This window comes from Myotis nattereri (genome assembly GCF_964212035.1).
Source record: "Myotis nattereri genome assembly, chromosome: 3".
Classification (NCBI taxonomy): domain Eukaryota; kingdom Metazoa; phylum Chordata; class Mammalia; order Chiroptera; family Vespertilionidae; genus Myotis; species Myotis nattereri.
In genome coordinates, this window is record NC_138077.1 from 55,404,368 (window position 1) to 55,465,315 (window position 60,948).

Below are 60,948 nucleotides of genomic sequence, written 5' to 3' on the forward strand. Positions count from 1 at the left end.
ATGGAAAATGTGTAGACATAAAAAAATGAGAGAAAAAAATTGTCCCTGATTGCATTATACAGAGAGCCACTGTTACTGTTCTGGTATATTCGCTTCTACTCTTTACACGCATAAATGGAAACTTCTTTGAGTATTTATACTATAAATGGTATCTAGTTTTCTTAACATATGTAGAACATGGATAGTTTTCTATGGCACTAAAAACCCTGTATAAGCATTTGAAATACTTCAGCCCCCTTTATCGTTAGACATGTAGACACACCTTACAATGTTAGAAACAAAGCATTGCCAAGCAGCTTGGTCCATAAAGGTCTTCTCAAATGTAAGGTTATCCCCTTGAGAGAGGTGCAGAGCGGGACCTGGGAGGAGAGGCTGGGGCAGCAGGGCGGGTGTGAGTCCGCTGGGGAATGTGTGAGGGCCGCCCCAGGAGAAGGGGCCGAGGCAGCTCCTCCCAGCCCCCCAGGGAGCCAAGTGACTCATCCTCTCATCTGTGGCCTTGCTGGTGGGGTGGAGGGAGAGGAAAGGCTTCCCAGTGACTCACCTATGGGGCCTGCGCTCACTTGGACCCTTCAGGCTGACCCGGGCAAAGCCCTTCAGGCCTGATGACCACATACCTGCCCGTCAGGGCCCCTTAGCGATGGCGGCGATCCACGGAGCCTGATGAAGTGTTTATGTCCGCACGGCTGGCCTGCCCGGCGCACATTCAGATGCGCTTTCGGACCTGAGCATCCTCCCAGCTTGGCTGAGCTCCGTTCCAAGGCAGGCTGGACTGGTTTTCTCCTCAGAAAGGCTAGTCCCGGGGTCAGCCAGCGGATAAACTGAAGTTCACTTCACTATTATCGCTTTTTTGTTAATGAGGGGAGGACCAGCTGTGAAGATGCCAAACCATTCAGAAATGTTGCCCAGTTCCTGGGATCGAATGTCCCAGGACAGATTCTGTGTTCAGAAAAGAGAGCGGTTGATGATGATTTTGCATCCCGACCGGACTCCCAAGGGCCCCTTGTGCTTCACTGAGCTTTCGTTTTATTGTTTTTTTGAAAATATTTTTCCTATGAAGTTATGAGTCTTGGAAGCTGTGAGAAGTGCTGGCGACCTCACAGGACTCACTAGGGAGCTGGCGCGTTTGGTGGGTGGATGCTCGGGGTGAGGCAGGTGGGGGACGGAGGGCGAGGGGCCGGGCTGGCTTCTCTTGGACTACGGTTAGCAGGAACACACCTCCCCTTCTCAGAGACGGGCTTCAGAAGCACAGCGGGAGAGCCTGCATGTTCCTGGCCCAGGAACGGTTACCTTGTCTCTTGAAATGCCACAGCCCCGAACGTGTCCACAGAGGCTGTTCAAAGTGACCTCCTTTGACAAAGAAGCAAAGTGCCCGTAGGATTCAAACTTGAAAAAGTTCATTCAAGTCAATGTACTAGACGTTTCAAACACATTGAAGAAATCGGATCTGAGATGTCCCTCTACAAAGCAGTCTGTGAACAAGTCAAATTGAAAGCACGGAAGCGGGCTGTGCCCGTTGCTGGGATCTGAGGGAAGGGTCTGTGACCCACATTCACAACCTACCTGCTGTGACCCAGGCCCAGTGCTTGACTCGGGGGGACAGGGATGTGCAAGACTGGACTTGCGGCCTCAAGGAGGCTAGTTGGGGAAAGACGTAATGTGGCTAACCCTGCCAGCTGCACTCAGGAAGAGGCACTGATTCTGATTAGGGAGTTCTTGTCAACCCAAGGGGAGCAAACTTTGAGGTGAGCTTGAAGAGTGAGCACAATATTGATGCTCAGGTATGTGGGAGAAGGGTCTGGAAGGCAGGGCCGCAGGGGTGGGTGTCCGTGGGGTTCTTGGGAAGAGGTGTCTATGTGACTGTTGGGGAGAAGGAGGAGGCAAAGAGGAATGGGAGATGGTGGGGGGTTGCCAGGCTGTGGATGGTCTGACACTCAGCCTAAGGGGTTTGGACTATGTTCTGCAGCTAATGGGGACCCATGGGACAGTTTCTGAGCAGGGAGATAACTTAATTTTTTAAATTAAAAGCAAACACACACATACATGCTCATCAAAAGATGTATACTGACGTCTACAAGCAAAACAAAAAAGAAAGAAAGAAAGAAAATGCTCCCACCCCCGTGGTAACTGCTGCTCCCCTTCATGTCGTTTCGTCCACCTGTATCTACAGATGCAGGCACACAGAAGCCAAGCTGGATGTGGGAGGAAGATGGCTTTGTCGGACCCTCTCTCTCTGCATTGGGTGGGACTACAGTCTGGGGAAGCCTGTGCTACAGCTTATCATTTGGCTCATTCGGCTCCTCTCGGTGTATTTCAGAACATGGCTTCATTGGATATTCACCGGAACTGCTGCAGAACAACACGCTGCCTGATTACAGCCCCGGGGAGTCTTTTTTCACTGTCTTTGGGGTGTTCTTCCCAGCAGCAACAGGTATTGTCATTTGTTGGGGTTTCTTTCACGCTCATGTTGGGGGTATAAATGCTTGGTGCGTAAAACTCAGAATCATAACGGACCTTCATGTGCTCTCAGAATGTACATCTGACTTTAGAGTTGGCCTTAGCCGTGACTAAAAATCTGTTACTGTAACAGTGTATTTGTTCGTAATTCCTGAAGGCCCCAACATGATTTAATCCTTCTTAACCCCTGTACTTATATATTGACACCTCTGGGCCAAGTGAAGAGAGGGGACATAGTTAGGGCAGGGCAGGATGGCTTCCTCAGCAGGACAAGCTGTCCTTTCTACCCTGGAATGAGTGCAAACTGGGTCTAGAACTCCCCTCTCTCTCCCCTGACTCCTGCCTCGTCTCCCAGGGCACAAAGAAATGCTGTTGTCTTTTCTTACCACACTGGGTGTGGGGAAACCAGGATCCCCTGCCTTCCCCACTTTCCTGGCCCGCAGGGGCCTGGGAGAAGCCTTCACAGCCAAGGTCCCTGCAGAACTCTTGTCCCATGCTGGGGGCCTGGCCTGGAGGCAGTAAGATAATATGTTGATCAAATGATCTAAATGATGGTGGGGAGGCACAGACTCAGAAAAGCATTTCACCCCTGATCAGGCTGTGTTGATGCCCTGGAGCAGCAGTTCTCAACCTGTGGGTCGCGACCCCTTTGGGGGTCGAACGACCCTTTCACAGGGGTCGCCTAAGACCATCGGAAAACACATACATAATGACATATTGTTTTTTTGATTAATCACTATGCTTTAATTATGTTCGATTTGTAACCATGAAATTGGGGGTCGCCACAACATGAGGAGCTGTGTTAAAGGGTTGCGGCGTTAGGAAGGTTGAGAACCACTGCCCTAGAGTGTGGCTGATTTTGTCTCCTCTTCCTCACCTTCTCCCTCTGCCGTCTTCTATGTGGCCATTTTCTTGCTCATTATCCTGTCCTAAATAGGGTAGGGGTAGAAAAAAGAGGAGAAGCTACTAGAATGTCAACAATTTACAAGGCTGTCCATACCAAATGTTGGCAGAGACACGGAGACACGGGGGTCCTCACATACTGCTAAAGGGAGAGTAAAATGGTGCAACCGTTTTGGAAAAAAGTTTGGTGGTTTCTTAAAACTTCAGCACACACCCAGCCATTCCACTCCGGTGATCTACCGTGGAGGACGAGCGCAGGTGTCCGCACAAAGACTGTGCATGAAAGTTCAAAGCAGCTTGGTTTGTAATCGTCCCAACCTGGAAACAGCTCCTACAAGCGGGACCTCGGGTCTCCAACTTTATCTGTTCAGGAAGGCTGTTCGAGAAGCGATTGGTTCGAAAACAGAATCATTTTTCCCATTAGAAACAACGGGAATTTAATCCATTCCAGACCCTCAGATGCTTCCCTGTTTTAACCTTTCTTATATACAGTGGGTGTCTAATGTACTGTTTAATCTGTAAATAAATACACAGTTCTTTTCTCATGTTTATTGCACCACCTCCTACTGGCCTTAAAGGAGCCACTCGCAGCACTCGGTCCAGGGGGTGTCTTTCAGGTCAGCATGCAGCATCTTTGCTCGTTCATATGTCACCGCCTCGGAAATGGCGGTCCCTGGCTCACGGCTTTTCTTTTCTCCAAATCAACAACAGTTTTCCTACCTCTTCAATTGCCTGTGATCATTGCTTCTTTTACACCCTTCACAACTATAGCGCTCTTGATGGCCTTTTTATGTTTTAAAATTGGGCTAATCATCGATTTTTCCCAGCAACAAAAGCATTCTCTCCTTGGTCTGTTGCCTGAGAGGTGCTTTTTATCCTGCTGAGATGTCAGCGTGAAAGGGTTGTTAGATTGAGAACCGAAGTTTGGTTAGACTACCAAGACATCTTTCCTGTGAACAACTTGGTCGGGAACCGAATTGTTCAGGATGGGAGATGTTCGAGAACTGAGGTTTGACTGTATTCATCCGTAGGTGGATGGGTAAACAAATGGCGGTGTTGCCATACAGTATAAACTACTCAATAAAAAGACATGAACTATTGATACATGCAACAACATAGATGAATCTCAAAATAATTATGCTATGTGAAAGAAGTCAGACAAGAAAGAGTACCCTTTTTAAAAGATAAAATTGTAACAACTATTTACAGAAGATTCTAGAACTTGAAAGTATAGTAGCAGAAAGCAGACCAGTGGATGCCTGGAAATGAGGTGAGGGAAGCAGGAAGGGTGGACAGGGAAATTTACTGAAAAATATATTCCTGACTAAGGGGATGGTTTTACAGATCTACTCATCTGCCAAAACTTTTCAGATTGTTACCCTTTAAACACGTGCAGCTTATTGTATAGTAGTTATGTCTGGGTAAAGCTGTGGAAATGAAAATAACATAAAAAAAAACAGCAAAGCCCATAATCATCCGTCCTCAGTCCCTCTGGCAATGGCCTTTCCTCTCCTCTTCATGGCCAAACGCAGAGCTTGGTCTGCACCCCCATCTCCATGTTCCTAGGTTCACTCCTCCACTCTTTTTGGAATTCCAAGCCAGTCTCTCCAGCAAAGTGGATCCTTTCAGAATCATCAGTAACTCCCACATGACTCCATCCATGGGCATTCTCAGTGTGTCAATGTGTCTGGCCTCTGGGAGCAGTCCACTCCCTCCTCCTTTCCTCTTGCCTTTAATGATGCTGCACCCTCCCCACCTCCCCCTGACTCTCTGACCTGCTGTTATAGGTGCAGCCTCTTCTGCCCATTACATGTTGGGGTTCTCCAGTCTATGCCCGGGCCCCCTTCTCTCCTTTCTCTGCTGTTTGCCTTGGAATTGCATCCATGCCCATTGTTCACTGACCACCCACAAAGCTGATGACTCCCAATGGATACCTCCACCCCAGACTTCTCTGAGCGTCACATCATAGTTTCAGTTGCCCACATGAAATCTTCTCTTGGGTGTCTCAGACCCATCATGTTCAGAACCAAACGCATTCCACCTCCCCCGCAGCTGGTTCTTCTCTTCTACTCCTGATCTCAGGAAATGGCACCTCATTCAAGCAATGGGGAGCAACTCATGACCTCCTGCTCTGTCCATCTGTACTCCCTGGCCACTCTGGCCCAAGCTGCTTCTCTCACCTGGATCAGTGCAGTGGCCTTCTACCTGATGCCCCCTGAGGCTTGGCCACAGGCATGAGGCTGGAGCTGGATCTCAGGAGTGACAGGTAGAATCTCGGTCCTCGAAGCCAGGTGTGCCAGAAATAGTGCCTCTCTTTCATTTTCATGAACCGGAAAGAGAGTCAGCCTCTGACTCTGAGCCTTCATTCTTCCAGGATGACTACTGAAAGCTGACGTCAATCATTGGTCCTACCTCCGCCTTGCCCTGCCATTCTGTTCCAGGGTCTTGGGATCTTACCAAGTACCAGGGCATGTTAGGGGGACTCTGGCTATTCATTATCTGAGCACAGAGCCAGGCCTTCCCATTTTCCAGTCTGCACTTCCCTTCAGGTGTGTGCATTTTGCTACCTCGGAGCCACTTTTGGGGACTAGAAATCTGCTAAGTCCGAGACCCCTATTCTTAGAGTCTGCATTTCCCTGACCTTCCTTTCTGAGGTCTTGCTTGATCCCCACTGATGCTGCCAGGGAGGGGGCCCCAGGTCCTCATTGCTCCAAATCCTGTGGGCTTTTCTCTCCCTGCCCCCAGCTCCAGGGGCAATCTTCTGTCCTAATCCTGGGGCCACTCTTGTCCAGGCCAGCTTCTTGGGTATGAACCTGTGCATTCACACTGTGCTCCAAGCTCTGAGGGGCCTCAGAATGGTTCAGTGCTTTGCTCTTGGTAAAAATCTTAATAATTTTGAACAAGGGATGCTCTCTTTTTATTTGCGCGGGGGCCTGCAAACTCTGTTGTTGTCCACCCATGCTTTCCCGAGCCATTCAGCGGCTTCTCTATCCTCTAAAATCTCCTAAGGGCCCAGGCCTTTCAGAAACAGAGCCCCAAGGAGTACACAGGCAAGTTCTGCTTCATCCCTGACACATAGCACCCCCACGGCATAAAGTACGGCTATCCTTGAGCAACATGGGTTTGAACTTCTCTTATAGGCAGATATTTTCCCAATAAATGCGTACGGTACTGTAAATGTATTTTTTCTTCCTTATGATTTTCTTAACATTTTCTTTTCTCTAGCTTCCTCTTTTGTAAGACTATAGTATATAATACATATAACACAAAATATGTGTTAATCGACTGTATGTTATCGCTAAGGCTTCTGGTCAATGGTAGACTAATAATAGTTAAGTTTGGGGGGAGTTGGAAGTTATATGTGGATTTTTTACTGCATGGGGGGGCTGGCACCCCTAATCCCTGCATTGTTCAAGAGTCCACCGATAGGTCAATTTCCTTTTGAATGGACAGAAAAGGAACGGGGAAACAAAATAAAGGAAATTAACTTTAAAAAGTTAACATCTGAAAATATTTCCAGCTTCCCCTCCCTGTCCTGCCTCCTGACCCAGATGGCGCACACATTCTAGGGGCTTCCCAGCTGGGCGGTTCCTTGGGCCCAGCAGCGAGTCCTGACGCCAAGTCAAGAACCTCTGTATGCAGATGCCCCGTCAGCACTTACACCTGAGACAGGGCCTGGCCTCCTTGGTGGCAACACTCCAGAGGGTGTCACCAGGCACCGGCAGGTGGTCGCCTCAGGAATGTGACTCCACACGCCCCCAGGGCTTCCCTCCAGGCCCCGCCCCTCAGTAAGAGGGGGCACCTGTCCCAGAAGAGCCTCCCCTACTACTTCTCCTTCAGTGAGGAATGAGCAGTGCCTCAGAGTTGAAGGTGCCACCCAGTAGCCCAGGGTCTGACCTGGACAAACATTTGCCATCCGCTAGTCCAGCACCTGTCTGTCTTCTCCTCCACGTTTGTTTTTGAGAATCAGACTAAAACCTCACATAAGCGGGACATTCTGAGATGCCTCCCGAGACCAGAGAGGTGTACCTTTGTTCTTCCTTAGAGGAAGCTCGCTACCTAAGAGTATTAGTCAAGCTTTCTTTTCTGTGGTTTAAATTATGGAAATGTTATTCTGTAATATTCCAAACATGAACTTCCATTACTGAACAGTCTACACAGGCTTGTCTACCCCGCCCCTCCTGGGAGCTGTGCTTCCCTCCCGGCCAGGTGAGGAAGCGCTCATCTGACCCTCCAGTGACCAGCTGGTAAGGGAGGAGCACAGAGCAGTTCATGAAGGATGGCGAAAGGCCCCCAGAAATTGGTGGCCTGAGCTGGGCCGCGGTCCTGGCTGCGGAGGTGCCTCCCCTCGCTCTCTGTCTGTTTCCCAGGGCCCCACTGTAACACGGTAGGCAGGGCGAACAATTTGTATCACTTGGCTGTCCCCTGGCAGATGTTCTGTTAAGCTATGAAAAGCATGGATGATTGGCAGTTTCCATGGTGATGGATTTGCCACGGATTAGCTCTGAGTGAGTCATGGCTGGGGCTGCCTCCAACGCCATCCTCTCCTGGAACAAGAGAACCTCCAGGCTTGGCGAGGGGAGGGGAGTTTGGAAGAAGAAGCATTTTAGTCCCCCCACCCTGGGTCCCCGTCTCCAGCCAGAGACATATTGTTGAGGTTACTTCAGAGATTTTATTCCAAGGGCGGGAGACTCCTGGGAAGAGCAGCCGGAGGCTAGGTCTCGGCTCCTCTGGATTTATGAAGCAAGTCCTCTGTCCTTCTGTCCTCCTCACTGCGCTCCACCACACCCTGGGCAAGTGGCCGCAGGGTGGGGGGAGGGGAGGGGGAGGCCTGGGGCCATGGACAGACTGTGTATTCGCTTTGTTTTAAAAAGTACTTTCCTTCTCCAAACTACACTCCCAAAGTTTCCCTGAAAAACAAACATCTCTCCCTACAGGGTGTTCACACACACACACACACACACACACACACTTCACAAATACACACACACCCCACAAATACACACACACACCACAAACACACATATCACACAAACACCATAAACACACATACACACACATATCACACACAAACACCACAAACACACACACACACACATACCACAAATACACACACAAATACACACACCACAACACACATACCCATACACACACATACCACAGACACCCCACAAGCACCCCTCCCCCCACACACACCTCAAACACATACACTCCACACACATGCATACATACCACAAACACATACACATACCACAAATACACACACACACCACAAACACATACACATACCACAAACACGCACACACCAACACACACACACACCACAAACACACACACACCACAAATACACACACACCAACACATACACACACCACAAACACACATACCACAAATACACACACACACACACCAACACACACACACCACAAACACACACACACCAACACACACACACCACAAACACACACACAAAAATATACACAGCCACTCCTGGGATCTGGGACCACAATACATGGATGAACTGGGAAATGGAAATTTACTGGGAATAAAACCAGTATGTGAAGTCATGTAACCCCTGTCCCCAAATTTCAGACTCTTACTGGAAGGAATGAGGGCCTTATGGTTGACCACACCCAGCAGAAGAATGCAGTAGGGAAACCAGCAGCCTTTACCAGAATGTCCGTAGTCACCTTTGTGGTTGCTTCTGTGATACCCTTTGCCCTCCCTGGCCCTGATCCTCTTTCCAGCTGGCACACACACACCCTGAGAGGCTCTGGGACTCTGCTGCACCCCTCTGGGTGGGGGGCTGTCTCCGGGACTCTCAGCCCTGGGCTGCAGTGCTGGCTCTGCCTTCAGCCCACCCCCTGCATCCCTCCCCTCCCAAGACATCCCCTGGGGCTCCTCCTAAGTTGTGTGTCTTGTGGGTGAGAGAACAAGAACTTGCTGCCCCAAAATGGGGTCCCCAGTTTAAAGAACAGGGAGACCCTGCTGAGAACAACCTGAAGTCGAGGCACACCCCTCTGCATTCTGAGCAGGAACAGGAAAAAAGGAGGAAGCTTTATATTTATTACACATGCTTTTTTTTGTAATTTTATACGTAGAGTTAATTTCCAACTTTAACCAAATCATCCTACGGTGTCGGGCACTGTGCTGACCCCTTCAGATAGAGTCTTTCGTTTAAGCCTCACCACAGCCCCCCTGATTCTAGCAGACACAGATTTAGCCTGAGGCTAGTGACACCCAGGCTTCCTTGTCCCTCACTTCCTTTTAAAGAGCTCCTTCTAGAGCCCTGTTCCTAATTTCATATTTCTAACTCCATGTTGAGGAACCCTGGATGCTTCCATGGGTTCTACTGTTAATCCATTTTGCAGATGAGGAAACAAAGACACAGGGATGTTAGGTTATTTCCCCCAAGGTCACCCAGACAGTAAGTGGGGAACCCCACTGCATCCTACGGTATTTGGAGAGGATGCTGGAAGAGAGACACACACTTGTCTGGAGCTGCCCTCAAGCCAGAAGACAACCGATCTTGATTGAGTCCCGGTATTTGATGATGTCTCAGCAGAATTTCTACGGCCGTAGAGGGTTGACTGACAAATTCTGCCTCAAGAATAGAGTGAAGAGGGGATTAAAGTTTCTAAAGGAAGAACTAAACAAACAAACCAATAAGCCAGATGTGGAGAAGGAGTGAAGGAGTGGGGTTTGGAAATCAGGTGCAAGGGGAAGAGAGACCATCAGAATCCTGAGAAGCCAAGGGGTTTCTGAGTGAGAATGGAGCCCATCCTTCCAGTGTGGACATTTATTTAGCACCTACTGGGTGCCAAGCTAGTTATTCTAACTTTCCAATGGGCCTCAAGGTACAAAATCTTATCCCTGTTTTTAGATAAGGCTCAGAGCTGTGCTGCCTCTAAACAGCATTACACACACACACACACACACACACACACACACACACACACACACGGCAACAGATAAGATTTGGGCACCTTAGTGCATGGATATTCTACCTTAATTAAAAAGAAAGTTATAAATGTAAGCACTTAAAAAAGAAAGAAAATAGGCACCAGAGAAACAATTTAACTATAAATGGAAACAGAAAATTAAAGGTTTCTAAGGACACAGATTTGGATTGAAAAGCTCCCAGGAGGAAGCTTGGAAGTTTCCTGAGAAATAAGTAGCCCTTTAATGAGCACTAACAGAAACCAGAAAAGCCAAGAAAAACTAAAACTATTAGATTTTTTCCCTCCCTTTACTAATTCTCATTTTCAGGAATGAAAAAACAAGAAAGAAAAGAAAAGAAAACAGGGTGAGAAGTAGCATTGTGATAACAGGTAGCAAGCAAAGACTTTGGTCTTCGTGTGCCATGGTTGACTAAGGATAGGCAGAAAAAAGATGACCACTATCTGCAGAGGTTGGTCAGTGGCTACCTGACAGTTACGCTGGTAATTTTTTTTTTGACTTTTTTTTTAATATATTTTTTATTGATTAAGATATTACATATGTGTACCCTCTACCCCCCCCCCCCCCCCCCCCCGCTCATGCCCTCACCCCCCCGTTGTCCACGTCCATTGGTTAGGCCTATATGCCTGCATATAAGTCCTTTGGTTGATCTTTCCCCCTTGCCCCCACCCTCTCCTACCTTCCCTTCAAGGCCCAACATTCCAATCAATGCCTCTCCGTCTCTGGATCAGTCCTTGTTCATCAGTTTATGTTGTTCATTATAGTCCACAAATGAGTGATATTCTGTGGTATTTATCCGCTCTCCAGTTCCATCCATGCTGTGGCAAATGGTAAGAGTTCCTTTTTCTTCTTCCTCTTCTTAAAGAATACCTTTCAGCATTTCATATAATGCTGGTTTGGTGGTGATGAACTCCTTTAGCTTTTTCTTATCTGTGAAGCTCTTTATCTGACCTTCTATTCTGAATGATAGCTTTGCTGGATAAAGTAATCTTGGTTGCAGGTTCTTGTTATTCATCTCTTTGAATATTTCTTGCCACTCTCTTCTGGCCTGCATGGTTTCTGTTGAGAAATCAGCTGACAGTCGAATGGGTACTCCCTTGTAGGTAACTGACTGTCTTTCTCTTGCTGCTTTTAAGATTCTCTCTTTATCTTTTGCTCTTGGCATTTTAATTATGATGTGTCTTGGTGTGGTCCTCTTTGGATTCCTTTTGTTTGGGGTTCTCTGCGCTTCCTGGACTTGTAAGTCCATTTCTTTCACCAGGTAGGGGAAGTTTTCTGTCATTATTTCTTCAAAAAGGTTTTCAATATCTTGCCCTCTCTCTCCTTCTGGTACCCCTATAATTCTGATGTTGGTACGCTTGAAGTTGTCCCAGAGGTTCCTTACACTATCTTCATATTTTTGGAATCTCTTTTCTTTTTTCTTTTTAGGTTGGGTATTTTTTGTTTCTTTGTATTTCAAATCTTTGACTTGATTCTTGGGATCCTCTTGTCTGCTGTTGAATCTCTGTAAATTATTCTTTATTTCAGTCAGTGTATGCTTAATTTCTAGTTGGTCCTTTTTCATGTCCTCCATGGTCTCACTATACTCATTGAGGGATTCATTAAATTTATCGGCGGTTTCCATAAAATTCTTGAAAAACCTTATAAACGTGGCCTTGAACTCTATATCCAGTCATTTGCTTTCCTCCATTTCTGCCATTTGTGACCTGTTTCTTTGTCTCCGCATTTTGGCTGCTTCCCTGTGTTGATAGAGTGGCCTGCGCGCCAGGTGTCCTGTAGGGCCCAGTGGCTCAGCCTCCCCAGTTACCTGGGGTGAACACTCTTGGTGCACTCTTGGTGCCTTGGTTGTTGTAGGATCACTGGGAGGAATTGACCTCCAGGCCAATTGGCTGTGAGAATCAGCTGTGTCTGAAGTGGGAGAACTTCTGTGCTGAAGACACCCTTCTGGGGCAAGACTTGCTTCAGTGGGGCTTTGGTGCTCACTGAGTCTGCTCCCTGAGTGTGTCCCTTATGGATCTGAGGAGTTGCAATCTGGATGGTCCCCCTCTGACCACTGGGTACAGTGGCTCCTGGATCTAAGGAGGTGCTAATTCAGCCTCTGCCTGAGGCCACACAGCAGGAGCCACGAAGAGGCTCAGCTGTGAAGCAATGCAAGCCGCTGCGGGGCCTTGGGCCTTCTCTTGGAAGTTCCGGGTCTGCCTGGCTCGGCTGCAGTTAGGTACATTCACATGCAAAAGCCTCTGCCGCAGCCTGGGTGGGGCGGGGTCTCAGGGAGTCAAAGGGCGGAGAAAGAAGCTATGGCTGATTCTCTGCCCGGAGTCATGAGTCTCAGTGTCCCGGTAACGGCTGCAAGCACCTCTGAGGGAAAGCCGCCCTCAAGTTCGCCCACTGCCCAACAGACCAGCTTCTCCCGTATGAGTCCTGGGTCCCCAGAGACTTGCCGGAACCGGAGTTCAGAGCAGTCGGGAGCTTGTGATTCAAAAAGACAGCCGCGTCCTCAGGTGCCACCCCCTTCTCGCGCGCGCGTGCGCGCACGAGCCGCCGCCGTACCTCTGCACTTCACCTCCGCAGCTCCTCTGGCTCTCAGCGTGCTTTTCTTTCCTTCTAGTTGTAGAATTTACACTCAGCCAGCCTTCCTGTTGTTCTGGATGATGTTTGCTCTGTCCTTTGTGGTATTTTTCAATTGTTGTGGGAGGCGACAATTTCCCGCTGTTTATCTATGCCGCCATCTTAGTTTTTCCTACGCTGGTAATTTTAACCAAGAGCTTATTGTCCAGGGCACCAAGCCCAAGCCCCCTGCTACATGGTGCTGTCTATGCCCAGGGGGCTGTGGATGGTGCTGGAAGTTCAGCCTCATAAACCTAACTAGTAAAGGGATGGCCAACACCATCTCCTATAGTAAAGCTGAGACAATACAGACATGCTGAAAGGCCGTAGGACTTGGGTGGAAGACCAAGTGAGAAGGCTTAAGCCATAGGAAGGGAGCTGTTTACCGAAGTCACATGGTAACAGCGTGCGGACCATGCCGTCATCCTGTGGCTTGGGGTACAGTATTAACTGCTTCCTGGACTGGCTGTGTGCGGCCCGAGAGGAAGGAAAGCGCCTGGACCAGGCACAGGAGAGTGCTTCGGAGCAGGTGACAGGACACCTATGGGTGAACCAATGTGTCGTGCCAGTTATAACTGATCAGTTCAGCCTTCTTGTGGTGGAGGTAACCTCAAGTTAATCATGCATTTATTATTTAAAAAAAGGAAATCCAAAAAAAGTGTGGGTGTTAGGATGAAAATAAGTTAGGCTAGATGATGTGGTGGAAAGAACATCGACTTGAGATCAGGAGAATTGCAGATTAGTGCTGGTTCTGCCAGCGATTAGCTAAAAAACTGGGGTACGATCACTTCTCCTCTGAGTCTGTTTCCTCATCGGAGGAAATAAAAGGTTGGAGGAGAAGATCTTTACGATGCCTTTCAGCGTTAAGAATCCTTGATCCTAAGTAGCCTTTGTAAACAATTTTAGAGACCCTGCTGAGAAAAGTGTAAAGATCAAAAAGTAGTCCTTGGCTCATTGGATAGAGTGTCAGCCTGTGGACTGAAGGGTCCCAGGTTCGATTCTGGCCAAGGGCACATGCCTGGGTTTCAGGCTTGATCCCTGGTGGAGGGCATGCAGGCAGCAGCCGATCAATGATTCTCTTTCATCATTGATGTTTCTATCTCTCTCTCCTTCTCCCTTCCTCTCTGAAATCAATAAAAGAAATATATTTAAAATAAAAATTAAAAAAAAGATCAAAAAGTAATTACAAAAAGGACACTTAGTGTTTCCCAAACTGTGTTCCATGGAACACTAATAATGAATAAAGTGTTTTATTTCATTTTTAAAAAGTGTTCAATTGTCAAAATAAGTTTTGGGAAGCACTGGGCTACATTTGTCTTGTTAGAGATAGACAGTGAAATTAGCATATTACAGGCACTAGTAGGCCCAACAGTAAAAACCTTGCTAAGCTTTTTATTTGTTTAAATGTAATATTGTATTTGTAAAACATCTGGACATGAAAGCTCTGGGAAATAGTATCTGTTCTATGACACCCACCCTAAATTTAGCTCTAACATTAACAATAATATTTTTAAATTGCACCAGAAGCAGGAAAAGAGCAAACTAGAGAATCTTTATAATCTTTGACAAGCACGGGCAAAACACACTAAATCAAAAGAATTTTTTTTAGGCCTAACTGGCAAGCAAGACATTTATAATTCACAAGAACTAGAGATAATGTGCCCAAGAATTGTATAGTCTGGAAGCAGCAGCTGCAGTGTGCACGCCAATCTAACACGTGTGACAGATCACCCATGTCAGCATAGCAAGAGTCGCTCACGAAGCTTCCAGTCTGGAGTACGGTTGCCTCCACTTCCTTGTCTCTGGTGCTTCATGTCTGTGGTACCGACTACTTACTTTCTGGTTCTTCTGTGTCTCAGAAGCCAGCTTCCTGGCTGCCTGGGTCTGGCACATTCCTGAGGGTGGCCTGTGTCAGTGTAAGCTCCTCCCCTCCCCCTGCCCAGGGGCCCAGCGTGCTCCACACCAGGGCAGGGAGTAGGACCCTCAAACAAAGGTCGGGTCATTGACTGTGTAAGGGACTGTGGCAGAAGAGACAAGGGCATTTGCTATGAATACAGAACCTGTTTGGAAGCAGGAAGCAATTAGGGTTAATCAATCATTTTCCTACACAGAAGCATATATTACAGCAGTGGAGTTTGTGTAGATCTTCATTTATTAACTTTTGTAAATGATCTGAAGGAAGGTGTACAGAATGACACGGCAAACTATAGTAGGTACTAAAATGGCAAAGGACAAATAGCGGTAATCTCACAGAGCTGAATGAATGCCAGAGCCTGGACCAGAGTGAGGCCTGGCAGCAGGAACAATGTGAGCAGGCAGGTGAGGCTCCCGTCAACCTGGCAACGGGTTGGAACGTTGGCAGAGGGTCAGAGTGGGGAGGTCCAGGAAGGGGTAGTGACAGTTAGTTGGGGTTTAAGGGTCAGTTAAACATGGGGATTTGGCTGGGATGCCCTTGGCACCAGATTGTTCTAGGCCTTGAGCAGAGCCTCAGTGACAGGACCTGGTCACAGGAGTATAGGCCAGAGCAAGGCAGATCCTGGCCATGCCTTAAAAATAAATAAATAAGTAAGTAAATAAATAAACATATGTGTGTGTGTGTGTGTGTGTGTGTGTGTGTGTGTTGATTTATTTCAGAGAGGAAGGGACAGGGAGAGATAGAAACATCAATTATGAGAGAGAATCACTGATCAGCTGCCTCCTGCATGCCCCCCACTGGGGATTGAGCCTGCAACCTGGGCATGTGCTCTGATCAGGAATTGAACCGTGACCTCCTGGTTCATTGGTTGATGCTCAACCACTGAGCCAAGCCGGTCCAGCTGGGCCTGCCTTTTTTGATCCAAGTAAGTCCTGCTCATGATAAAACACGAAATAGTACAGAAGTGCTTATAATCATTAGCAAGCCTCCCACCCACCCCTCACCACTCCAAGTTCCCCTCCATAGGGGCAACCACTTTTAATAATTTTTAGAACTTCGGGAGTTAACTCTATATCACCAAGCCATATGCCTATACCTATACCTTGATTAATCAAAGTCAGATATAATCTATTGACTCCATCCTAAGAAATAGGAGACTTTAGCTTACTCACATATTGCTCCATCCACTTCCCAATTTTTGAGAGTTATATTTTAATTTTTAGCTCTTTCTGGTTACCTTTGTAACTTTAAATAATATGCTTAAATTTCTGTTATTTTGTCAATTCTAGGTTACATCCCTTCACTCCTTATTGTTGGTGTGGGAAAATCGAGAGATTCTGTGTTGTGTTTTAAGATTAATGTACTATTTGATGTGTTAAATATTTTTACAAGGAATAATTTAGTTATCTCAAGGGAATATCCAATTTTAAGGGAATCTGCATAATCCTTTTATATTTGCATTTTAGACCAATGTCAGAGAAGCTATAACAAGTTGGTTATTAGCAGTTCAGTGGACAAAATCCCATGAAAACTGTAGTTTACAACTTAAAGTGAACAGTCTCTCTCTCTCTCTCTCTCTCTCTCTCTCTCTCTCTCTCTCTCTCTCTCTCTCCCCATACCCCCATACACACTCAAATCTATTAAAAAAATTTTTTTTTTGTCTTAAGCTTAGAAGTCAACAGTCTTCGTAACTTCAAAGACAAGCTGCTCAATATTTTTGGAAATTTCTTTGCTCTTCTTACAAACTCTCTTTTATGATGACAAGATATAGATAAGTACAGAGTTAACTTAAAATGTATTGCAACTGGTATATAAATATTTTCTAGCCTTTTCTTTATCTACCTAACAAATTTTATAGTCAGCTCTTCTTTCAGGTTTTCTTATTAAACTGGTTGAAGCTTGTACTATTCAAGCCAATCCTGAGTGAAAATCATGAGACTTACATTTTGTTTTTATACCACTACAACAAAAATATTAGTGCTCTTATTCTTCCCTCTGCTTATCTTCCTTCTTTTCACTTCCTAATATTGGTTAGCTACAGCTTTACTTTTACCTCACCGAGCTAGGTAATATTTGTATTCTGTTTTGTAGCTATAGCTATATCCTCTGTGCTTTGTCTACATGTCAATTTTTTTTTTTAAAAAAGAATTGAATAAATGAGTGACACTTTTAAAAAAATATTTTTTTATTGATTTCAGAGAGGAAGGGAGAGGGAGAGAGATACAAACATCAATGATGAGAGAGAATCACTAATTGGCTGCTTCCTACACACCCCACACCAGGGACTGAGAAAGCAACCTGGGCATGTGCCCTGACCGAGAATCGAACCATGACCTCCTGGTTTATAGGTCAATGCTCAACCACTGAGCCACACTGGCTAGGCTATAGGTCAAATTTTAGAAGTTAAAAACAATGCACATATACACTATTGCGAGTATGTAGTTGTTGTTCATTGAAGATCAAAGTAGCGGGCTAGAATTCCATTCCTTTTGCTGTGTGATTATGACATGGTCCTTGTGCTACTTAGGAGAGAATATTCCTAATATCACAGCCAAATGGGTTAAATTTTCTTAAATTTCATTGGTTGTTTAAAATGTCATGTTTTAGTTTGCTTTGTATTTAGATCTTTATTTTATTGTTTACTTTTCCTGGAGTTTCAATAACCTTTTTTTTTCTTATTGTCAAAATATGTAGTAAACGTATCCTTAAAATCATTCAGTTTGTTAATTGTACTGTCCATTGTATTGACTTTACTTTTTATGCAGAGGCATCCTGTTAGGATCTCCATCCTTCAGCTTCAATCCCTGCTGGCTTCTTTTTTGTACAGCAGTTATTCTGGGACTTTGCTCCATTCCTGAGTTATTACCACTGTTTTCTGAATCTCATGTTTTCCAACTTTATGCTTTATATCCTCACTAGAGGCCCCATGCATGAAATTCATGCAAGAGTAGGCCTTCCTTCCCCTGGCTGCTGGCACTGGCTTCTCTCTGGAACCCAGGTCCCAGGCTTCCCTCACAGCCCCAGCTTCGTCCTGAAGGATGGAAGGATGCCTGGTCTAATTAGCATATTATGCTTTTATTATTATAGATTTTGCTGTAGTACATGCATTAGCATCTTTCTCAGAAATGGGATGTGGAGGTAACCTTTCCGAGCCCTTGTTTGCTTAACTTCACTTTCACTTAATTGGTAATTGGGCTAAAATTCTAGTTTCAAATAATTTTTCCTCACAATTTAAAAATCAGTGTTCCATTGCTTTCTACCGTTCAGTGTTGCTGATGAGAAGTCTGCTTTGTAATACTTTAAGCAATAAAAAAAAAAAAAGGTAAAACAAGAAGTCTGATCCCAGTCTAATTTTTGTTCCTTTGCAAGTGTTCAGTTTTTGATCTTTGAAAATTTTTAGGATTTCTCTTGATGCATGTAGGTATGGAGATTTTGTTTTGTTTTTGTTCTTTTTGTTGTCTACTTTATAGGATATGTCAACCTGAAGATGTGTCTTCTTCAGTTTGAAGACATTATTTCTATTATTTATCTGGTTATTTTATTTGTTTTTTCTGTTTGCTCTTTCAGGGTCTCCTATTAGTTCGATGTTATAAATCCAAGATTTCGTCGCTATTATATTCTTTGTTCAAATTTTCTACGCCTTTATCTTTCTATTCTAAGTTCTGGGATATTTACTTATCATTTAGATCTTTATTGCATTTTTTCATTTTAGTGATCATGTTTTTAATTTCCCAAAGTCCTTTCTTGTTCTTGGATTATTTTTTGTTTTTCATGGCAACTTTCTTTATAGATAGAATAATCTTCTTGGGTGTGTCTGAAGCTGCTGATTAGTATTTCCTTCAAAATTCTCCTCTGTGTCCTGGTTTTTATGTTCTTCCAGCCCAGGTTGTTCTATTTTTATCGTGCATGTGTTTGTGTGTTTGTTCCTGGTTTTCATCACACAGCTGGCCATCTTCGGTCGCTGGCGTGGATTCCCTGCTGCAGTGTCTGTAGGTCTGTTTTCCCGGTGGGGCTCCCTCTTCCTGGGAAAGCTGACGGCAGCACATCTGTGAGAATGGCTGGTTCTGAGGAGGCTCCATTTGGGGTGCAGACATCCGCACCAGCAGCATTGGTTTTCCTTGGGCAGTTTATTCAAACCCTCTAGAGAAGTATTCCAAAGCTCTCTGTTCCTTTCCTTTCACTCTTTATTATTATCTGCATTTTCTGTGTTCCAGACATTGGCGGAAACCTTTCATCTACTTAAGACATCCCCCTCCCAATTCTCTTTGCTTAGGGGCTTGTATTCATTTCCCCTCTTTACTGCCCTTTTAATGGGCTCTTGGGAGGGGAACCAGAGGAAAGAAAATGTGCCTAACATACCACGTTAAACAAAAAGCCCTTTAAGAATTATTTTCCCTCATTTCAAAATGTAGAAAACTGAGAAAATATAGATAAGTAATAAAATAAAAAATGTTTATTCATCACCCAGAAATAACATTGTCAACATTTCAAAACACGTTCTACTTCTTTTTTCTATGCATCTATTTATGTTTGTTTTTTCTTACAATGGGATCAGACCATATGCTCTGTTTTCTAATGTGCCTCTAAAATGGAACAATAGTTTTTAAATATCTTTCCATGTTACAACATACTCCTGACAATATTGGAGACCTGGAATTTATTGAAAGATGTATCATCATTTATTTAGCCAATCGCTATTTTTAGACATTAGGTTATTTCTACTTTTCACCATTGTAAAGAGCATTTATAGACATTTTTGGCTCAGATTTTACTCATCTCCTTGACTATGTACTTAGGATAAAATCCTAGCAGTGGAATTGCTGGGTCAAAGTATATGTGGCAGGTCCCAGTGTTGGTCCAAAATTCAGGGTCCTCTTTGAAACAGCCCCTCGTTAGCTCTCAGGCCCCAGGCTTTCTCTTTGCTCCGCTTCTCTTGAGCTTCTGTAAGTATTCCTGCAGAGGTGTGGAGAGCATAATTTCTGGAGTCAGACAGACCAGGGTCGAATCATGGCTTTTGCCACTTAGTAAATGTGTGACCTTAGGCTATTTTAATTAACCTCTTTGAGTACTAGTTTCCTGTTCTATAAAACAGGGGAAATAATTCTACTCTTCTGATGTGGTTGTTGTGAGGATTAAACAAGATAAAAATGCATGTAGAGAATAGCATAGGCCCTGTCAGGTTGAAAGTGTTCATAAACCCATAATGATGGGGTTAGACCATTCCTCCTCCCCCTAAGCCAATGTGGCTCTCCTTTCAAGGCCACACCGGAGATGCATGCACTCTCTGGGAGGCTTTCCTGACTGGGTCAGGCAGAGCTCTTGTGGGCTGGACCCCATTTGATGTTCGGACACGTGGATTGTAGCTTTCCCCTGTGTGTGTGTGTGTGTGTGTGTGTGCACGTGTGGGTGTTCAGACAGAGAGTGACGTCCCCTCCTCACCATCCTGCACTGTCTCCCCGGTTATCACCTTTCAGAAGTGCTCTTGGGAATAGTGGTGATGATGTGACTCAGTGTTGGTAGCATCCGGATTGTTCTTGGGAGTTCGTTGAGAGCCCTTTTCAGCTCAGGGGGTTTGTCATTATTTCTTCAAATAGGTTTTCTAATCCTTGCTCCTCTTCTTGTCCTTCTGGCACCCCTTTTATATGGAGGTTATTTCATTTCATGTTGTCCCAAAGTTTCCTTAGGCTCTCCTCCTGCTTTCTAATTTTTTCTCCAATTGCTGTTCAGACTGGGTGTGTTTTTCTGCTCTGTTTTCTAACTCACTAATTTGGTCCTCCTCTTCTTCTAGTCTATTGTTGAAACCTTCCATTGTGTTTTTTATTGTAGCAATATCATTCTTGATTTCCTCTTGATTTTTACATAAGTTGTTGATTTTCTCATCTAGCAGGTTAAGGAACTGTATTACCCTTACTCTGAATTCTTTTTCTAACACATTGCATGCCTCCATTTCATTTAGTTCCTTTTCTGGTGATTCATCCTTCTCTTTCCTTTGGGGGGTTGTTTCTTTGTCTCCCCATTTTTGCTCTCACTGAAGGGTCGAGGTGCCAAGTCACACGGGGCCTGTGGCTGAAGTGGCAGGCTTGGTGGGAGGGGAGCACACTCTGGGACTCACACGAGCCTGCACCTGGGGAGGCTGGAGTCTCGGAGTCTGTGGGTCTGCAGATGAGGTAGCAGGTCTTTGGCTGGAGTGGCTCTAGGGTCAGGTATGGTGTCTGAGGCCAGTCTGGGTGGTGGTGAGGCTGGGCTCCTAGTCACAGCAGCTCTCCCCTTCAAGATGGCATGGTTTCTGTGCCAGAGCCAACCCCCCTGGGAGTGCTTGCAATGGTAGCAGGGGCTCCCCATCTAGTAGAGCCCAGTCTGCCAGCCTCTGAGACTCCTGCAAGATCTAACTGTCCCTCACACACACACACACACACACACACACACACACACACACACACCACACATGTCCACACACATGTCCCCTTTCACTCCCTCACTCACTCACACTCTCTTCCTCACTGCTGTCCTGCTGGCTGCCATCTTAGCTCTTAGCTTAGGAGGTTTGAATGTGGTCTCTGGCTCTATTAGGTGAGACTTGCCCCCAGGACACCAGAACCCCAGTTAGACGGTGGGCAGCATATGCAAGGAACTCTGCTGAAGGAGCTGCAGGAGGAGGTTTGCTGAGGTCAACCCTTCTCAGGGGATTGACACATGGAAGGCAGAGCTCAGTGTAGGGCCTTGGGACCATTGTGTAGCCTGCCAGATGCCTCCCTGACCCTCATTACTTTGTGCTGGGCTATAAGATGCTTTTTGTAGCTGGTAGGGCCTTCCTCAGCATTGTTCAGCCCACAAAGGTCCCTTTCATGCCACGGATGCCTCCCCAGTTGCCACGGGAGATTGAGAAGTGAGGTTTGCAGATGGGAGGGCTGGCCAAGGGATAGCTTCCAGGAGGGACCGAGGAGGAGAAGGTGCTTGGTGCAGTACCCTGCTTACCCCTTTCTCATCTGGATGTCTTTCAGGAGTCATGGCCGGCTTCAACATGGGGGGTGATCTCAGGGAGCCCGCTGCCAGCATCCCCTTGGGCTCCCTCGCAGCTGTTGGCATCTCGTAAGTTCCCCTCAGTGGCAATCAGCTTGGGAGAGGAAGCGAAGACTCCTGGTGAAAGAGGGGATTGCCCCCTTTTTCTGAAGCACCCCAACTCTGACCAATCTATTTCATATTCCAATCCTCTTTTTAACACTCAGTGGGCTGGAAAATTCAAGTCTGGTGGGTTCAGACGATTGCCCTTTCATGTGCCCTGCCTGGGAACTTGGAGGCGGGGGTGGGGGGTGGGGGGGGGGAGTGTCACTAACACAGATCCATTCCTTTCTTCCCTTTCTCCTCAGCCTCCCAGCCTCACCCCTCTTCCACCCCTATTTTGAACTTGGGAACTTTTTTAACCATTGAGTTTCCAGGATCATTTGAAGGAGCATAAGGATGAAGGATTTTGCAATCAAATTAGGGTTTGCATTTCAGCTATGGTGCAGATTGACTGCAGTGTGACTTTGGGGCATTTATTTAGTTCTCTGGGCCTCCTTTTTCTTTTCTGTAAAATGGGAACAATGAAAAGGTGTGGGCCGTATGTATTGTGGAAGAGACACTGTGTATAAAGACACATAGAAGGAACTTAAAGCCTGGTCCTTCTTCCCCCAGCTAGCCTCCCTGCACCCCCCTAAGGCTGCCCTGGGTTTAGGTCACACTGTGCCACCCACACGAGCAGGTCGGGTGGCCTGGGGCCTTTTTCTGACCTTCTAGAATATTTTGATTTTCTTGTTGTACTGTGAGAAAAAGCCTTCATGGGGTGGGTGTGAAAGGCAATGAGACCACAGACAGCGCAGTGACCTGAAAAGTTGAAAGTGCCTGCATTATTTTAACAGTGATATTTATAAATATTAACATATGTTTTCCACACATGCTGAATTTGCTCTTAACTTACTGTCCGGACACTGTTGCTTTTAGCCAGGCACACAATGCCAGTCTATTTTATGCTAAATAGGGCAAGCAGTTGTATTGGGAAGAAAATGAAGACAACAAGAGAGTGTGAGAGAGTGCGCTGGGAGTTGGGAAGGAAAGGAAAGAAAGAACCCTGTCTCATTTTCGTCATAGCTGGGAGATCCCAGGAGGAAGCTTTGGCCCATCCTCTCACTGCCCAGATGGGTATGAGGCCACCGGGATCATGGGACTTGCTCAAAGTCACAGGGCATCTGGGGGCAGAGCCAGGTCACTGCAGGCCTTTTTACACTTGGCTTGGCTGTCTATCATCTGGGAGCCAAGGAGCAGCAGGACTTAGAGGCCTGACCGACCATCAACTTGTCCTTCTTGCGGAATGAAGGGGAGGGGGCTGCTTGCCAATTCTAGCCTGAGTCCTGGCAACCTAGAGGCCAACTGGGCCTCCTCCTCCTCCCCCTCCAACACCCTTTGTGTGTTTTTCTTTACTGTAAAGAAGAGACAAAGCAACAATACCTCCTTTTTGCTAAGAAATGTACTAAGGAGAAAGAGTACGGAAGGTGCCCCCAAGGGGAACTAGGGAAGCTTATGATCAGCCTTTCTCTTTCCTTTGAGTCAGGTCCCCATGGGAACCTGAAGGTCCAAGGCCGAGTGGGGTGGGTTTCGAGGGGGTTGGCCAGGCTGGGGGTGGGGTGGCAGCTCTGTTCCATGCCTGGGTATTTTGCAGGTGGTTTCTGTACATCGTCTTTGTCTTCCTGCTTGGCGCCATCTGCACCCGCGAGGCCCTCCGCTATGACTTCCTGATAGCAGAAAAGGTGGGTGAGTGCTGCACTGACGGGGGCTCGGTGTGCCAGGTCGTCTGTTTGATCCCATCTACAAATGGCAGCCTGCCCCTTGCAGTTCTGCCTGGGAATCCACATAGTCTTGGGTCCAGGACAGAAGATGGGGTCAAAACCATGGAAGAGGTCCAGGCTCTTCTTATGGATCCCTAGGAACAGACAGCCACATCTGTAAAGTCACGTGCACCCAGGTGACTAAAGAGTGGGGGCAAAAATCAGGACAAAAGCAGGTTCTGTTTACCTCAAATCCCGAGCTCCACCAGCCCTTCATTTTTGCCCATAGCCTCACCTACCACCCTGAACAGAAAGTGCTGCTCACGGGAAGCAGGTAAGAAGGAGGAGGCTGACAGACAGAAGGAGGGCGGCAAGGCTAAGGGAGATGGAGGGAGCCGAGAGCCAGGGCGAGAGCCTGTGGGAGGCAGGCCAGGAGGCCTGCTGTCCTCTGAGAACCCTGACCCCTTGGGCTCTCCACACACACGGGTGGGCCGGGTAGATTTGGCTGTACCATCTCTGTTTCTGGAGCTGAACTTCCTACCCAGAGAAGATTAGCGAATTCCTCACGTTCCACAGCCGCCCCTTCTCAGGCTGGAGGTCATGTGATGCTCAAGGACACTGGTTTGGCATCTCTGGAACCCAGGAGAATAAGATTGCCCGACACTTTTCTGGAAACCCCCAAAACTTCTACCTCCCCTTAGGTTCCTGGAGGAATGTGGACCCTGCGATTCCCGTTATTTGTCGAGGAAGGTAGTAGGCGGGGAGCCCTTCTTCCTCAGTTAGCTCCTGGGTGTCACTGCTCACATTTTAGGAGAAATGACCCTTTCCTCTTGGTGAGGCCTGGCTGATCATGGGCGGTGAGGGGGCACTGCTGGGCCAACGCCAGGGCAGGAAACTCTAACAACTTTTAGAGCTACATTTCGGCTTGGTTTACACACTAGCAAAGGCTTCTTTTTAAGGCATGTAGCCGCTGATGTGAAGGGGATGTTTGCGTGCAGGGGTCGTGACCTTACCTTGGGGGCAGGTTTTAAGGGGGCAGCAGTGGTCCTAATGAGAGCACTGGCACCCGCCTTCCAGGGCCCCCACAAGGGGGTTTGCTCTCAGGGAGGGAATCTGCGGCCCTCATTTATGCCTACGTGCCTGCTTTCATCTTGAGTTTCATCTCCCAGGGGCCTTTTCTCTAATTGTGGATGAAAAGCTTGGCTGCATTAGAGGAATTAAGGGCCTTGGGGAGCGGCAGACCCTCTGACCAGGGGGAGCTGCCTGCTGCTGGCTGCGGCTTGCCAGTGGCCAGCCAGCTCTGCCTACTCTTAAGGCCCGTTTCTTTCTAGTGCACTCCCTCCCAGGGGTCCTTTCAACCATCAGAGACTCTGGTCTGGATGAAATGAGGCAAATTATCCTCGGGGCTGGAGCTCCTCTCTTCCCTCCCTCCCTCCCCTGCTTTGCGGAAAAGCCAGGAACGGGTGTGTGGGAGGGCAGGCAGCCTGTATCCAAGGGAGGCCAGACAGCAAGAGAGTAAAAACATCTCGGTGAACAGCATGGGAGGGCCTCTGTGGGTGGAAATTCCACCGCTGATAGTAAAAATATTCACAGGGAGGAAGCGTGTGGGAATGCCACCTGTCCCAAAGGGCGAGACAGGTAGGCAAGTGCTTGGCCGGCGGGAGGCACGTGCTAAACCATGCCTGGCAATAGCATGTGGGAATGCCACTATGCACATGCCAGGATGAGAGGTGGAGAGTCATTTTTGGAGAGGATGAGAGACCACTTCCTGGAATAGTTGTAAAGACCAGAACGAAAGAAAAGGTACTGTTCTTTGTTCTCGGTAGCAGATGGGCTGGTGCAACAAGTAACCAACCAGGGCCACTACAAGAGAGCAGCGCCCTGGTGTGCCCGCCACCGTGAGGGCCACGCAAGAGTTTCCCCGTAAACCTTGAACCTTGGCTTTTCTTCTTCCCTCTTCTCTCCCGGGACTGACTCCTTGGGACTGACGAGGCTGAAATAGCAGGTACTATAATCAGGTGATAAGTGGGCCACGAACAATTTTACTGACCGTCCTCAGAGAACGTGTAGTGGTTGGAAGGTGCAAGTGCCTGGTCTTATGTGGCCACTCGATACAAACTACCACCTGGATGTGGTTTTAATGAACCGTTCATCTCGGCTTCACATCTTAGCCGTGGCCTCGGTTGTGAGCCCGTCCATCCCTGAGCTTCCCTGAGTCCTGGGGAAGCAAGGCCTCTTGGGTCTGGTCTGTGTACCCAGAGGGTCTCACCTCCGGGTGCAGACCAAGCCGGGCCTCCAGCAGGCGCCCCTCGCGCTGGTTCTCCAGAAGCTCCTCCATGCACTTCTTCTCTTGGGCGCGTTCTGCCAGGACGGTACCTTCCATGGCTGCTGGCTGTGCTGGATTCCTCTCCACTGACCTGTAACCACTCGGCTTGTTGTTTATCTCTGGGCTTCCTGCAGCTTCTCTAATGTATTTCTAATTATTTGGCTTCCTGGCCCAGGGTTTCTCTAAGAATTGTCTTTTTTGCCTTATGTCCCTGCCCGCAGGAACTTTTTCCTGGCTCTCAGGTGTCGGTCTCAGTAATGTTATGCTTCCTAACAATCCTGAGTCCCTTGTGGTTGCAGCGCGGCTCTATGGTAATCTCTGCAAATCATAATACCTGGTGTGGGCAGGTGCCTATGGACATTTGCCTCCCCTCCAGTCCCTCATGGGAGACCCTAATAGATAGAACACATTAGGAGGGGGCACATTTTTTGGTATGAGTCACCCATCCTATTTAATAATAGACAAACATAGTAATTAACCGTAACTTCGCTACCCTTCCCATTGGCTAATCAGGGCGATATGCAAATTAACTGCCAACCAAAATGGCAGCCGGCAGCCAGGCAGCTGAAGCAAACAGGAGGCTTGCTTGCTCCAGCAATGAAGGAAGCCAACATTCCCCGCCTGCCGCTGCTGGCCTCTGAGCTGCACTCTAAGCAACTATGTTGCAATTATAGAAACTAAACAAGCTCCAGATACCTGCTTTCAGCCAGCTTCGGCCTCAGAGCTTAGAGCGGCAGTGATGGCATCAATGTTTCAATTATAGAAGCTAAACAAACCCAGATACCTGCTTTCAGCCAGCCGCAGACTCAGAGCTGGAGCCGGGCCTCAGAGCTGGAGCCAGCTCTCAGCTCCAGTGACAGCTATAGAAGGTAAATAAATCCCAGAATAAAAAACAAAACAAAAAACAGAAAAAAAGGAGAGGCTGGGAGCTTCAGTTGCCCGCCAGCCTGAAAACGGCCCTCAGTCCCTCACCCAGACTGGCCAGGCACACCAGTGGGGACCCCCACCCTGAAGGAGGTGTGACCAGCTGCAAATAGCCATCATCCCCTCATCCAGGCTGGCCAGGCACCCAAGCAGGACCCCCACCCTGATCCGGGACACCCTTCAGGGCAAACCAGCCGGCCCCCACCTGTGCACCAGGCCTCTATCTTATATAGTAAAAGGGTAATATGAAAACTGACCCTAACAGCAGAATGACTGGGAATGACTGGTCACTATGACACACACTGACCACCAGGGGGCAGACGCTCAATGCAGGAGCTGCCCTCTGGTGGTCAGGGCGCTCTCACATGGGTGGAGCTCTGCTCAGCCACAAGCCAGGCTGATGGCTGCCAGTACAGCAGTGATGGTGGGAGCCTCTCCTGCCTCTTCAGCAGCACTAAGGATGTCCAACTGCAGTTTAGGCCTGCTCCCCGCTGGCAAGTGGACATCCCCTGAGGGCTGCCGGGCTGCCAGAGGGATGTCTGATTGCCATCTTAGGCCCAATCGCCTGGGGAGCGGGCCTAAGCCAGCCGGTGGTCATCCCCTGAGGGGTCCCAGACTGCGAGAGGGCACTGGCCGGGCTGAGGGACCCCCCTCGCCCCCGAGTGCACAAATTTTTGTGCACTGGGCCTCTAGTCCTATATAATAAAAGGGTAATATCCAAATTGACCCTAACGGTGGAACGATTGGAACAACTGGTTGCTATGACATACACTGACCACCAGGGGGCAGATGCTCAATGCAGGAGCTACCCCCTGGTGGTCAGTGTGCTCTCACAGGTAGAGCTCCTCTCAGCCACAAGCCAGGCTGATGGCTGTGAGTGCAGCATCGGTGGCGGGAGCCTCTCCCGCCTCCTCAGCAGTGGTAAGGATGTTGGACTGTGGCTTAGGCCCACTCCCCACGGGTAACAGCCCTAAGCTGTCAGTCAGACATCCCCCGAGGGCTCCTGGGCTGCTAGAGCAATGTCTGACTGCCAGCTTAGGCCCAATCCCCCGGGAAACTGGCCTAAGCCAGCAGGTAGACATCTCCTGAGGGGTCCCAGACTATGAGAGGGCACAGGCCGGGTTGAGGGACCCCCCTGAATGCATGAATTTTCATGTCCCAATCCTCTAGTATTTAACTAAATAGGAAAAGCTAAAAAGTCAATCCCAATATTATTCACTGATACAAAAAGGAATTGTGTCAAGAGCAGGTATTAGTAGGGGTAGAGTTAAATAGATTAAATGATTGCTTTAGAATAAAGTTGTATACAGTCCAGGAAAAGACCCTGTTTTTTACACATCAAAAAAGACCAAGTCCTTTAGGGGCCCTGGGGTTTGCTAACTAGCAAAATAGAGCAGACTAAGTAACAAAAGTACCCAAACAATGTATTTATTAAAAATGGGGTATCCCACAGAGTAAACTCGAATCATTCTTGGCGGAGACAGGCATGGTTTTGCGTGTTCACAGTTGTACCTGCCAGCTGCTCAGCCTCTGCCACCCAGCCAGCCCGCTGTCCTCCCTCTCCATCACGGACACGGTGCTTCCTCTCAGGAAGGAAGCCAACTTTGTATCCTAGGGAAATGGCTATCAAGTGGGAGAAAACGTGACTCAAGATTGAGATGTTGGTCAATTCATTGAGTGAGGACAGTACTAGAGAACGCGGGTCTATGGAAATAGGATGTGAGGGAAAACTGGGGATCTATGGAGACATCGCCATGTTAATAGATAGGGGCCTGGCCGGCATGACTCAGTGGTTGAGCTTCGTCCTAAGAACCAGGAAGTCAAGGTTTAATTCCCGGTTGGGGCACATGCCCTGGTTGCGATCCTTGGTGTGGGGTGTGCAGGAGGCAGCTGATTGATGATTCTCTCTCATCACTGATGTTTCTATCTGTCTCTTCCTCTCCTTTCCTCTCTGAAATCAGTAAAAATATTAAAAAAAAAAGATTGGGAGTGTAAGGGTTTCAGCATATACTCCTCTATAATGTCAAGGGGCCACAGGAATGAGAGGAGGCAGAATGAGCACCTTGCAAATGACTTCAGATCCAGTCCTTCAAGAGAAGGGGGCAGTCCGTGGACTGGTGGGGTCTCCTGTGACTACGGCTCAAGTGGGAGCTGGGGCCAAATACCGAGAGCAGAGAGATGGAGTTAGTGATTTTCTCCAGGAGTTACTGTAAAAAGAAGTGAGGGTAGTTCACACGCCAGGTAGTATTTTGGGAAGATAGAGAGGTTTTTGTACTGGCTCAGACAGGTGTCTGACAGAAAGGCACCTGCTCAAATAAAGTCTCACCCCCACCTCCACTGCACAGTTAGCTGGTTTACAGTCCCGTGTGAATAGACAGTGATGTGACCTTGCCAGGGCTGGGGGCAAAGCTGTGTGGGTTACTGTTGTACCTATAAGTCTTGTCATGTGCCCAGCACTGTGCCAGGTATATACGTGTCCTCGCAAATGTCCCCACAGGGACGGATGGATGACAGAAAGGAAGGGACTGGATTCAGGTGGGAAAGAGATGAAATGGAGTTTTTATGCTTTACCCAGACATCAGGACCAACATTTCATTTATTTTTCAGAAAACTGGCTGGATCGTAGTTTTATGTAAAAGACTGGTGAGTGAATGGACCATTATAAGCACAATGGACAGACTGGACATAAACAAGTCACTATACCTAGACAGTCCCTGTCTGGCCACAGCCTGAGGGCGCTGCAGGGGTTCCAGGAGGTGTCTGTGGGAAGGCTGGCGGCAGCTGGAGGTCATGGTTTCTGGTGCCAGAGCCTCATCAAGTTCCTGAGGTCAGTCCCAGCCCCAGGAGGACACCACACTAGAAGGGCAGTCCCGTTTCCATGCTGAGTAAATGGACAGGCTTTGTAAGAAAAAATATTTTAAACATAAATATGTATAACCTTTTGGGTAAGAAGCAATGACGTTTCTGCACTGGTCTGGAGAGTTCTGTGAGGGGAGGCTGAGAGGCACAGTGTCCTGCCCAGCGGTTCTCACCTGGCTGCACGTTAGCGTCACCTGGGCTGCTTTTGAAAAGCCAGTGATGTCTGTGCCCCACCCCATGCTAATCAAAGCACAATCTCTGGGGTGATTCTCGTGTACAGCCAGAGTGGAGAACTACCCAGTTAGATTCTCAAAAAACTTTTGATAAAATTTTATCCCACAATCTATGTATTTGTAAAATGGGATGCATTTGGGAGCAAAGACAGAAACAAAGGTTATAGACGAATGATTGCATCTCGGAGTGGATCGGGGATTGATAATGGGACCAGTTTATCTAACGGTTTGTAAGACATCCAGGGCACGAACCCCGGTGAAGTGACGCTTCATGAATTCAGCTGGTACTTGCTGGGCTCTGTTTGCCAGACTCTGTCAGGGGCGGCAAGGAGGGGGCCAGCTGCCTGAGACACAGATCTACCTCTGAGGAGCTTACGGTGCACTAGCAAGGTCAGCCGTGAGCGTATTTAACTATGCCGTGGGGCTACAATAAACTATACCAGCGTAGAAAATAACAAAATGCCATCAGCACCCACCCCCACACACACAAAAACCGATGATGGGAAACATTAGCTGACATTAATTTCTTCTAGTAATAAAATGGTAAGTGAAGGGTTGGACAGAAAGAAACTCATGACATTGAAGAAACAGGAGATTCACTGGGGATAAGATGACGTGAAGCATTTAGGGAAAAGTAATCCCCACTGAATTAGGGACAAGATAGGCTCCGCAGTAGGCCTTCGTCATGTCCATCAAACCTCTGGCCTCCCTGACCATTTGGGGGTTATTCCACCTGTGTTATGTGTGGTCTGAAAGGGAGTGAGCCCCATTTAATATTACAGAATCACAATGACCAGACTCTCTTTTGTCTGTCTCTTTGTGGTCCTGGTAGGACATGTAACCTAGGTTAGGCCCATTGGATGCTTCAAATGTAACAAATGAAGCAAATATAAAGGAACAGTGAGAATTCATCCACAGGGCAGCCGGGTGCTGGTAGCATCCTGGTCAAATGTTCTTGTTCAAGAGCCTGGGTGTACCCAGGCATGGGTCTTGCCCTTTTCCAAGCCTCATCTTTCAGCCTCCAGATGATTTGTGAACCTCCAGTGTCCTACAAGTATGTTCTTAAAAGATATTTCCCAACAAGAATCATGGCCGATTCAGGTTTCTGGGAAGAGGAATATGAGGGGCTGGTGTTCTGCGAAGTTTGATGCCATTGATATGGTGCATTGTAAGCAAGAAAGTAAAACAATGGGGTCAGGTGCATCTTCATGGAGAAAGGATAAGTGGCAAAACCAAAAATTAAAACTAACCCATCCTAATCGTTGGGCAAGTGAACACTTGGAATGCACAGTTCTGGTGACAGTACTGGAAGTGAAGTAGAATGGAGAAGGGAGACTCAAGTAATCCAGAAAACAGAGAGCCTTCCCTGTGTGTCCAGCTCAGGAGGTGAGGCGGGCTCAGGACAGACAGCCTGTGACACAGCTGCATGGCCAGCAGCCGCATCTTTTACAGGTTGACACCAGGCAGAACAACTATGCTCTCTCTCATTCTATCTGTTGTGCCTCGTGGGCCGTGTGACTCATGGATCTCATTCATTCGTTCACTCATTCAGCATTTATAGTTCTGTGTTGACACCAAGTTACTAGGGTAAACATGACAGGAAGCCTGTAGAAATGAAGCCAGTAGAGGAGACAGTGTGCTAGGTGTCCTCAGTCTCACACTGAGGTGCTGCAGGGTCCAGGGAGCAACCACTGTTGTGGGGGTTGGGGATGGCCGTACAGAGGAGGGGAGGTTTGTGCCAAGTCTTGAAGCACAGTTGGCAGTTTAACAGACAATGAGTAAAGGTGTGGATGGAGGTTCCAGCAGGCAGGCCCATCATGCTGACAAAGACTGAGTGTTCGGGCTACAGGGTTAGGGAGGTCACAGACCAGGAAGGGCCTCAGGGCAGTGGGAGCCATTGATATTTTTGCAGCAGGGGCATGAATATCAGGTTTGAGTAGAGGGGTGACTCTGGCAAAGGCTTGGGGATGATTCAGTGTGGGCACTGCTTAGAGGCAGGAGGCCAGTTGGCATTGCTGTTGGCCAGTGGTTCTCAAAGTGGAGTCCCCAGATCCTCAGCATCAACCTTACCTGGAACTTGTTGGAAATCCAAATTCTTGGGTCCTACCTGGAGAGTATTATGCTAAGCGAAATAAGCCAGTCAGAGAAAGACAAATATCACATGAAGTCACTCATATGTGGAATCTAATGAACAAAATAAACTGTTGAACAAAATAGATCCAGAGACATAAAAGCGTGGAATGGACTATGGAATCTCAGAGGGAAGACGGGGTGGGTGGGAAGAGATCAACCAAAGAACTTGCATGCATATATGCATAACTCATAGACACAGGGTGGTGAAGGCCTGGGGTGGGGGTGGAGGAGGCAATAAGGGGTCAATGGGAGAAAAAGGGGGGACATATGTAATACTTTCAACAGTAAAGATTTTTTAAAAACTATCACAAACAAACAGACAACAAAAGCTACAGATTCTTGGGTCCTACCCCAGACCTATTGAGTCAGAAACTCTGAGGTGGTATCCAGAAATCTGTTTTCACAAACCCACAAACCCTGCAGAAGAGTCGGTGCACACTCAATTTGGGAACCTCTATGTGGTCCAGACAAGATGTGATGGTGGCCCAAATGGAAATGGTAGCAGTGCGAATGAAGTGGGGTGGGGCTGACAATGGAAATAAGTCCAAGAGGTTGAACTAGAGGACTTATGAGAAGATGGGGTACAGGTGGGTGGGTACCAGGGGAGCAGAAAGGGACAGAAGCAGAGTCTGGCCTTGGGTAATGGAACTGCTTCCTCATATAGGTGTCCCTGGTGGGCTTCCTGTTCCTTTTGGGCTTATACATCTCATCCCTGGCCTCCTGTATGGGGGGGCTCTATGGAGCCCCCCGGATCCTGCAGTGCATTGCCCGGGAGAAAGTGATTCCCGCATTGGCCTGTCTGGGGCAAGAGGTGAGTAAACTTTTTCTTGACAAATGTCCATTTTGCCATGCACGTGATTCTTGGTAAACAAATTGCTTAACGCTTCTTGATTAGAGCCATGGGTCAAGTTCTCCAAGGCGGGGAGAAACAGGAATGCAGAGGTCATCTCTCGCACCCACATCCTCTGGCTGCCTTAGAACGGGGCCAGCCAGACAAAGCATCTGTCCATGCCACAGTCACCCAGGGCTGCTAGCACTGGGATCGCTAACTGTCACAGAAACGTCTTGGACCCTGCACAGAGGGACAGGGAGTGCCACATCCTTTAATTCAGGGTCCTCCAAGTTTAGCATGGAAGAAAGAATCTCTTGGTGAGGAGGGATGTTGGTCCTGTGACTTTAACTCTGCCCTCGAGTTCTCCTTCCCTTTACTTCCGGCCTCTGGGCTCCCTCCTAATTCTCATGGCCCAAACCTTAACTGATCCAGTATAGCTTGGTTGGACCACAGAATGATCAAATGAGACATTTCTAAAATGGAGGGGATGACAAGAGAGACATACACAGAGAGAACCCCACTTCTCAGTAATGTGGTTTGCAAGCTGTAGTTCATTTCTGTCTTGTTGGAGCACCAGACAGGCCCTCCCCAACCCCTTTCCCATCCCGAGCCTCCCTTTGTGGTCCTGGTAGGACATGTAGCCTAGGCTAAGCCCAGCAGATGGGTTAGGGCCACCTGGTTGCAAGTCCTAGTTCTTCCCTTTACCTTCCTCCACTTCTTATGCATCAGTCAGGGTAGGCTGGGTAGAAGTAATGACTATCATTGCTATACCTTCCAGGTGATATATGCTTCTGATTTTATTTCAATTTTACTTATTTTATTAGGCAATAGATAGTCACAGGGTTCAAAACTAAAAGTGATATAAAGGTACACACTGAGAATTTTTTTTCCTATCATGAATCTTTTTTTCTTTTCTGCCCCAACTGCACCCATGCCTTATCCATAGCTGTTTTATTAGTTTTTTATGACTCTTTCTCTCCCCTATTTTTATGCAGGGATAGAGTTAGACAAGTTGTTATATGCCTTGCTTTTCTTCATTTAATATAGCTTAGGAGTCTGTCTTTGCATATGGATGTAGAGAGAATGTTTTCATTCTTTTTTTTTTATCATGTGGATATACTATAGTTTATTTAACCAGCTCCCTATGAATTGATGCTCGTGTTGCTTCCAGTAAACAGAGCTACAAAGAATAATCTCTGTGTGTGCGTGCATGTGTGTGTATAATTTTGTATATGTGTCAATGTGTCTATAGGATACATTTGTGTGAGTGGGTTTGCTGGGTCCAAGGGTAAATGCCTTTTTAATTTTAATAGGTATTGCCAAAACACGTCCTATGGTATTGCTATTATTTTGTATTTCTACCAGCAATATATGAGAGTTCAGTTTCCCCACAGCCAGCACCACTCTTAGACTTGGGCCAAAGACACTGCTTTATAGGACTATGTTCTGGTCTTTAGGGTAAGAAGTTCATGAGGCCAAGGGTCCAGGTACTGTACTGCACCTTGGAATTGCCTGCCCATATGTCCCCCAGCCCACATCCAGACTCATGGGCTGTGAGCAGGAGGCTGTGCACGGCCCCTCCTCCAGTTAGGAACTCTGGGGAGTGCGGGAATTCTAAACCAACCTTCCCCATTGTCCTGAAGGTGTGTTTGTCAAGGAAAGGCTAGGACAAATGTGATCTAACAGTTTGATAGCTTGGTTTATAATTATAAATATTTAGATATACGGTGTGTGGACTGCCATTTGCACTCTTGCACCAGGTATCACAGTATCAGCAATGAACCTGTCCACAGTTCATTGTCAGATGTGAACTTTTGCCAGTTGAGTAGTGAGAAATGGCATCTTAGGATACTTGTTGTTTGTATTATTCTTATTATGAATGAGCTTGAACATCTTTTCGTCATTTATATATATATATTTTTTCAGTGATTGTTGCTCTTTTTCTTCCTAATAGCTAGAAGCTTGTTCTTTGCTAAGGAGATTAATTCTTGTGATATACATTACAGATATTTTCTCTAATTTGTCATTTTTCAAAGCTTCTTTACATATGATTAAATTTTATTGACACTTTTTTATGGTGAAGAGAAGAAACGTTTTAAAAATTTTGAGATTTATACAATATACAGAAAAGGTCATAAACCCAATACGAACAGTTTAAGACTAACTATGACATGAACATCTTTGTAGCCTCCACCCAAGAACACTGCCAGCCTCCAGACACCCACCCTCCACACCCCACTCTGGTCCGAGCCCTGAACCTCTCTCTGGTGAAGCTACTGTCCTGCCTTCTGTGATAATAATATTCTTTACTTTCTTTGTAGGTTTGCCCAGAAGTTTTTCTGGAAAGTGCCAAATACTAAATATTTTAGGTTTTTTCAGGCCCTGCGATCTCTGTCACAACTCAATTTTGTCATTGTAGCTCAAAAGTTAGCACAGGGGAGAGGCTGTATTTCAATAAAACTTCATTGATGGGACACTGAAATTTGAATTTCATGTAATTTTCATGCATCACAAAATATTACTCTTCTTTCGATCTCCCCCCTCCCTCAGATGTTTAAAACTCTAAAACCATTCTTAGCTCTTGGGCATGCATAAACAGATGGGGGCCAGATCTGGCCCAGGGGTCATAGTTTGCCAGCTCCTGGTTTACTCCATACGCATCACCAAACAAAATAATTTAATTTTATCTGTTTTTTAACTTTATATTAATGTGGCATGCTTCTTTCACTCCACATTATATTTTTGAGATTCATCCCCTTTTTGGCTCATCATAGCAGTTTGTTTATTATCATCCCTATATAGCATTTCCTCATTTGCTACCGTTTATCCGTTCTGCTATTGATGGACATTGAGGTCATTTCAGTTGGGACCATTACAGACAGGGAGTGAACATCCTTGTCCTGGCACAGGCACACAGGCGGAGGCCTTCCAGACCACACGCTCGTTAGCGCGATGGCTAAGCGGGAAGGCGCGTGTGCTTTCCCTCACGAGAGAACACCAGCGTCTTCTTCCAAGGGGGTTGTCCATTAGCAGCATTCCCGCCATTATCAGACAAACCTTAATTGATTCAGTTTCTCTGTGTTCTTGATATTATCAGACAATTTTTGCCAATCTGGTGGGTGTTTAATGGTATCTCACTATGGTTTTAATTTGCATTTTCCTGATTATATAATGAAATTGGGCATCTTTAATATGTTTAATGGGCATTCTTTTGCTTTTTTTTTTTTTTTTTTCTACTGGGTTGTCTGTCTCTTTCTAATTATTTTGTGAGGATAGTTTTGGAGTATTCTGACTGACCCTTTGTCAGTTACACGAGGTGGGCAAAAATAGGTTTACAGTTATGGGTCCGCAAAACAGAGTTTATTCTTGTATTATTATTACTTATTAATTATTGTATTATTTATTTGTAGTACAACTACGTTTTCCAACTTCTGTATGTTTTACAAATATCTTTCCCTATTCCATGGCTTGTTTTATGGTGACTTTTGGTGAATAGAAGTTCGACTATTTTGTCTCTTTACAACCCACCTTATCAAAGTCCTGACCTGGACCACTAGTACGTCCGCCAGACACCTAAGACTCTCCTTTTAAGTTTTATTTTTTTTGTTTCTGATGATTTACTTTATTCTTAGTAGTTTTATTGTTAGAATATGCTAAACACTTATAGGTGTACCAAAAACATAATTCTTAAAAACAATAAAAGTATATTTTTACTCTTCTTCCTTTTTTTTTTTTTTTCTTTAGAATTTTACTCTAAAGTACTAGGGAAGGTATTTCAGGTCAACAGGAGCTCTGGCCTCAGAGACTCAGGCTGATGATGACCTTGCCATCCTCATCCTGTGACTTCCAAGGTCACTATCTATCCCAGCCCTCAATAAGGGGAACACACCTGGAGGAACCCGTGGGAGGTTTCCAGGTGGGAACCAGAAGTGAATTATATGCCTGCCCTTCACATTCCAGAGTGCTATCAGTAAAGGAGGGGAGAGCAGTGGTTAGAGCCTGTGTAAATCCTGAGGGTAAATCTTTATAATATTTGTTGATGGAGAATGAGAAAATGAGAAGAGGCATCAAGAATTTTCCTTGACTGAGCAACTGGAAGGATGGAATTGCCATTTGCTAAGATAAAGACTGCAGAAGGAGTAGATTTGAGCAGCAGGAGGTTGGGGGACAACAATTTGATTTTGGACATATTAGGTTTGAAATCCTGGTTGAGTAGACAGTTGAATATTTAGGCCTGGATTTAGGGGAACATTTCAGGCTGGAGATTCAGATTTGGGAGTTGAGAGCATAAAGCTGGTATTTAAAGCCACGAGCCCCATTGAGATGACCTAGGAAGGGAGTGTAGAGAGACAAGAGAAGGGTCTGAGGATGGAGCCTGGGCTGTGGAGGAGCCACAGTGGAGACAGAAGGAGTGGTCAGTGAGGAGGGAGATGAATCAAGAGAAGTGAGATGAAGAAAGTCTTTCAAAGACCAGAGCGGGACCAGCTGGGTCGAATATAATTCTTAGGTCAAGGAAGATGAGGACTGCGAAGTAATTATTGTTTTTGGCCCAAGAGCTATGTCAGTTTCTGTGATGAATATCTCCTGCGGAGTAACAGATTATATGGAGTTAGCACATATTTTCCACTCCTGTCCTGAAGGTCACCCTACCCACCTCCATTAATAACAGATGTGTTGGCCCCAGCTGCCAATGATTCTGCTGTGTCTTCTAGGGTCTGCCACTCCCCTGGAGTCATTTTCTCCGCTGTCGTCTGGAAACAATCAACTTTCCATCTCTTTGATTTCCAAAGTTGGTGTTAGAACCCAATGAGAGATAAAAGGAGAAACACTTGGGAAGCCCAAGTTCTAAACTAATGCCCCAATTAATAGTCACTAATACAACTAATACCCATGTTGTGTTAGGAGCCGACTGTGTGTCAGTGCCATGTCAAGCATTGTAGCTGCATTCGCTCTGACCCCACAATAATTCCATGGGTTGGATGTTATCCCAAGCTTGTAGATGAACACACCAAGAGTCACATGGGAGAAGTGGCTGAGCCCTCATGAGCTGTGTTTCTATCAGATAATGGGATTTTCTTCTGAAATTTCATAGTCCTGCATGTTATTTTTGTTTTTGCAGAAAGGGCCAAATAAAACCCCCATAGCTGCCATCTGCCTGACCAGCTTGGTGACCATGGCCTTTGTCCTTGTGGGTCAGGTGAACATTCTGGCTCCCATAGTCACCATTAACTTCATGCTGACATACATCGCGGTGGATTACTCTTACTTCTCCCTGTCCATGGTTCCCGGCAGCCACCCCCAGGTGCCTGAGCCAGTGCACAGGCAGGACATGGAAGCTCTCCTCTGCTCTGAGCACCTGCTGTTGGAAAAGGCTCCCCAGTATGGCTCTGAGGGTACTGCCCGAAGCCTCTCTGAGGGCACTCTGCTAGAATTCACCAAAGACATGGATCAGCTCCTGCAGCTAACCAAGAAGCTTGAGAGCAGCCAGACCAGGCCAGGAGAGAGCAACAGGATCCCAGAGCATCCGAGGGGGAAATGCAAGAAGGCCACCAAGCAAACCCTGCAAGATAGCTTCCTCTTGGACCTCAAGTCGCCAACTTCCTTCCCCGCAGAAGGCCCTGACAGCTTGTCCACTGCCATCTGGGCGGGGCAGGAGTCCTACTGGAACAAGCAGGGTGCCAGGAGGGAAAGGGCTCAGCCTGCGAGAGCGCGTGGAGAACAACTTGTCCCTGAGCTGAGTAACCAGCCAAGGCCAAGTGGAGAAGGTGAGCGCCTTGAAATCTTACTGGGGCCTCCTAATTTGGGGTGACTACTGGTTGCCTCACCTACCCGGTTAGCATAACCCTCTTTAGCCAGCTCACTTTAAAGTCTTTGTGAATTGTATTTTGTATTTATTTTAAAAGTTATCTTCAAGTATCAGCTGAATTTGTAATTCTACTCTGTTGATTTCAGACAGAAATTTCTACCTACTCCTATATGTGGGAGCCTTGGCTAGTAATTGAGTAGCATTTTTATTTTACTCAAAAACTAGCTGAAGTATAAGGCCAACGTGAATGAAACCGATTTCTTTTTCCAAGAACAGTGGAAATGTGTTATGACAAACTGCCTGGCAAAAACTCAGTATGTTTTGTCTGTGGAAGATAAATATCCCCAAGTGGGCAAGAGGGGGTGGGGAAGGTGGCGAAAGGAGCACAGCTTTTCTTTGCTTTCTCAAATCGGCAAACACTGGGACCCCGAGTGAGACTCTCAAGGAGAGGCTCAGCCTGAGGAATTCTGAGAGAGAATGTGTACTTTTTGAGTCTTCCGGATTTTAGGTGCCTGACAAGTGTTACTGCATGTAAGGATAGATACTAGCATTTCCCATTTCACCAAGGAAGACCCTGAGGCTCTGTGAGTCACAGAGGAGTCTCAGCGCTGATACTTTGCACAGCTGGACGTGGCACCCAGGTGTGCCTGGATTTGAAGCCAAATGCTTCCCTTCCCGTTGCCCTGCCCCTGAGAGCTGTATAGCCCAGCGGGCAGAGAGGAGCAAACGCCTGGCACATAGAAGGAGATGTCTAAGAATAAACGCTTTACATTCTCCCACACACCTACTTTCTCTTCCTTACCTCCACATCGGTGTGAGGTAGGAACGCTATTAAAATTTTAAAAATCATGTAGTTTAATAAGCCAAGTGGAGTTAAAAGTCATATAATAAAAAATAGTTTCCTCTCTTCTATACTATCGCCTTTATCCTTCTCCATCTCCTGGTCTCACCCCTGGAAAATCCCACTTTCAAGCAAAAAGGTGCTTCTTCTGTTAACCTTAATGTTGCTAAATAATATATTTGTATTGCTAGTTTTAAAAAATCCTCATGGGAGGATATGTTTTTTATTGATTTGAGCGAGAGAGAGAGAGAGAGAGAGAGAGAGAGAGAGAGAGAGAGAGAAACATCCATCGGTTGCCTCTTGTATGCACCCCAACTGGGGATTGAACCCACAACCTAAGCATGTGCCCTGACTGGGAATCAAACCCACCACCTTTTTGGTGTACAGGTTGTTGCTCAACCAACTAGGCCACCTGGCCAGGGCTATTACTACTTCCTGATATGTCAGTTTCAGATATCATCTTTTGACTTCCCGTTATGGTAAATGAAGATTTAACTCATGTATACCCCTCTGACATCTCATTCAATGTCCCTGTGTAATTATATCACTGTTTTGATTAGCTTAATATCTAGTATTCATATTATCATAATTAAGTAAATATTGCTTACCTCTGAGCCATCTACTCTACTATGATTACATGTCTTTTTTTTGTCCAACATTTTCTGTTTCCTGGAGTTAATAATTACATTTTTAAAATTTGCTTTTTTGGGGGGTCATCAATTATTCTCTAAATGCTCTGGCAGATATGTCAAATGCCTCTCCGTGTTGTTTTCCAAATGCTCGAGTTCTTCAGAAATCTGTCATATCCATCTGTTTTCTCCTCTGGCCCACGGCTGCTCTACTGTTCTGCTTGGACTGACTGACTGTTCCACTCTAGGCTGTCGGTCCTAGGCCTGCTGCAGGCTGCTGTCTTGGATCCAGGATAGAAGAGATTTCTTCGATGCCATATTATAGTAGACTTTTGCTGTTGTTGTTTTTTGTTGTTGTTTGTTTTTTTTTGCCTCCCCAACACTGAGTGACCTCCCTATGTTTGAAGAATTTCCAATGTTATGGGTCTTGGTGGGAGGCAAAGCAAGCCTTTCACACTCAAAACAAAACGTCAGATGTCAGTTTTCCAACCTCTCCTGCAGCCAGAGTTCAGGCACAAGACCCAAACTCTGCTAACTGGATAAGCCCTCCTTATAATGGGAACTGGAAACCCAAAGCAATGCGGACTTTGAGGAACTCTCTGGAAGCAGAAAGTAGCTGCAGGAGGCCTACAGTCCTGCCTCCAGCATCCAGGGCTTCCAGGGTCCATGGGCAGGCAGGCTGCGCTGTCTAGACCTGGGTGCCTGCAGCAGTGATGGCTCCATTGGGCTGCTCTGACATACAATTGTGAGTGTTGTCCCTGGCTGCATAGCCCTGAGCTTGATTCGGTAGCCCTCCCAGCTATTCTCAGAGGGGAGGCTGGGAAATGTCTTTTTGGCTGGTCATATTGCTGCTTCACACGAAACTGTGTAGTGATTTTCCTAAGGAAGAAGAGTAGATTGGGTGGCAACATTCGGGCTATGCCACAATTGTCCTGTTTTCAATTTCCAAGAGCTCTGGGGTGTAACCTAATTCGTCCTTGTCCCTTAAAAAAAAATGAGCATCATTTTATTCTTGTTTCATGGGTAAAAATGGTTTATCTTATCTTTCTGGTAATAGTACTTATTCTCCCTTTAAAGTCTTTTCTGCTCCTTTTACTGTCTTTCCTGTGTTAGATCCTTTTCTCTTTGGCTGGATCTCTCTCTCTCATTAGACGCTTCACTAACATGTCTGCTGATCTTCTTATCTCTGTTCATACTTAGAAGTGAAGCCCTAAAAAGCACACTGGGCAGGGCTTGTTCCTTGGGAACCTCGCTGTGGGATGATTAGGGAATTAACTGGCTTTTTCACAGAGGACTCACCTGTAACCATCTTCTAGAGCAGTGGTTCTCAATCTTGGCTGCACACTAGAATCACCTGGGAATCTTTTTAAAATCCTGATTTCTGGGCCTCGCCCTCCAGAAATCAGGATTTTAAAAACATTCCCAGGTGATTCTAGTGTGCAGCCAAGGTTGAGAACCACTGTTTTCAAGGGTTCCTCCGGGGCTCCTCCGTTCCTCCGCAGAAGAGTCACTTAATCTCTTGCCTGAGGGTCACCTTGATGGCTGCTTGCAACCAGGGAGCAAGGTAAGGTAAGGGAGTTGGGGGCTCCCCACTGTTTAGGATATAAGCTTTCATTTAATCCCCCAGTTTCTAGCCCAATTTCCCTACTCTCTGCTGTGCCTGGTGTCCTGAGTGTAGGCACTCTGTGGTTGGATTTCTTTGGAGGAAATCCCCCCTGGGAAGGGGATAGGGCAAAGAAGGAGTTGTTACCACTGGACAGAGGGCCTCCGTGTCCACCTGTTTCTTTTGTTGTTGTTGTTAATCCTCACCTGAGGATATTTTTTCCATTGATTTTTTAGAGAGAATGGAAGGGAGGGGGAGAGATGGAGAGAAAATGGATGTGAGAGAGACACATTGATTGGTTGCCTCCTGCTCAATTGGCTGCCTCCTTGCACACACCCCACCTGGAAGAGGGCCAGGGATCAAGCCTACAACTGAGGTACATGCCCTTGACTGGAATCAAACCAGCGACCCTTCAGTCTGCAGGCTCACACTCTAACCACTGAGCAAAACCAGCGAGGGCCCAACTGTTTCATAAGTAGTTTTATGACTAACCCCCTGCACCTTACCTCTTCCCAGGGACATGCTACTTCCTGGTCCTGAACTTTGCTGGAGCCTGGGGGGTGCATTGGGCTGCTTCTTATCAGCACCTCCCCTGCAGGCTCTAGAGTTCGTCCCCTCTGCTCGGCCCAGTCTGTTACTGCTCCTCTGTCACCTTTTCATCTTCCAATACCTGTTTTTATCTTTCCTCTCTCATTCACCTTGTGTTTGTGGACTTATACCTATTTAATTCCTTTTCTGTCTTCTCACTGGGTTTTCAGAAAAGACTTACAGCCAGCTTGCCATGTTTAATCGCTGCAGTGGTTGCTACCCAGTCGCCCAGTTGAGAAATATCATAGTTACTGACCACTCCCTCCCCTCCATCCTTGCTGCTTTGCCTTGGTGTAGACCTCATCATCTAGCACCCGGGCTCTTGTTAAGTCTCCCAATCAGTCTTCTGCCCCCAGATTTCCCCACATCCTGCTTCTCCTTCTCATTATTGTCCACTGAAGGATGTTTCTGAAATAAAACTCTCCTCTTGTGTCTCTTAGTTAAAAACCTTCACCAGAATCTAATGCCTTCCATAGACAGTCCAAGATCCTTGGTGTGATCTTTAAGGTTCTTTATAATCCAGACCTACCTTCCTGGCCACTTTCCTCATGACAACTCATGCACTTACTTGTGGATCCACCCAGACTAGTGCTCTAAACACGTCATGTTCTTCATTCCTTCCTGCCTTGGTGTATGCTGTTCTGCCTCCTCAAATTGCTTCACCTCCCCCTTCTCCATCTGGAAAACTCTGACTTCGTGTTTAAAATCCATCTGACTTTTCAGACCCATTTTTATGCCCTCTGAGAAGGATTACCTGGTCCCCCTGCTGTGCAAGCATAACATTTGATTCATACAGGAAGTATAAATAATTATCACATTGTCTTACACATTCAGATCACATGTGTTTATACGTTTGTCTTCAGCTCCGCTCATCTGTCTGTCTTAAGGAAAAGAAAAACTAGTTTCATTCCTGTGCCTTTAGACTGTGAGCTTCCTTTAGTCATAAACCATGTCTTTCCACCTTGTATTCATCACAGCATTTCCACACGGCACACGACACATGGCATCCAACAAACACTCAGTAAAAGCTGGTGAAATTGATGAACATTTGAACAAATATTGTCTAAAAAATTTAAACATTGATCAGTAGAATAGAAAGTGTAAACTGTCATAAGAACCTAATCTGTGACAAACCAGATGCCATGAAATAACAAGAATCAAATTGCTACTGAATAAATGCTATTGAGAGCAAATGGGCCCCCAAAATTAACTTGGGGCTGTATTTTATGCCTTATATAGCCACAAATTCCTTATTTATAACAGCTGTGCAAGAGAAATATTTCTGACTATTAAAGACATCATCAGAGATAAAAAGGATCTGATTAAATGGAAATAAAAAACATTTGAACAATGGTGCCGCAGAAGGAAACAATTATTCAGACAAACACAACTGATAAAAGCATACCTTCCAAAGCATATTATTTTTAAAAACAGGAAGGTCAGAATCCAGATTATATTAAGCAGAGGTCAGAAGAGATGAATATGTAGTTTACATTTGAAAAATCAATTCCCAGACTCATTTATTGTCCACTCAACAAACCAACTTTTACTTTTAAGTGTTAAATAATGTTTGTAGCTAAAAATAGGCAGCATTTATTGAGCATGCCCCATGTTCTTGACACTGAGAGAAGCAATTAACACAGATTGTCTCATCTAAGCTCAGCTTTAGGCATTGTTAATACACATACATACACACACACACACTAGTGGCCGGTGCACGAAATTTGTGTGCTGGGGGAGGGGTGTCCCTCAGCCCAGCCTGCACCCCCTCCAATCTGGGACCCCTTGGGGGATGTCCTACTGCCGATCCCTGTGGGATCAGGCGTAAACCAGCAGTCGGACATCCCTCTCACAATCCAGGACTGCTGGCTCCCAAGCGCTCGCCTGCCTGCCTGCCTGATTGCCCCTAACTACTCCCCTTCCAGCCCAATCGATGCCTAACTGCTCCCCTGCTGGCCCAGTTGCCCCCAACTACCCTCCCCTGCTGGCCCGGTCACCCCTAACTGCCCTCCCCTGCAGGCCTGGTCCCCCCCAACTGCCCTCCCCTGCTGGCCTGATCTCCCACAACTGCCCTCCCCTGCCAGCCATCTTGTGGCTGTGGGTGCTGCCATCTTTGAGGGTGGGGCAGTCAATTAGCATATTCCCTCATTATTGGCCGTGGGTGCCACCATCTTTGTGATGGTGTGAGGGTCAATTAGCATAGTCCCTCTTTATTATATAGTATACATATACATATACATATATATTTGATTTTAGAGAGAGTGGGAGGGAGAGGGATAGAGAGATAGAAACATTGATGAGAAAGATGAGAGAGAAACATCATCCATCAGCTGCCTCTTGCTGGGGACTAAGCCCGAAAACAGGACATGTGCCCTGACCGGGAATTGAACTGGTGATCTCTTGGTTCATGGGTCAATACTCAACCACGGAGCACCACTGGCCAGTGTGGCTTGGTTGGTTAGAGGGTCATCCCATACATCAAAGGGTGGCAGGTTCAATTCCTGGTCAGGTTACATGCCCAGGTTGTGGGTTTGATCCCCAGTTTGGGAGTGTGTGGGAGGCAACTAATCAATGTTTCTCTCTCTCTCTCTCTTCCTCTCTAAAAATCAATAAAAAAAATTTTTTTAAAAGATGTAACAAGGAATATAAACCTGTTTAATTGCCCTGGCTTAGTAAATCTATTTGGGGGAATTGCATAATCAAGTTAGAAATAACTGAAATGTACCGCATTTGGAAAGCAGTTAAAAGAATTGCATTATCATGATAAAAGGCCACCTGGACTTGAAATAGGATCATTGTGGACAGCATCTGTGCACATTCTCGGTTTGTACATGCTGACTAGAACTGTGCTTATGTATTCTGAGAAAGTCATGAGGTGCATTTACAGAGATAGTTTAATATTTAGATTCCTAATGTCTATAAAGTTACTTAAATTCATGATTTAAAAAATTAACATAATTGTTTTCACCTTTCATGTTTACTGTGTTTATATCTGCATGGATTTTGTGAACATTGAATATGTTAGACATACCATTATATTTTAAAAGACACTTTAATATTATTTTTACTCTGTTTTTTATATTTGATATCTTTAATGTGCCTGATGCATGGTTTTTTTTGTTTGTTTGTTTTGCAACTAAAACTTGAAAAGTTAAGTTGCCTTTCTGGTCATTACTCTAGAACAGCGATTCTCAACCTGTGGATCATGACCACTTTGGCGGTCAAACGACCCTTTCACAGGGGTCGCCTAAGACCATCCTGCATATCAGATATTTACATTACGATTCCTAACAGTAGCAACATTACAGTTATGAAGTAGCAACGAAAATAATTTTATGGTTGGGTCACAACATGAGGAACTGTATTTAAAGGGCCAGAAGGTTGAGAACCACTGCTCTAGAATTTCTAATGTGAAAAATGTCCCCTTCCACCAATAATCCACAAGGCTTGTTTTTTCCAGCAAAATCCTTAACAAGAGAAAAAAATTCCTTTAGTTATTTGGAAGGATTTTGAACCATATTGTTTGCCTATGCTGTGAGACCTATTCAAAGTCATTGAGCATCCTTGCATGAATTCTCCCTCACATTGCTGATGTGTTGTCCTTGCCTGCAGGACACGTCCCTTCCTAACTACTTTCTCCTGAGCTTCTCAGAAAGCGTATACACACACACACACACACACACACACACACACACACACACAGACACACACACTTCCCTTAGGTACACTGTAATTGATGTTGTGCAAGATCAAGGTCAAGTATGAAAAGGTGAGCTTAACATTTGGCAAATCTCAGAGAGGCAATAATCTAAGTCCTTAACCAATAGTGTTCCTTCTTAGTAACCAAGAGGGCAACTGTATTTCACTAAGCCAATGGCTGGAAAAAATGAACCATGCATTGAACATGTTAAAGTTATACAATTTAACTAATGGAAGTATAACAGTATTATTTCTTTTTTTAAAAAGTAGCAGAGCCATCAATTCAAATCAGTCATAATGCTTGGCAGAGTTTATTTCAATCCACAATTAATAGGGAGACATTTTTTGAGCACTTCCTATACATGAACTTCTAAATGTCTAGATTTGGCATTTAGAGATATAAGAGACACAGTCCTTGCCCTCAGGTATAAAAGATAAATATAATAATTGGCAACATATGATGAAGGAAGACAGATGTTGAGAGAATAAAGATTTCTCTGGGGGCTGGGATGGTTTGCTCATTCATTTAACCACATGAATGGAACATTTACTACATTCTAAGCACTGTTCAAGGTGCCGGAGAACATGCTGAATAGACATGGGTCTCTGCTATCATTGAGCTTGCGTTCTAGTAGGGGAAGGTACATAAACAAACAAACAAATATACACTGTAATGTCAGGTACTATGATGAGTAATAAGGTGGGGTGATGGGATAAGAGAGAGACTAGGTGGGGAGAGGGCGTACTGTTTCAGAGAGGTTTGTCAGGAAAGATCTCTCTGAGAAGAGGGCATTTCAATGGAGCAGTGAATTGTACAGTGAGGAATAGTCAAATTCTGAATATATTTGATGGTAGAGTCAGAGGATTTACTGATGGACTAGGTGTAGGTGTGAGGAAAAGAGCAGTCAAGGATGAATCATAGATATTTGAGTGAATGGTGGTGTCATTTATTCAGATGAAGAAGACTTGGGGAGAATAGATTTTTGCAATAGCCATGCTAAGGTTTGAGGTGCTTGTTAGCCATGTAAGAGGAGCTATTGAGAAGAAAACTAGATATTCAAAATTTTAGTTCAAGGGTCAAGGATGATGTAAATTTGAATCATCAGTATATAGATAGTATTTAAAGCCATGGGACTAGATGAGCTATCTCAGGAGTGAGTATATATGGGGGTAAAAGGAGTGCTGAGGACTGAATGAATGTTGGGATATTACAATATTTAGGGTTTGGAAGGTGAGCCAGTAAAGAAGACCAAGAAGAAGTGGTCAATGAGGTGGAAGGAAAGCTGGGAGAATGAGGCATCCTAGAAAGCAAGAGAAGGAAGTGTTTCAATAAGCAGGAAGTGATCACATGTGTCAGTTGCTGTCTGAAAGGCCTCATAGGATGAGGACTGGGAATTGACCATTGAATTTGAAAAGATCAAGTCATTGGCAACTTAGGAAGAGTAGTTTTAGTGAAATCTTATAATCTTACGAGTGGGTTGAGGAAATAATGTGAGGTAAATAATGTATAGGCAATTCTTTTGAGGAGTTTTGCTATAAGGAAGACAAAGGAATAGGGCAGTAACTATGGGTTGACCAGAAGGTATTTGCTTAAGTGGGAGAAATTGCAGTGTAGGGTATTTATGTTTAACTAGAGGTATCTACACTAATAAAAGAGAAAAATGGTAATTGGCATACGGCGATACCGTTTTCATTGGCTAATCAGGGCTATATGCAAATTAACTGCCAACTAAGATTGGCAGTTAACTGCCAACAAGATGGCGGCTAATTTGCATATGTAGGCACAATGCAGGGAGGCGAAAGGGAAAGCAGGAAGAAGCCCCCTGCCACTGACAGTGATCTGAAACCCAGGGGGGAGCTAAGAGCTGGGGGGCAGGGCAAAGGCGGCCCTGGGGCCGCCTTTGCCCTGCCCCCCAGCCATGATCAGAGAATCAGGCGCCTTTGCCGCCCTGACCAGTGATAGCAGGAAGTAGGGGTGGAGCCAGCGATGGGAGCTGGGCACGGTCGAAGCTGGCAGTCCCAGGAGCTAGGGGTCCCTTGCCTGGGCCTAAAGCGAAGCCCACGATCGCGGCGCCCCCCGCTGCCACTGCGGGTCCCCGCTGCCTGGGCCAGATGCCTAGACCAGAGGCGTTAGGCCTGGGCAGGGGCGGAGCCTGCAACCGCGGGGAGCTGGGGGTCCCCTGCCCAGGCCTGACACCTCTGCCGGAGGCCTCAGGCCTGGTCAAGGGGCCGATCCAGTGATTGGTGATCGAGGGTGATGAGGGTCAACTCCTCTGGCCGAGGCATCAGGCCTGGGTGGGGGGCGGAGCTGGGGATTGGGGGGATATGATGGTCCCCTTGCCCAGGCCTGAAGCCTGGGTCAGAGGTGTCAGGCTTGGGCGGGGGGTGGAGCAAGCAATCAGAGGGATATGGGGGTCCCCTGCCCAGGCATGATTCCTGGGCCAGAGGCCTCAGGCCTGGGCGGGGGCCAGAGCCAGTAATCGGGGGGAGATGGGGGTCCCCTGTCCAAGCCTGACACCTCTGGCGGAGGCGTCAGGCCTGGGCAAGGGGCCGATCAGGCGATCGGAGGGTGATGGGGGTCAACGCCTGAGGGCTCCCAGTATGTGAGAGGGGGCAGGCTGGGCTGAGGGACACTCTTCCCCCCTCCCCCACCCAGTGCACGAATTTCGTGCACCGGGCCCCTAGTTTATATATAAATTCATGCAAGAGTAGGCCTTCCTTGCCCTAGCTGCTGGCACTGGTTTCCCTCTGGCACCCGGGACCAGGCTTCCCTCCCAGCCCCATCTGGAAGACAGCCGGTCTAATTAGCATATTATGCTTTTATTATTATAGATGGTAATGGTTCAGTATAGGATGGAAAAATCAAGGATGCAAAAGCAAAATCCTCAAGCAAAGCATAAGCAGAGAATGGGCCTTACACAGGAGCCGGGACTGTTCATCCACTGGACAAGGAGGGAAGGCAGAAGAGAAGGTTCATGTGCAAGTGGGCTGGCAGATTTGGTGATGAGAGGATATGAAATCTCTCCTTTGAGAGAGATTGTAAACTTGTTACATCAGAGAGTAGGAGAATGAGTTGACTAAGACCACAAGAAAGTTAATGGTTGACGTGAGTGGAAGTTGACTTTTAGGTTGAGAAGATGAGCTTATAAGTATTTGTTCATAAAAATATAAGAGGATTTGGTAACAGATTGGTAATAAGGATTTGGCTCATTTATTTTTTAGATTTCTTCCTAAAGTCTAGGCTCCAGGAACAAGATATCCAGAGCAGAACTACTTCTTTCTACGCTCGCATATGCAACCCCTGGGTCTCCCTGTTGGGGGTGAGTAGCTTCATTTTTATCTCAGTTGTCCTTGTGACATAATTCAAGGAGAATTGAAGACATGTGTGATCTCAGGGTTGGGGCTGTGGGAAGGAAAGAGGAGAGTCTTAACCAGGAGCAATGTTATTTAACTACCTGTTATATTAGAATTTAGGCAAGACTACAAATGGCAAGATTACATTTAGTGCAGCATTGATTTTAATCAGTGGGTTACTTGTAAAATAATCATCTCTGATAACCTCTTGGTCACTAAATTTCTAGGTATACCAAATTAGCATAATTTCACTTTGTTTCTTCTAGGGAGGAAGAGGACAGTGAACTAGGAAAGAATAACTATTTATTGATAGTTTTGATTAGAGGGTACTTTCAGAAGTTATCTTCTCAAATATCTGCTTAAATGAGGTTTTTTAAAAAATTATGAATGAACTTCAATTAAGTAGACTTTTATAGTGATCAAAGGTTGATGAGAGGGACTAGCCTTGTGGTTTGCCTACAATGTGATAAATCATTAGGTGACTTGCCTTTCCTACTGTTTCCATAGGCCATTGGGTCTCTTGTCATCATGTTTGTGATCCAGTGGGTCTATGCTTTGATCAACATGTGTGTTGCTGCCATTGTGTATTTCTACATTGGTCGGGCCAGTCCTGGGCTTCACCTTGGTAAGCAGCAGAGCCATTTTGCCACCACCTTCCTCTTTCTCTTTTAGGATCCATTGAAGAAATGTGTTTTGAGCACCAACTAAATGCCAACACTGACAGATATGAATCCCATTTTCAAGTAGCTTATAGTTTAGGGGGAAAATATGACAGGCACATAAATGATAAATTAAAAAATAAGACATGTAGAAGCAAAATGGATGATAACAATAGCACAAGGGCCAGGAGGGAAGAAATGGAAATATACTGTTTTAACTTTCTGATACTATATGTGAAGTACTATAATATCACTTAGAGGTAGACTGTGATAAGTTAAAAATGTGTACTACAAACTCTAAAGCAACCATTAAAAAATAACAGAGCCAAAACCGGTTTGGCTCAGTGGATAGAGCGTCAGCTTGAGGACTGAAGGGTCCCAGGTTCGATTCCGGTCAAGGGCATGTACCTGGGTTGCGGGCACATCCCCAGTAGGAGATGTGCGGGAGGCAGCTGATCGATGTTTCTCTCTCATCGATGTTTCTAACTCTCTATCTTTCTCCCTTCCTCTCTGTACTCTGTAAAAAATCAATAAAATATATTTTAAAAAAGTAACAAAGAGTTACAACTAGTAAGACAATAAAGGAGGTAAAATTGAATTTTAAAATGCTCAAATCAAAAGAAACCAGAAAAAGAAGAAAAGATAATAAAGGGCATATGGGACAAACAAAAAGCAAATAACAAGGCAGTTTATATAAACCTAGCCATATCAATCAATAATCACACTAAAAATAAATGGTGTAAACACTCTCAATAAAGTGGTCTAAACACTGAGGTTGTCAGATTGAATAAAAATGCATGATACAACTATATGCTGCCTACAAGAAACCTATTTAAATATAAAGACACAAAATAAGTTAAAAATAAAAAGATGGGAAAAGATACAATAATGTGAATCAAAACAAAGCTGGAGTGACTATATTGCTATCAGGCAAAATAGATTTTAAAGAAAAGCGTGTTACCAGGAATAAAGGATTATTTCATGAAGATAAAGTAAAAAGTTCATGAAGAGGACATAAAAAATCTTAATCTTTATGCACTTAAAAATAGAGCTTTGAAATATATGAAGTAAAACCTGGTATAACTGTAACAAGAAATAGAAAAATTCATAATTAAAATAAGAGGTTTCAATACCTCTCTCAATAATTGATAAAACAAGTAGGCTTAATATTGGTAAGACATTAGAAGACTTGAATAACATTATCCACAAACCTAGGCAAACTAAGATTTATAGACCATTTCACCTAACAGAAGAATAAATGTTCTTTTAAAATAAAAATGAAATATTTACCATATTTTTAGGACATAAAAAGTTTCGATATATTTAAAGATATTCAAGTAAATTCAAGAAAAAAGTATGTTCTCTGACCAAATGAGAAGTAAATTAGAAATAAATATCAGAAAGATATCTAGTATTGGAAAATCCCCAAATATTTAGAAACTAAAGAACACTAAATAACTAAGAAGACTAAACAATGCTAAATCAAGTAAAGAAATGAAATAACTCAGGGTTCAAAGAAGAAATAATAAGTAAAATTACAAAATATTTGAAACTGAATGAAAATGAAAATATAATATCAAAATTGTGGGATGTAGCTAATTCGGTACTTAGAAGGAAGTTTATAGCATCAAATGTTCATATTAGAAAAGAAGAAATGTCTTAAATCAATGACCCCCCACTTCCAACTTAAGAAAACTAGAGAAAGAAGAGCAAATTAAACCCAAATAAGAGAAACAAAGAAGCAATGAAGATAAAAGTAGAAATCAATAATATATAAAATAGAAAAAGTAGAGAATGCCAATAAAACAAGAAACTGGTTATGTGATATCATGTATACAGATGACAAACTTTTAGCCAGAGTGATCATAATAAAAGGAGAGAAGGTAAAAAATGACCAGTATCAGGAGTGAGGGAGATGACATTACTAGAAAATCTATAGATATTAAAAGGAAAATAAATAAATATTTTTAAACAGCTTTATGCCAATATATATGACAACTTAGATGGATTGGGAAAATTCCTTGAAAAAGACAAACTATCAAAGTTCATTCTAGAAGAAAAATAAGGCTATTTAAGTCATTTAGTAATGAAGTTAAACTTGTTATTAAAACCTTCCCACAAAGAAAACTCAGATGGCTTCACTAATGAAACCTATCAAACATTTAAGGAAGAAAGAATATAAATTCTCTGCAAACTTTTTGGAGACCTACACACCAATATCCCTCATGACCATAGATACAAAAATTTTTAACAAAGTTTTACCAAGCTGAATAAAAAAAAATATAAAAAGGATAATACATCGTAACTAAATAGGTTTATCTCAGGAATTCAAGGTTGGTTTAACATTCTGAATTATTCTATGTAATTCACCATATTTACAGACTAGAAGAGGAAAACAAAAACATTTCTGAGAAGAAAGGAAAGAGGAAATTAAAGAAATAAATGAAGACATATACTAAGTTCATGAATTGGAAGATTCAATATTCTTAAGACATTGATTCTCCCCAAATTGCTCTACAGATTCGACATAATCCCAATAAAAAATCTCTGCTGCCTTTTTTTGTGGAAGTTAGCAAGCAGACTCTAAAATATTTATATGAGCCCTGGCATGTGTGGCTCAGTTGGTTGGAGTATCATCCCATGCACCAGAAGGTCATGGGTTCGATTCCTAGTCAGGGCACATATCTAGGCTGTGGGTTCAATCACCCAGTCAGGGCATGTGCAAGAGGCAACCTATCACTGTATCTTTCTCCCATTGATGTTCTCTCTCTCTCTCTCTCTCTCTCTCTCTCTCTCTCTCTCTCTCTCTCTCTCTTCCTCCCTCTCTAAAAATCAATAAAACAATAAAATAAAATACTTATATGGAAAGTCTTAAGCATATGAAAAGATGCTCAACATGATTAGTGATTAGGAAATACAAATTAAAACCACAATATTATACTACTACACACCTACTAGAGGGGTTAAAATTAAAAATACTGATCATGCCAAGTGTTGGCAAGGATGTGGAGCAACTAGAACTATCGTATACTACTGGTGGAAATAAAATAATACAATCACTTTGTAAAACAGTTTGGCAGGTTATTAAAAGTCAAACATATACCTGCTATATGAACTAGCCAATGTACTTCTACAATGGAATACTCAGTAATAAAAGGAACATACAATAACATGGATGAAACTCATATAATTATGCTGGGTGGAAGAAACCAGACAAAAAAGAGTATATAGGGGTGGTCTCTAGTTGTCTGGTATGTGGCCCTAGCATGATTTAGGGCAGGGGCGTATTGGCTCTTTTGTGAGAATTTGGGGGTGTGGGTTCTGGTTTGGTTGATTTGTATATCAAAGGGGTGTTCACAGGGGAGTTCTTTGCTATCTCTAGGATCAAGACCCCAAACGTCAGAGCATCAAGAATATAATAGTAAGAAAGTATAATCAATACTCTATGGTGATTTACAGTTAAGTCTCAACAATAAAACTATTTTAAAAAAATACATTTGAGAGCCCTTTTCAACAAAATTCTATGATGCCCCAATTTAAAATAAAGCAATTAGTTCTAAGTCCTAACTAAATGAACCACAGCAATCCAGGCAAACTGAAGAAAAAATTCTACAGAATTAGAATAATTTGATGTATATTTTTGAAAGAAATGTACTTCATACACTTGAAGTCACATGCACATTAAGAATAATGCTTTCGAGGACTTTTGGTAAAGATGGTGGAGTAGAAGGGAGAGCAGTAAATCCCAGAGTGAAGAGATGCCTGCTAAGGCCCTCAGGGTGACCTGTGATGAAAACCCAGGTCTGTCAGTTCAGGATCCTTCAAAAGCCACCCTCCTCTGCAAAGCCTCCTGTGATGGTTAATTTTTTGAGTCAACTTGACTGGGCCACAGTTCCCTGATTAAACATTATTTGTGGGTGTGTCTGTGAGGGTGTTTAAGAAACAATAACAATGCTTTAGAAAAGTCATGCTAACAAGAGGTCCTTATACCAACTAATTTAAGGGACAGAATATATTTTAATTAACACAGTGATTACATCAGTGTTTGCTTCTAAATTTCTTAGGAGTTAGTTTGATCCTAAGAAATTCAAATCATTCCCAGAAATCTATTCACAGGAAGGTATGAAATAAAATTTCAGGCCAGTCTCCATCTAAAATTTAGGTAACTTAGACTCCAAATGATCACAATAAGAAAGGTCAGTTGATAAAATGTTTGTTTATTTGCTTCCTCCTGAAAACATCAGAATATGTTAGAAACTTTCTGTTTGCAATTGTAGATATTAATGCAAATATGTATAATTTAGAAGAACATTTTATAAAGTGACATTTGATTTGGTTTCTTAAAGTTATATGTAACTCATTATATGAGATTTTATTTTATTTTATTTTATTTTTTTAAAATATATTTTATTGATTTCTTAGAGAGAGGAAGGGAGAGAGATAGAGAGTTAGAAACATCGATGAGAGAGAAACATCGATCAGCTGCCTCCTGCACATCTCCTACTGGGGATATGCCTGCAACCCAGGTACATGCCCTTGACCGGAGTTGAACCCGGGACCTCTCAGTCCGCAGGCCGACGCTCTATCCACTGAGCCAAACCGGTTTCGGCTATATGAGATTTTAAAAAAACCCACACCAAAGAAGGGATGAGGTTTTTGTTGTATTTTTTAAAAAAGGTAATTAGGCCCAACTGGTGTGGCTCAGTGGTTGAGTGTCAACCTATGACCCAGGAGGTCACAGATCCATTCCTGGTCAGGGTGCATGCCTGGGTTGCAGGCTCGATATCGAGTAGGGGGCATGCAGCAAGCAACTATCAATGATTCTCGCTCATCATTGATGTTTCTATCTCTTCCTCTCCCTTCCTCTCTGAAATCAATAAAAATATTTTTTTAAAGCTGATTAGCCCTATTCTAATTAGTGTGTCTGATGTCAGTATATTTAGTCAGTATCAACAAGAATCTCACTTCAAACTTCAGCTCTAACATTTCTACACTGTGAGCAATTGGATTCACTTAACACCCGTAGAAAAGTTCCTGGGTGCCAACTCTTGTGGGTGTGGGGAGTGTTACAAGATGGAGAAGACGTGCTTCCTAGCCTCAAAGGGCGTATGGTCTAGTAGGGGATTTTATAGCACATATTTAACACATAGTTTGAATCTAAGAAAAAAAATCAAAATTTTTTAAATTCATAGGACTGAAGTTAGCAAGTCATCTGCTTTTTTTTCCCCGATAGCACTTTATTCAGTTTCTTTCTTGAGAATTTGAAATTTAGAAATAAATTTTTGGAAACTACATATGGGTATGAAGTCCTTAGCAGGCTGCTATCAGGGAATATTATAATGAATACTAGCAGCCTAGCGCATGATTTGAAATTGCACAATGCTGCCCACCTCTAGTTGCCGGTCCGGTCCTGCCTCACTCCCCAGGCCCCGAAGCAGTCGTGGCCACTGCCAGTCTGGCCCTGCCTCCCTCTCTGGCCCTTGAAGCAGCTGCGGCCACTGCTGATCAGGCCCTCCCCCACTGCAGGGGTATGGAGGCCCCTGCCGCCCCACCCCAGACGCTGCCCGCACAACCTCCTCCTGTCCAGGTTGACCCGTTACAGTGTCCCGGTTAATTAGCATTATATATATATATAGTTTGGTTAGGCTGAAAAAGGAAAAAAAATTATACTAATTGTGCATGTGTGTCAGAGGATATATATTCTATTAAAACTGGGATTTTAGATGCATATCGAGAGCCTTCAGCAATATTCATGTATATGTCTTCCCTGTAGGATCAGCCTCCAACTTCAGCTTTTTCAGATGGATGCGGTCTCTTCTGATCCCCTCCTGCAGGTCAGTGCTAATCTGGGGCCAGGACCGGGGGGATGAGTGTCCTGGGTCCCACTCCTAACGGGGCGAGGGTGAATTGTGTGCGGGAACCCAACAATGGAGACCCTAGAGGAGACTCAGACTCTGCTCCTCACTGCCCTCCCCGCCCAGCCCCCAGCCTCAGCTCATCAGAAGCGTCCTCTGGCTCATGTCCTCCTGCTTTCTATTCTCAGGAATCATGAAGAGGGGCTTTATGTAGAATCTGATTGCGGGTGCTCAGTCCAGAGAGCTATTCTCAGTGAGTTCATGGTCCGAGACACACTAGCATCAGCACATTATCACACACAAGGTTAAGCCCAAAGGCCGTTGATCTGACTGTGTTGGTGAAAGTGCAGAAGCCAAGTACAGAAATATAGAGAGTAGGGATCTTGGAGGATTTCTGGGGCACCTCCATGTTCAAACACGCAGGGAAAGGGAAGAATCGACTCTCCTGAGAAATAGGAGAAGGCCTCGTGGAGAACGTAAGATTTCATGAGTGCCCTAATCTCTTTCCTCCTCCTTCACCCTTCTGGAGACAATGCTAAGGCCTTGGGACTCTAGGAAATTACGTTCCCTCCTCCTTCGAGGAACCAACGCTGCAGGCTGGGAAAATCCAGGCAGAACTCAATCAAGTGTTTACTATGATTTCATTTTGTTGGTTTGTTTTTGACAATCTAGATGTCTGGGTTGCACTTGCCAATATTTCTACCTTCCATGCCCAGATATTGCTGATGGACCCTTTCCCTTGGATCCCAGATGTACATTCAGAATCCTTCCCCCCTCCCCCATATTTTTAATGGTGATGTAGTACAGATAACACAAAATGTAGCATTTTACCCTTTTTAAGTGTACAGTGCAGTGGTATTAACTACATTCATATTGTTGTGCCACCACCTCCATCATGTATCTCAACTCACTGTCTTGTAAAAACAGAAACACTCCGTCTAGTAAACAGTAACGCCCCCTTCCTACCTTCCAAGAATCCTTTTTAAGACAAGTCTTATAAGGACTACCAATTTGCTCAAGATTGCACAAGAAATTAAAGCTTGCTTCTAGAGCAGCGGTTCTCAACCTGTGGGTCGCGACCCCTTTGGCGGTCGAACAACCCTTTCACAGGGGTCGCCTAAGACCATCCTGCATATCAGATATTTACACTACGATTCATAACAGTAGCAACATTACAGTTATGAAGTAGCAACAAAAATGATTTTATGGTTGGGGCACAACATGAGGAACTGTATTTAAAGGGCCAGAAGGTTGAGAACCACTGAGCTAGAGCCTGGGATGGTGAAGACCAAGGATCAGGGCCATGGAAGCTGACAGGGTGAAGGCTGGGAGGGAGGGTGGTGTGCGGGGAGATCCCTGTCATCTGCTTGGAAGCTGGGCTAACATTCAGTGCGGAGCTATGGGAGGGGTGGGGTCACCTCTCTGCCTCTCTTCCCATCTGACGCCCCAGGCTGGGTGACTCAGATCACAACACTCCCTCACTGGTCTCTTCTCCCTGTCACCTCGTCCTGAGGAAAAGTTGAGTTTCAGTGGAAAGAGCTTCTGTGTAGAGGCTGCCTAAAGATCTGGAGCTGCTGAGTGGCTAGGAGTATTGGGCCCCATCTGATTTACAGGGATATTTTTAGGCATTTGCAGTTTTAAAGCCTACACATGGCCATGGGAGGCCACTGCTCCTTCTGTTGCTTTCTGAATTCCTAGAATTTCACCTCTGAGGTCACTGTGGTGCTATGTAGAAAGAAGAATGTATTAGGAGATTATTCTTAGAAGAGGGCAATACTTTGGTTGGACTAGAACCCAGTCCGCACTATGCATAGCTCCGTGGGCTTGTGAAGTGGGCGATGGAGGCATCAGCGAAGTCTCCACATTACACGTGCTGGCCTCACCATGGCTCCTGAGCGATGTTTGTGATGATTATGTAGGAAGGTGAAAGGACCAAGAAATGGTGATTGTTTTTAAAAAGTAGAAATTGGTAGCTGTGTTTTCTATTTTGTAATTTTGAAGTTTGGTTGTTTGTTTTTTGCTTGTTTACAACTATGGACCCAGATGCTCTTCAAAATCAAAGAAGAGTAATGGTGTGGTGAAAGTGTTTGGGCAAAGGAATTTGATTAAGTTGCTCCCTGTATTACACCTAAAATTCCCAGAATTATGTGAAATTTAGCCTGACCTTGACAAGGCTTTCTTTCCTAAAGTCCTAGCAACTGCCCAGGTGAGAATTTTTAGACCATTCTAGATTAGAAAGTGAGGCATATTATTTGCCAGAACTTAGAAGAATGTAATGGTTTCACCTTTTTAAAAACAAACAAACAAACCAGCATTAATGAAAAAAATACATTGGCAAAAACACTTCTATGTTCATTGGGATGGTATTTTTGACACTTCTCAACTTTATTTCTTGAAGACTCAACCTTTATAGAAGTTAATTCATTTCTCAGAAAACCTCAACCTAATTCAGATATGTTCTCAGTGGCTGCAAGGCCTTCATCATGTGATCTGAATTTCTGTAATGGCACTTTTTGCCAAAGTCAGCTGAAGCTTTCTGCTTAACTTTTAAAAATTGAAACATTAGATTTATACCTTTAAAAATGTCTTTACAACTATCAAATATACCCCTATTTAAAAAATTGACATTATTACTTGTAAAGTAGATGATTCTTTTCGGTTAAATTTCTAAGGGGCAATCACGTCTAAGGTCGGACAAAGGCTTTGGCACAAGGAGGTGGGGCAGTTTTTCTGAGGCCACTGGGCTCCTGGAGGGCAGAGCCATGACTGTATCCATCCTCTGCACATCCCTGACCGCCGGTCGAATCTCTCCTTATTCCTTAGCCTCTGGCACTTTCCTAGTGTGTCCCAGTTTATTCCAACTCCAACTGTATGTCGGCACTTCAGTGACAGTGGAATCCACATCGGGACTTGTTCTTTGTCTTCAGGCCAACGTGGTGTCAAAGCCTTTGTCGTGTGTCTCGGAGCTGCTGCTATGTCAGCCTTAGCTCTGGAAATCATTCCTCACTCAGCTTCTTTCCCATGAACCGAAGAGGTTTCTCTTTCTACTCTTCTCCGTTTTTCAGCCTCTCCATTCCATTATTTCACTTGACAAAAGAGCAAAGAAATGCTATCGAGTCCCAGCATGACACTGTTTGGATGGTTATTTTGTACACTTTTATACATTTATGCTAAAGAAAGGTAAAAGTCACCTCTCTCCTTATTTTATACTCATTTCTCATACTTTATTCATAAACATTTGTACATGTAACTTGCACCAGTTGTGTTTTTTTAAAATTTTATTTTATTTAAAGTATTACAAATAGCAGTACATATGTTTCCTTTTTTCCCCCATTGACCTTCTCTTGGCCTCCCCTATCTCCCCCTCCCCCAGCCCCCATACATGCCCTCACCGCCTCCCCCCGACCCCAGTGTCTTGCATCCATTGGTTATGCTTATGCGCATGCATACAAGTCCTTCGGTTGGTCTCTTACCCCCCCCCCAACCCTCCCCAGCCTTTCCGCTATGGTTTGACAGTCTGTTCGATGCTTCTCTGCCTCATGAACGAAAATAGGTACAGTTGTGTTTTTTAACATATATGTTCAATACTAAGGACAAGAATGTTTTTTGCAAATACTTTTCCTCTCCCAGGGGAGACTCCTCTTCCCTGTTCAGCGCTTGGTCCTTCCTTCTGACGGTCCCCTGTGTTTCTCTCACCAAAGGAGCTTGCGATCCCCACAGGAGCAGATCATTTTGGCGCCGTCCCTGGCGAGGGTTGACATGGAGATGACTCAGCTCACCCAAGAGAACGCGGACTTCGCCACTCGGGACCGCTACCACCACTCCTCCCGGGTGAGCCGAGAGCAGCTGATGCCTCAGTACTAGAGTGCTGAGCGCTCAGTCCTAGAGTGCTGAGCGCTCAGTCCTAGAGTGCTGAGCGCTCAGTCCTGGGCAGCCGGGGCCCTCCTCTCCTGGAGCTGTCTAGTGCTCCGTGGACTCCAATCCCAGAGCCTTTGTGGAGCTGGTTCTCCTCAGTAAGAAACTCAAAGACCTGTCCTCCCGCTGCCGTGCTGGACAATGAACATCTATCTGCATTCTGGTCTGGCGCACCGCCGCCGACCAGGGCAGCCACGCGAATGGCGGTGGCTCTGAAACACACTCCCGTCTGAAGAGCTCCCCACGGACACCAAGCAAGACCGGCAGGTGTGGAGAACCAGACCAGACTGCTTGTTCCGAGGGCCGCAATAAATGGCTGTTTAAATTTTTATTTTATTATTTACTCGTTGAATAAATAGTGCACCCACACGGTTCCAAACCCCTAAGTATAATCATCCTTGCTCCCCGTCTGTTCAGTTCCATTCTCTGCCCCAGAGGTCACCACACCGTTTTTATATTATTTCCAGCATTTCTCGATGATAAACCAGCAAATAGGAATGGGGATTCTGATTACTCCCCTTTTATACACAAAAGATAGCGTATTATACATGTGTTCCGCACCTCGATTTTCCCCTTAACGATCTATCTTGGAGACATTTCCACATCATTACATACAGTTTCCTCATTACTTTTCATTGTATGAATGCACTGTAATTTATTTCATCAGCTCCACACTCATAGCATTTGGATTATTTCGAGTCTGTGGCTGCTATTATAATCAGTTCTGCACTGAATAATCTTGTGCGTATATACAAGCATAAAGAATTTCTGAAGGATAAATTCCCAAACGTGGCATTGCGAGATCAAAGGGTACGTGCCTCTGTAAGCTCTGTTTGTGCAGTGAAGGTCTTTTTAATTAAAAAGGTAAATTATCATGATTAGCCCATGGTTCATGTTCTCAAAAGCTTTTATGGCCCCCAGTTCTCCCCACACCTTTGCAGGTGTTTTTTGGTATAAATGCATGAGGGGACGGAACTATTTTGGTTCCTCTGTGAGCTCAGCATTCATCACAAGCATCCAGGCCTTAGTGGCTTCCCCAGATAAGTGGAGCA

The 60,948-nt window shown here is 45.2% G+C and overlaps 1 protein-coding gene across 1 annotated transcript; it reads left to right on the forward strand.

Annotated features, from left to right (window-relative positions):
- Nucleotides 1-21,846: 21,846 nt before the first annotated feature.
- LOC308515014 (solute carrier family 12 member 8-like) lies at nucleotides 21,847-60,272 on the forward strand. Its single transcript, XM_081085406.1, has 9 exons — nucleotides 21,847-21,928; nucleotides 23,535-23,622; nucleotides 32,780-32,926; nucleotides 38,067-38,712; nucleotides 49,336-49,433; nucleotides 49,975-50,092; nucleotides 55,900-55,960; nucleotides 59,683-59,846; nucleotides 59,890-60,272. The coding sequence occupies exons 1-8, from the start codon at nucleotides 21,861-21,863 to the stop codon at nucleotides 59,843-59,845; spliced, it is 1,389 nt and encodes a 462-aa protein (XP_080941532.1). The 5' UTR covers nucleotides 21,847-21,860; the 3' UTR covers nucleotide 59,846; nucleotides 59,890-60,272.
- Nucleotides 60,273-60,948: the final 676 nt, after the last annotated feature.

Excerpts from the sequence above, each read along its gene's own strand:
- LOC308515014 (XM_081085406.1), top strand. The coding sequence starts at position 21,861 with ATGGGGGGTGATCTCAGGGAGCCCGCTGCCAGCATCCCCTTGGGCTCC. Across the intron at positions 23,623-32,779 it reads ACTTCCTGATAGCAGAAAAG|GTGTCCCTGGTGGGCTTCCT; the intron begins GTGGGTGAGTGC and ends TTCCTCATATAG. Across the intron at positions 49,434-49,974 it reads CCTGGGTCTCCCTGTTGGGG|GCCATTGGGTCTCTTGTCAT; the intron begins GTGAGTAGCTTC and ends CTGTTTCCATAG.